Source organism: Dermacentor andersoni, chromosome 10, assembly GCF_023375885.2.
Source record: "Dermacentor andersoni chromosome 10, qqDerAnde1_hic_scaffold, whole genome shotgun sequence".
NCBI classification, from domain to species: Eukaryota; Metazoa; Arthropoda; class Arachnida; order Ixodida; family Ixodidae; genus Dermacentor; species Dermacentor andersoni.
Window position 1 is genome coordinate 22,912,657 of NC_092823.1, and position 72,089 is coordinate 22,984,745.

Below are 72,089 nucleotides of genomic sequence, written 5' to 3' on the forward strand. Positions count from 1 at the left end.
GGCAACATTGTCAATGTCGTCAGGTTCGTGTGGTTGCATGGAGTCGAGCAACGTCCTTACTTCCTGTCCACGAAAAAGGTTGAATGCAGTCATTCGCGTAGTTTCTTGTGTATCCGTGTTAGAAGCAAACGTGATAGAAGGCACAATCTCGTCCTAATCTTTGTGTTCTATATTCACGTACATGGAAAGCACGACTTCGATTGTTTTCTTCAGGCGCTCTTTTAGTCCATTTTCTTGTGGATGGTAGGCTCTTGTCTTTCAATGGGTCATGCCACTGGGCATCAGGACGTTTATCTAAATGCGTGGCTGTGAATACGGTGCCTGGGTCTGTTACGACGATGGTAGATGTGCCATGTCTCAGGACAACATTATCAATGAAAAATCATGCCACCTCTGCTGCTGTTCCTCTGAATAGCTTTTCGTTCAGCGTAGATAGTAAGATAGTCAGCTGTTACAATAACCCAGTGCTTAGTCATCGTAGAGGAAGGAAGTGGACCCAAGAGATCTATTCCGATCTGGTCGAATGGCGTTTGCGGTACTTGAACGGGTTGTAGCAAGCCGGCTGGTTTCGTTGGAGATGACCTGCGCCTCTGACAATCTACACAGGTTCGAACGTGGTGTTTCACGGGACGGGCAATCCTGACTGATAGTATTTTCGTCACACTCTGTTCAGGGTTCGCATGTATCCTAGATGCCCAGAAGTGATCTCGTCGTTACATGCTTCCAGTACTTCAAAACAAAGGGCAGTACGAATGAGGAGCAAATAGGTGGATCCACTCGAAAAGAAGTTCATTTTGTATAGAACTTTGTTGCTTAAGCTAAACGGTGACAATCCTCTTGCGAAAGACTTAGGTGTGGTCTATGTTTGTCCATCCAAGAAATTAATAAGGCCAAGCAGCTCACGGCCTAATTGGTAGACGTGTCGAGAAGACTGAGGAATGCTGTCTCTTCATCGGAAGAAGGCGCCGACTCTATGAGCTACCGAGACAGGCAGTCGGCGTCGGTATGGCGTTTTTCCGACTTGTACATGGCCGTCATACTATGCTCTTGCATTCTAAAGCTCCCACGTGCTAATTGCCCGAAAGGATCTTTAGGATTTGTGAGCCAGCAGAGCGAATGATGGTCGCTGATAACTTTTGAGGGGTGACCATACAAATATGGGCGAAATTTGGTAACCGCCCATACGACGGTGATGCACTCCTTCTCAGTTGTAGAGTAGTTTGAGTCTGCGCGAGAGCATTATGCTTGTGTAAGCGATCACTTTTCTCCTCCTGGTACTGCACAAGCATGGCTCCGAGACAAACATTGCTGGCATCAGTGTGAAGCATTTTAGCAGCTGTCTCGTCAAAGTGGGAAAGCAGAGGCGGCGTTTGTAAACCGTTCCGCAAATCGGTGAATGCAACTTGCTGTTCGGCGCTCCATATAGAAGCAGCGTCATCCCTCGTGAGTTGATTTAACGGCTGCGTAATGCGAACATTGTTTGCAATAATGCGCCGTTAATATCTGCAGAGGCGCAGAAAGCGCCTGGCAGCCTCTTTATCTGTGGATACAAGGAAGAGTGTGACCGCAGGAATCCTGTTAGGATCCAGGCGGACACTCGCGTGACCGACGTCATGGCCAAGCAATTCTAGCGCCATAAAGCAAACATTTTATTTTTCACTTTCATTTCTCCGGCTTTAGGGTGATGCCGGTGAACTGTCTTGACTGCAGAACCGCATTGAGCCGGTCAAGGTGCTCTTCAAAAGTAGCGGAAAACCCTATGACATCGTCGAGGTAGACTAAGCAGGTTTTCCATTTCAGCCCCGAAAGCGCGGTGCCATAGGCAGCTTGCGAACGTAGTTCCCGCGCCTACTAGGACGCCCCTCGCGGTGGCGAGCGCGCAACTGGCAGGATACGACGGGCCCACTTGCAATCGGAAAGCCTGTCTGTGCAATCTTTCGCGCGTAGCTGTTGCCTTTTCTGAGCAATGTTGAAGTGCAACCCGAACTGTTGCGTAGTGCGCTGCAACAGCACGTACACCAACTCACTAAGAACAAAGTTTTACAAGTTTCCGAGCCGACCGTATGAAGTAGAACGGCGTCAATGCTGGCTCGCTATTGTCCGACGGCAGACATTTATTTTCCGGCGTTATGAAAAATGCGTTAACGCTTAATTCGTTGCTTTTAGAGCAACGATGGCAGCAACGGGACACCTGTAGTGCGTACTAGGATATGCAGCAAACAAAGTTGTTTGTTTCCACACTCTATCGAAGTAAAGCTGTGGAGCTCTTTACCAATCCTCTCCCATTCAAACAGCGCCAGGGCTTGCTGAGAGCTACGAGGAGGGGTTGCTGCTGGCTCAGATGGCATGCACTCTTCTGCGCCCAGCATATTATCTAGAGGGCAGTTGAGATCACCAAAATATTTGACGACGTGGTTTATTGGAGTCTCCTTTGCACGCACTGAAAAATCGCAACAACATGAAAGGAGTCGGACTTCCAGTAACTTGGGCGAAAATATTTTCCTAGCGTAGCCTAACAAACTGGTTAGCTCCTCACTTTTTTGTGTTTGGGGAGAGCAACGTTAGAATACCTCGGCTAGGTCTTACGAGACGTTGTTACGCCCCACGTTCTTGGTTGAGATGCTTTGGAGTGCGGCGTGCTTGCTCTTCCCTACGATGTCAGCACGGCAATCGCAGCTCCCCGCTACGATTTGTTTGCTGTCGCCGATCTGCAAGAATCAATGTCATCTATAATTTCATGCGTCCACAACGTATATAACGACGTAACTTACGCTGAGCTTCACGCATCTCGCTGATGCGGTGATTTAAATTTCGTTTGCGGAATACACCTAGCAGTCCCTTCCGATCCGTGTGAGTTCAGCACTTCCCTCACGTCGTACACGTGCCCCGCTTCAAATCGACGACTTCCTTTCTCCTAATTGTTTCCACGAAAAAAGCTGGCAAGATCTTGTGATTCCCGAATACCCGGCTAGAATTAATATCGGAACGCTGTTTCGCGCGATCACTACTGTTTGACAGGGCGCCAAACGGGCAGCGCAAGCTGCTGACGCCGTGAGCAATCCTCTCACATTTGAGCAACTATTCGTCAGATGGCGCTAGGGGTCCGAAAGACAGGGCGCCGCCTAGCACTTGCAACGTATAGGCCGCTGGAAAGTGTCGGGCGCAGAGCACAAACCGAAGGGCAAATCTTTAAATACGTACGGTCTATTTGGCGTCATAAAAGCGGTTTGGTCAGAGTCTCTCGAGTTCACCTCGATTTGCCGATACCCACTTTTCAATTTCATTAAAGAAAAGTAACCAGGGTGCTAAACCCTATCGAGGGAGTCAACTATACGTGGGAGTGGGTAGTGATCTCTCTTTGTAACTTGATTCAGCTCGCGGTAGTCGGCACAAACAAAAACGCAGGCGATGGTCCGTCTTCTTCACTAAAACTACAAGCGTAGGGGTTCCATGACGGTTGAATTACGTCGTCTTCTAGCATTCTATTTACTTGCCCCTGTATTGCTTCACGCTATTCTAGAGCCACACGATAAGGGTTCTGGGGAACAGGTCTCGCCATTTCTTCCGCCATTATTCGGTGCTTGGTTAAGGCCATGGGACCGACTCCTGGTGTCGATGCAAAGCAGTCCTGGAACACTGTATGTAATGCGAAGAGCTTTTGTCGTTCCTCTTGCGGTAAGGTAGGGCTGATGTCAAGAATAGGAGAAAGATCGTGTGTAGATGTGTCTTCAATCATCGAAAAGCAGCTCTGAACACCTGCAATGCCATCGAAATAGGCCACAGCCATGCCCCTTGGAAGGTGCCGATGCTCCGTGTTGAAATTTGTCAGCAACAAATCTGTGCACCCATGAACGATATTGACAATACCTCGTGCGACTAAAATACTTTGAGTAAACAACAGCGGGGTATTTCGTCTGCAACTACTTCCCCGTCGAACGGTGCGTGGCATGCCACAGAAACAAGGGTGCACGGCCGAGGAGGAATGACACGTCATCATCACTGAGGCGTAATGAGTTGTGCGGTGGTTCCAAGTAATGAACTGCATCAGAGTTATGATAAAGTGTTACCAAACAGTCTGGGATGTTGATGACCGCACCATACTCCATCAGAAAGTCCACACCGATAATCAAGTGCTTACAGCACGTGACCAGAATGACTAAAGTGGTGACGAAAGATGCACCTCCTATGTTGACTCTAGCCGTATATAGTCCGGGAGGCACCGGCAACTGGCCTCATGCAGTCCTTATATGGAGCCCGGTCTAAGACGTCTTTACTTTTTTTAGACAAATTGCGTGGCCTTGAAGAACTCAGCACCTGTGTCGACTCAAGCTGTTCTGTGTTGCCCATGAAAAAATACAATAAGATCTGTGCTTACAACATCGTCGCCGTTGCTGCTGCGGCCCTATAACGTAAAACTATTCCAATATGTTTCTATTCCAATCTCCTGACGTCAAATTTGCGTAACCGCCGACGCAAGCACCGGGCGGTCACCCGCAGGGTTGTCTGAACAGACCAATCAAACGCTATCCTCGCTCATAGGAGGCCACTTTTGTTTGCTTGATAAACGAATAACGTTGCCTAAACGGAGTGGCTTGTCGTATCTAATTGGCTGACAAGAGGCGAGGAGAACGCTCAAGTGGAGAGGGATTCACTGGGGCAGAGCCAGTGAACTGAAAATCGATAACCGGATGAAGAGGGTTGTGCCGGCCTGTGCGATTGGTCGGCTTTCCATTACTTAGCTTGTGGTGGCTGGTCGAAAATCACGGCGGCATGCAACGGAAGCTTAAGAATGACGCTAAAACTGACCCTCAGCAAAGAAGAGTTGGCAGAATGAGGTGGTAAACGTGCCGAAAGGGCTCGAAAACGTTACACGGCCGCGCAAGAAGTTTTATTATACGCAAATACACCCATGCCCTCCGGCAGGTGCGAGTAGCCAGATCGGCAGCAGCCATCTTTTATTCCTTTCGGAACGGGGCAGCCTGCGGCTATTCCGAAGAAATTTCACTTTTGTTCGGCATATTAATGCATCTTTATCACGTACACTTCACTTTGACGCGGTGAGCTTGTGCGCTTTTGTGACGTCGCGTGACAGGCCGGTGAAGTGGGTGACGCCCGATAACTTTTTACCAATAGGCGACGGCTAATGGCAAAAAGGGGTCGAATCAGAAATAACTGTTTTTCTTTTTTCTGTCAAAGCATGCATAATTAGTGTGTACACATCATATCAGATGGGGAGGTATCGCGTTTTTCGTGACGTCGCGTGACAGACAGGTGAAGTGGGCGTGGTCGAAAAAAGTTAGTGACCAATCGTGGAGGGCTGATTGCAGAATTGGAATAGAAAAGTTTGGAATAGTTTTACGTTATAGCGACCCTGGTCGGCTGTATAGCGTCTCTCGACGGGAGCAAAGAAGGTTTATTATCGTCGTGACGACTTGCAAGCTTAACACCAGAGATCGCCGCCTTTAGTTTCCCCGGCGTGGGCGAGGCGACCTCCCACCCCTGAGGCTAGTGAAATGCGGCGTATTGCTGCTAACCAATATGTTGGAAACGGAGATCGTGACCGATGGCCCATGTTGGCAGCGATCCCTATTCATTTGCTCGGAGATCGTCAAAATAAGAGCGGGTGGCTTGCGGACCTTCAAAAGGAGCTTGGCGGCTTAGCGAGCAGTCGCAGTTGGCCCGTCGACCATGAAAGCATGGGCGAAGAGGGCGAAACGGTATGTCGTGATGCCAGCAATCGCGTAAAATGGCGCCGGCACCACCGCAGTTGAAACAAAGCGGGCATCCATCTGCAGTCCGCCATACGTCCGTTTTTAGGAACTGTGGATGTTTTGGAAACTGCGGATGTTGTTTCGGAGGTACTTCCTTGGATGAGCAAGGGGCGGCAGTCCACGGATGGCGGTACGGCGGTATCGACACCAAAGGTGGTGGACGTCGGAACGCGGCAGCGTCCAACGTCCCCCAGAAGCTCAAACAGGTGAAGAGACGTTGTATTACGTAGCAGATTAGCCCACTACCAAACATGGCAGCAACATCATCGTGTAAAGAGCAGCCACGTGGAACTCATCCGTCTGGTCAATATTATTTGACGGAGATGAATTATCACGAACTCGAAATCATGTCTCCAACCGCTCCTAGTCAACATTTCCTTCGTTCTCCGACCATCCGCTCTTCGACAAAAGACGGCACATTTGAACCGTCTCTCTCTTTGCTGTATTCGTGATGACACAGTCAACCAAGACCGCCCAACCACTTCCGATTCTCCTGCTTTTCGCAATCGCCGTCGTAATCCTGCCCACTGAAGAAAACTCGAAAATAGGCCAATCTGCTTTAATCGCACGCGCCTTGGGCATATCGCCTTAACTGCCGCAGCCTTTGCTCAATTTCACCCAGATGGAGCTTCCATCCAGACTCAGTCGCTTCTCGCCTTTTTTCTGCGCGCCCTCAGCTGCGAATACTGACGACCTGCCTACGATCTTTCGCCCAGGCCGATCGCCTTCACCCCTAAGCCGTTGGTCTCATTCGCCGCAAGCTCGCCACTTTCTCTCCTAAGTACATCCCTAGGGAGAAACAGTTGATGCAGCTACTAGACGTGAGGCAGCATCAACGACCGGTCTTAGAAATCCTCTGTTGATAATGGCTACCAGTAGAAGCATTTTAGACGATGAGGTGTATGGCATTCCAGTCAGGTTCGTGGTGTACACCGGTTTGCAAGTACCCGTCATTAGTGCCGCCTTTCGCAAAGAACATAGAAAAACTACTTCGAAAGGCCCTCGCACCTGCCGTACTCTGCACAGTACCCTTAGTGATGGCAGCATGCCTTCCATTGTGGCCATGTACACAGACCGAGTAACGATTTGAATTGACATTCGTGCTTCCTCTTTCTTTAACGTGAGCTAAGCGGCGCGAACAGCGTGCACACGATGCTATGAGCCCTTGACGCACCTAGACTCTGTACTGATTGCAGAATTTTGCAAGATATGGCCCGTGCAGCTCCGTTGTGTCGCGCCATTAGCACCCTCCGCCGAGCCGAACGCCTTCCCCCTCACCAGTGCCTTACGCGCGATGGTACACGGCGTGCTTCCTCCCCGCCGTTCTCCCTGGCGCACTTTAGATGAAGCCACCAGCTTCGGCTCACGCTCGCCCGCTTTCTCTCGCACCTAGAGCGTACGACACGCCGTCATGGTGTTATCGCTCTTGCACTTTACCTGGAACATCACGGTGATGCCGACGACGACGGCAGAAATGCGCCTGGTGTCTCCTTACAGTTACTATCACAGAAAAGACGTGTATCCTTTGCTTAGCGTCGCTGATGGATTAATTGTCTATATGGACGAAGCAATTTTGTTCAGTTGACCTGTGCTCTGGTTACTTGCACCTTGCTGTTCGTGAGGAGCACGGCGAAGACCCATTCCTTTTCAATGCGACCATCCGAAACCTCTCTCCAATACCGGAAAGGATCCCGCATAATACCTGCTCCAGCTATGCTGACAATAGCACCACCTGGACCAATAGCGATAGCGGTTCCGATGGAGAAATCGCGGAAGCATTAAGCGGCCGCGGACACCGTACAAAATTTTGTGCGACAAAATGGTCTCGCGTGCTTCCCGACAATAACCGATCTTGTCGTCATCCGAATTAAATCGACCAAACCCGCCACCGCTACCTACGCCACTTCGCCTATACGAGTCAGTATGGAAGACGGCCCAGTTCCTTCCGTACTGACAATAGGAGTCCTGGGCATACTAATTTAGCATAACACCCGTGAATCTGAGGCTATTGTCACGAACAATAGCAGCTCCCTCACAACAGACGTTGGGGGAGCTGCTGTGAACGCCAGATCAAAAACTACAAAACGCCTTCGTTGCCTGGGCCGAAAGACCATCCTAAGACTCAGGCCTTAAAGATCTTACCTGAGAAGAATTTTAATAAAGTTCTTACCACCACCACCACTGCCGTTATTGCTGCCGACGGCCTTTACCAGTTCAGAGTTATGCCCTCCGGGTTCTGCAATGTACCATCGACGTTCCAAAGAATGATGGACACACTTCTGCGAGGTTTTACTTAGTTGACATGTGTTTGTTGCCTCCATGATGTAATCGATTTCGTCGCTATTTGCTAGCGACCTACAGCTCCTCATGAATCTGCTTGCTGTTCTTACAGCTGCCGAACTTCAGCTCAAGGAGTCAAAATACCACTTCGCTCGCTACCAAATAACAGTTCTCGCGCACCTAATCAACTCTGAATGTATGCGACCTTACCCGGGTAAAATTTCCACAGTGCAAGACTTCGCGGTTACATTATCGGTTAAAAGGTAGTAGCTTTATATGCTTGCGTTCGTGTGTCTCTTGGTTCAAATTCTGGTGACATTTCTCGCCCTCTGACTCGCCCTCTGGCTATGACGATAACGACAGGCCGAAGCCTTCAAAAGACTCATGCAAGTCCTGACAACCATGCCCCTCCCCGCTCCCCCCCGCTTTTAGCTCATTTTGACCCTTCTGCACCAAGCGAAGTCCGCACAGGTACTAGTGGTCGCAGCATCGGCTCTGTTATTGCCCAGATTCGGCGTGGTCAGGAGTGGGTTTTCGCTTACGCCAGCCGGCCTTCTCTCCTAAGCCGAGAGCAACTAGTTTGTCCTACAACGGGAGTGTCTCGCGCTAGTTTAGACAATGTAAATGTTTGGCCCATGCCTATATGGCCTCTATTACCGCGTAATTACTGACCACCACACCCTCTGTTGGCTGTCTTCTTTGAAAAAATGCTACAGGGCACCACTGCCCGTGTACAAGCGAACCCTTTCTCCGTCGCCTACAAAACCGGTCGTTTACATAAGCAAGCTGACTGCTCGTCGCGCCATCATATGAACCCTCCGGATGCCGCAGCCATTGACTCCGACAGACATCTGTGTTATGTCATTCTCCACCTTCCTTGACATCGCGGAGGAACAGTGCCGTAGCGTTGTTCTGCGCACCATGATGGATCGGTTAGGCTCGTGGAATCCTGATCCCTAACTTCTCCTATTTTGCAGTCTTGACGGATCCCTTTATAAACGCAACTTTTGTCCCTATGACGCTGAACCACTGGTGACCATTCCGGGGCACCTTAAATCCGTTGTGCTTCTACAACTTCACCATGCGCATATTCCTGGGCCTATTGACGTTACGCTCTCCTTCGACTGAGTCCGGTGCCGTTTTTTCTGGCCCAATATTTACCCATATGTTCGCCGGTATTTTACTGTTTGCGACCTGTGCCAACTCCGGAAGCCCCTTTCCATGCCTCAAGGAGGACTTCGACAATGCATCGGCGTTTTCTCCAAGCCCTTTTCTCAAGTAGTTAACGACGTGCTTGGCCTTTTCCCGATGTCAATTACTGGCACGAACTAGGTTGCTGTTGCGACTTATTAAACCACACGCTACCATGCCCACTCGGCGCTTTGCCTACTGTTTGGCTATGATACTGTTCTGCGCCTGGACAGTATATCTCCCCGGGAAACAGAGTCAACCGCTGCGTGTGCTTGTGATGCAATTACCATGGCCGCACAGGTCCATCTGGTTGGTCTAGTGCGCCTCACTGCCTCAGAAGCTTCTCAGAATCCTCGTTACGATATGCACTACGGCGACGTAAAGTTTTACCATCCTTCCTTCTCCTCTTATGGTAACCATGCCACTGTGTAGGCCTATCAGAAGACTTCTGTCGCACTTTTCAGGTTCCTACCGAATCCTGCGGCAGCTCTCAGATTTCGCTTATGAGGTTGCTGCAGAAAACTCATGCCTATCATCTGCACAACCAAGAACTGATCTCGTTCATGCGGGCTTAAAGCCCCACAGGCGAACCGTTTCTGTGACATGCTATAGCTCACACCGGATTGGTGCTCCATTGTTGGCGATGTAGTGTCGCGATGAAGAAATACTAAGAAGACCAAAATGAAGTCGACTCATGGATCTTTTTATGTACCTTTGTTGCTATATTGATTTGTAATTAAATCAGAGGTCGGTGCTGGCTACCCTATTTCAGAGGACAAGGAAAAGTAAAAGCATAAAATGACTGAAAACCACTGCAGCCAGGTAAATGTCACGAACGTTTGCGATGTTGCGGGCACTATTAGCACAACTTTTGCATTTGCTTGAGGGTCCTCGTCGCCCTGGTTAAGCGCTTCTGCCAGCGTACTGTTCGAATGTGTCTAACATAATCTCGTGCAAGAAATTGGTTGCTTGGTAGCCGTACACGAAATCTAAGTGACGGAAGTCTTGCGGAGCCACAACGTGATTGAAGAGAAGTCTTGACCCCAGTCTCTCAGCAAGCAGAGACACATCTTGCGGATTGGCGACCGTGTCTCCCTCTGAGGAGAACAGTGCTACCTGGACTGTAATGCGATCCACATCGTAAGCAGGAGGCTCCTCCTGCAAGCGCATGTAACACGAAGACGTAAGTAATATCACTGACCCCTTCAGTCATTCACTCATTCAATGACTATTCATTGTATCAGCCAATAAGCCAATTAGCAATAAAGAATTCAGTTTATTTCAATTTCCTTCCATTTAACGGAAGCTTTAGCATCCTGTATGGGTGCCACCATGCGAGACACCACGCTTGGTAATTTGTTTAGCGTGACTATGTTTACAAGTTTATACGGCCCATAAAAACACTTTCCTTACTTCGTATAGCTGTTCACTAATTTTATATCGCAATCGTTGCTTCGTCTGTCGGTCGGAACTGCAACTTTCTTATTCACGATTTCGTTTGGTGACATCGTTGACTGGTGTGCGGATTTGAGTTAACAAATTTGCAATTGCACTTGAGGCAAGTTTGAAGGTTCTTATTTGATGATGTCACGAGTCAAGAAAACAAAACGGCAACTTAACACCCGTACCACTCCGTCTAGATGGGCCTGATTGCTTGATTGCTGCGCTTGATATATGCTGACTGTGTTGTCCCAAGCTATTGTGACATCAAGTTCATGTGTGCTCTCATAGATGTGGGCCAACGCCTTTCCGGTAGCTCTCATGCAGAAGTAGCGGGTCCTGAACCCGACCAAAGGAGACATAGCAGCCGTGAACTTCAGCTACTTTGGCGCAAAGTGCTGTTGTCAACTACTCCCTCCTAGCGTTCTTTCGAAAGCGCCCGCTAGGTGGTCATCAGGGGTGTTTCTATAGTCGATGCACTACGCGTATAGACAGTAATTTCTGTGCGTTAATCATGGGTTAGGTATTTATGGTATACCTGTGTTTGAAATGAAGCATGTGAAGTTGCTTTTACACTGTTACCGTTGAAGCCGAAATTCAGGCAATCTTTGAGGCAACTCTGCGTCTTCAGTTCATGAAATGGGCTGCGCTATAAGCGTGGCATCGCAACCCGTTCAGCCGAGCCGTAGGTTTAGAAATGTTTCAGTTGCGGCGAAGTATTTTGTGGCGAAAATTAACTCATTAGAGTTCATTCATGAAAGGAAACAAGTAATTTTTTTTCTTTGGTTTTTTTTACCATTACAAGGAAGCAGCATTTTTTTTCTGTTCCGCACTATAATAAGTCGAATATCATAACTGCTACACAAATAAAATTCGTACTGTTTTCCATCGAAATTCTGCTTTTTCTTATGCCAAAAGCTGTTTGTAAGCACAGGTTAAATAATGAATGAAGTGTACAAACCAAAGTAGATCTGCTTTCTAGGCGAATTGCTACGTAGGAGGAAAATAAAAAGAACGGACTTGAAATGTATGCGTCAAACGTGGTGCCTAATGGCCCATGCCCGTTGTTTAAAGAGATGCATAGAGCTGTCATGCAGGAATTCGTTTCATTCATAATCAAAGCATGGGAACAGTGGTGTGCATGGAGCTGTTGTAGGCTAATGTGAGCTGTTGTAGGCTCCCAGCAAAGAAGCCGATTAAATTAAATTATGGGGTTTTACGTGCCAAAACCACTTTCTGATTATGAGGCACGTCGTAGTGGAGGACTCCGGAAATTTCGACGACCTGGGGTTCTTCCACGTGCACCTAAATCTAAATACAGCAAAGAAGCCGATTGATGGACTTTAAAGCGAAGCTTCATTTGCCCCCTTTGGGTTTCGCGTGGGTGCCTGGCTGTTGGGTTCTGTGTACTATTGGGTCCTTCGTTTTCTCGGTGGGTATCTTTTCGTATGTATCTGCGAACGTTGTGTAAAATTACAAGCAGGATCCAATACAATGGTTGAATACTGATGTTAACTGCAGATAATAATTCAACATAACGGTAACTTTCTACATAAACCTGAACGGATATTCTCTCCTGACAGAATCCCTGAAGCACTTTGTTAATAAAATAGCCAAATAAATTTATTGTGTTTTTTTTTGGATTTACGGTCCATAATATATTTTATGTATCCCCCCATGCGAGGCCTGTCAAGCTATCTCCAGAGTATATTCTCTTCTCTAAGTGGAAAAACGGGAATCGACATTCACCATTCAGGATACCTTGTAAATGGCCTCCAATATGTGTCCTGACGAGAAGGACTGCATGGCCTCCTTTGATTTGGATACGCTGTTCACTAGTGTGTCTTTGCCTCTCGTGCTTTCTGTGACACCTTGCGCGTTCGAACGCGACGAAACAATGAAAGAGCACACTCCCCTTTCTGTCAACCATATCTGTCGGTTATAGGGATTCCGCCTTTCGAGGGCTTTAGTACTTGTCTTCCAAAAACCATTTCTACAAACAGACTAAGGGAACTGCCATGGGTGCCGCATTCTTGGTCACTGTCGCCGCACTCGCCTTGAACGGCATTGAGAAGCGGACGCTTTGCGCTTCTTCCCCTAAGTCAAATATATCGCTGGGTGGACGATTGCTGTTGCGTGGTGAAATCATCAGAGGTGACCAATTTGCTTGCATACTTGAACTCCATACAGCCAGCTACAAAGTTTACAGTCACACGTGAAAATAATGTTTCTCTGTCTTTCTTAGATGTCGTTGTAGAAAGAGAGCAATCAAGCATGTCATTTTCCGTATTCAGAAAAACGAGACATACAGGAAGGCATCTACACTTTAAAGGGACACTAAAGAGGAAGATATGTGTATGCCGCGCATTCTGGGGATCCAGGTAAACAAAGCTTTCTGTACTGCGTGCTTTCATTGGCAATAATTACTTGTGATGTTGCCGGCGAATGTGTATTTCATCAGCGCTTAGTCCAATACGAGTGTAGTCACTTCATGGTAAACGTTACCTTGCGTGCACCACTTCTATTCATCTGCGTAGAACACAGGACATGCAGGAAAACGTTTTGCTTAGGGCGTTGTTGTGCGCCATTGTTCATAATCTCTGAGGAGTTGAACAGTTTTCATTGCCTCACATAGCATATCTCATCGTGGCAGAAGTCTTAAACTTTAATTTAATTATGGGGCTGTACGTTCCAAAACTACTATCGGATTGTGAGCCACGGTATAATGACGGACTGCGGGCTATGTTTTACACCCTGGTGGTTGTTAACGTGCAGGTAATTTTACTGCACTAGCGTTTTTCTATTTCGCACTCATCGCACTACGTCTGCCACGATCAAAGTTGAACCCGCGACCTCGAGCAATATCATAGCTGTCACGCTACCGCGACGGGCACAGAAGCGCTCATTTCATGTTGGAGCACTTCCGTTGTGTTGCACAGACCCTACGGTTTTTTAATGTGGCCCTGCTTCAGCTTTTCACTGTGGAAATTGGCATGGTGTTTATTTTTCAGAAATAGTACTGCGGCGAGGTTTATTGTCGTTCACAACGTTGTGGAACTCTAGGTATAGAAAGCCACTGCAAGGGCTATCCGTAGCACGGGGCTCACTTGCGATAACGGCACGGTCCTTCGTCTTCCTCTTCAGTCGCCACATACACAGGGGCACGTCTGCTTCATTACAATGCCCATGGAGCGAAGCGTAGCCATCCTGGAGACTCAGGGCGCGGAGAAGATGAGCGGGTCGTAATATTGTTTCAGGCGGTTGACATGTACAGTCTCTCGCCCATAACGACGCAGGTCTGGCGACACTGTGAGCAGCTCGACGATGTATTTGACCGGTGAAGTGCCCGTCACCTTGCAGGGACTTTCTATAGCTAGCATTCCACAACGTTGTGAACGACAATAAACCTCGTCGCATTAGGTGGAGGTTGCTGAGATGGTTCACCTCGTCCTGGAGCTCGAACCCTGTCAACAAGATCACTCTGCACTATGCCTCAACCCACGACCTCGTTGAATGCACCACCAGCTGCCACTGTCGTCTGCGCCGGTGTCCCTTGTCGACGCGACGCACCCATTTTCAGTGGGACTGCCGAACCCCACGTGGAAGACTGACTATCATCGTACAGACGTGTAAGTGCCCGTAAGCATGGGACTACCAGTCTAAGCTGACCCACCAGCCGTTTTATCTCGCCGACGTAGCCAAATTTTGGTTCTTCAACTACGAATCCGACAATACAGCTGGTCAGCGTTTAAGGCCCTTTTTGCCGAAGTGTTTGATCGCCCAGCTGTACGTAAGCTACGCACTGAACAGCGTCTAAGCCAGCGCGCACAGCAGCCTGCAGAGACATTCCCCAGCTACATTGAGGATGTCCTCTATTTATGCAAGCGGGTAAATCCCAGCATATCAGAGGATGACAAGATCAAGCATATCCTCAAGGGCATCGAGGACAGTGCATTCCACATGTTGATGGCAAAAAGCCCACCTAGCGTATCCGTCCTCATTAACCTCGGACAGAGCTATGACGAGCTGCGCCGCCAAAATTCCATCGCCCGCCAGAAAATTCAGCACGACGATTCCGTCTCGAGCATCGCGATTTCTACCGACCAGACCATCTCGACCCTCTCGCAGCATATCAAAGATTTTATTCATGAGGAAGTGGTCAGGAAGCTCTCGCTGCTGCTTCACAGCGATGCATCTATGACAGATTTGCCTCCAACGCTGCAGCAAGCTATCCGGCCTCAGATACCTGAAGCGCTTCCTGCAGCTCCTACAACCCCCCTTCCCCACCCGATCCTATGAGTGTGCCGCTGTCCTATAGCAACTTTACCACTCACCCTGCGTCGCTGCCTTTCAGTTACGCAACCTTGATTACACGGCCACCTTCACCGACGGCTTCCTTTTCATCGCCCAAGCATCCGGCTTCATTTCCAGTTGCCCGACCGTGACCGCAGATTTTTCGTTCCACCGAGAGGTGGCGCACTCAAGAGAACCGGCCTATCGGCTTCGCCTGCGCCATTGCTTGCCACGTGGCGCACTTCTGTCGCCGCCACGAACCAACTACGCATACTGCCTTTGAAACGCCCACCTACGCACCACAATACGGCGCGACGCCTACACTTTCCCCGCGACGTCTAGACACTGATCGCCGGTCAGAAACTCGTCGTTCCCCTTCCCCTTGTCAGCGTTCGATTTTGCCCCTGCGTCGCCGAGCTCCCACTGAAGAGGTAAACTGACTGGTGCAGTTCCTGATGCAATAACTGCAATTACATCAACGTTATCAATATGCTGAACATTTTTGAATCATTTTGAATGACCATTTTCATGTTGTATTAGTTTTTGCCTAAAACCGGATATTTTCTGTTATTTCATTTCAGTTGCTATAAAGTAATCTTTACCAACGCAAGAATACAAGAGAGGACTTACGAGAGAAACGAGCGCTGAAATTCCATCGATGTTACCAGCCCTAAGTTCTCTGCTCTGTTCCCTCGGATATTCTTGTACTGGTAATGAAAACTTCTAAGCCATGTTTTATACGAGAAAGTCCAGTCTTATCCACTTCCTAATTAATTTGGCGGTTGGCGCGCGTCCTGTGAATTTGTGTTCCTATATTCGCGATTTATTTCCCCTCGACGTGAACGACCAACTCACTCAAAACAACACTGTTATTGCCTTACCTGTCCATATCGCTGTTTGTTCTCGAAGGTGCCATAATCATACATGAGAAAGTTCTTTTCTCTGTTGTTCTGCAATGAATAAGAAACCGCGCCGTTTATATGATCCTACTTAGACTGGTTGGTGACAACAAATATTTTATTTTGTTTATTTGTTACATACTGAAAACTCCAGGTCCAAGCTGGGTAACCATAAAAATATAAAAACGCAGTAAAAAAGTAATTTTTGGCATGTTAGACAACGAAAGCGACATGCTATACTGCGCAGTCTTGAAAATTCCGATGAATAATGCTGCGTGGAGAATGATAATTTATAAAAATGACGTGTTCATTCGCCTCAGAAACACAGGGCTCTAGTGTTTATATATTTATTACATCAGAGCTTTGTTGGCCTACCCGTTTGGATTCAACATCGTTGCGACTGCTGCTGCTAGTGTCAGTCGGTGTACACCGACCTGTTAATCGCATCCTGCGGAATCCCTAAACGTAGGGAGAAATGTTTTGTACACCCCTGCGCACGAACCTGTCATACCCATTCTTCCCTCGACGCCCATAACTACATCGCCTTCGTCTTCATAACATCGCTCCGTAGACGTCTCACTCTGTGAATCCACCTGATTTGGTGTTCGCATTGCGGCATATGTTATTAGAAGTGCAGTGAATAATGCGCCTAAAGGCCTTTAGGCGAATTATTCAGCACAGGTACAAGTTGTATCACTGAGTAAACCTGAGCAGGAATTTATTAAACGTAGTAATGCGACAATATTTCTACATACCAAAATATATTTGTTGCAGCCTTCGTAAAACGTAACCGATCTGGAATAAGAATAACAGCCAAATAACGGAACGTGCAGATTGTAACAGCAGAAGCGCTGCGCTCTTCGTCAATGCTTGTCTCTGTCTCAGCAACATTTTGCACAAGAAGTTACGGGCTGACAAAAATTTGCCAAAATAAATTGACTTATTTAGGTGCTTATTATTTCGTGTCTGAGCTTTTGTTCCCTCTCGTTGTAATAAACATTTACTGCGGTCTAGCCATGTACCGCCTTTAATACTTTACCGATCGTCTTTATTTAAGGCACACGCGCTTATTTACACATGCCTATGCAACTATTAATTCTTGCAAGGTATGTGACCTCTGAGCAGCTTCAGTAATGATACCGCGTAAATCTATGAAATGTCAAGGAGAAATTACACAAATCGTGCCATAATTTATTGGTGTTAGGTTTTTACCGTTGCGCGGGTGATGTTCACACATAGAATCTCATTGTTGAAGTGATCCTCTTTCCAAGCGAAGAAACACATAGGGAAAAGTGTCTTCGTGTAAGTGATGTCATCTATGCTCGTTTATTTCTCACCTGTATGAAGTGTCGTAGATTCTGATACGAAGTCCCAATAGGATAATGCGACAGCGTGACCGGTAATCTCGTCTAAAACAAAAGAAACACATTATCGAAACCAATTGCAACTTCCCTTTCGCAGATATGCTTCAAGTAAGGAAAAATTTATCTCGGTCGTGAGGTTGTATAACCAACGGAATTGTGTTGCCTCACATATTTAACAATTTAGACGTGCAATGCAAAAGAGAGAAAGGCCACTATCAAGAAAACAGGGGTTGCAGCATAGCAAATTCAGTAGACAGCTAATTTGACGTGAAGAAGCGAAAAAAGTTATCTTTAAAAAAAAAAGAACTTTCTTATGCAGCTGCAATGTACATGCTGGTCTATATGGCCGAAATAGTTGTCTTCATAATGGCACCTCTGTACCTGTAAATCCAAACACCATGGGACATATACATACAGAAATGGAATTCATGAAAACACGTTTTTCTGCTGATTGTTTTAACATGGGAGTTGCCCAAGCGCAAAGAATATTATTGTGTTGTTTTGGTAAAAATTCAGTTGATTACGTACATAATTTCTGCTACATATTTAAAGCAGTTGCACCTTTTGGGGTCTATATTTGCCTCACAACAATAGTCGTCATCTGCCTTGCGTGTCCTTTCTTGAAAACGCTGTGCTCGCTACTTTCCTGCCGACAATGTACTGTCATGCTGATTAAGCGCATGCGGTTCGTGACTTGTAAGTACCGGGCTCGCAACGTCAAAGAAAGGAAATGCAGGCAAGACAGATGATGATTATCTTTGTGAGGCCTATATACACCCCCAAGGGTGCAACTGTTTTAACAGTGTAGATTAGCAGCCATTCGTACATAGCTTTAGGACTGAGTTTGTTTTCGCCGTTGGCGTCGATGATGTGAGACTGCCAGCAGGCCCGTTCGTTGCTCAGCTGATGCTTATCACATTATCTGGCGCACTCGTCGATTATAAGAGGCGCGATTGTCTACTTTAGATTCATGTTTCTTCTAAACCCTGTAGGCGCCTCCTTACGGATAGACATGGTTCAAGAAAGCGATTGAGATGTGTACCGAAAATGATATCAAGGAGGAGAAAGCACAAGCGTTAATATTAACCCTAACGCAGTGCCAAGCTATTAACATCATATTTGCTGGCGCAATCCTTGATAAAGATGCATTTTTCCATTCTGTCCTCAAAAGACAGAAAAGTGGGAAAAAAATTAACGTAGAGCTCGTCTAACGATGGCAGTCCATGGCAATGCGAATAACAGTCGTGTAATGTGGTGACACGCCACATGTCTGAACTCACGTTTATTTAACACGTGCTGTGGTAATCTTGAGACTTAGTTGCTTAGGCTATATACCACATACTGCGATATTGTCGCATTTTCCCCTGGCACTCGTTTGCGAAGGTCGCCCAGGATTATGGAGGCTGGCGACATTTGTATCGCACCAACGCACTAACAATGGCATGGCGAAGAATAATATCGACGGAGTGACAAAGACGTATAACGACGACGGAATGACGACAATGCGATTTCCGTTATTAAAGTATGGCGATGGTATAGTGACAGCAGGTGGACGACGACATGCGAACAATTAGAACAAGTCTCCGGGCTTACAACGGCATGACGAGGACGGTATGACGACAACCGGATGAAAAAAACGGGAATGCAGACGATGGCATGACCACGGCGGTACCAGAACGGATACATGAATGCGTTTTTGTGTCAACGATGCAACCACGATGGCATAATCACACAGCGATGGCATAATCACGATTTAAATAAGACAGCATGACGAACTAGAAATGAAGTTAATGGATCGACGACACATGTATTATGACGGTGGTGTGACGAGAGTTGGATGTCGCAGTTACAATGATTACAATGGAAAGATCGCGACGGCATTCCGATGATGGTATAACAACGAATCCCTGACGACGACTATTTTACGACAATGCAGTGGCGACGATGCGACGCGAGGACAACGGTATGATGGTGTCTGAGGGCAATGGCGTGATGATGACTGTATCGCGAAATCTGTACAGCGACGGGGGTGCGACGCCGACAGCATGATAAAGAGTCCGATAACGAAGTTGGAGTGACGATGAGGCACGACCTCGACGGCATTACGACAACGATCTGACAACGGATGTATGATAGTGACTGTTTGGCAGTGACGTCACTACAAGGGCGACATAATCACGATTGAATGACAACATTATGTTTGCAATACAATGAAGAAACATTGATGGCAATGGAATAACGAAGGCAGTATGCCGACGGCGTCATGACGACCATGGGATGACGTTGCTGAAGTGACAATGATAAAATGACAGCTTCACGACGAAGGCATGGAGACAAAGGCGTGATGGCAATGATGGCGTGACGAAAGAAGGATGACGAAGCTGAAATGACGACGATGCATCCAGCATGACTGTATCACAACAGCGAATACAGACTTAGTGGCCCAAGCTATTAGACTAATTGGACAACTGGGTAGGAGTAGAAGGCGTGAAGACGACAGCGTGATGAGTGCCAGATCCCAAAGATGTAATGACGGCGATCGAACGACAAGGACGGCATTACTGCGGCGGTGGGACAACGAATGCATGACGCATGTATGACGATGATGGCCTGACGACGAAGGCATGAGGAATGCCGGATGACAAAGCTGGAATGACGGCGATGCAACCACCACGACGGCATCAAGGCCACGAGTCCGTACCTAGCGAGCCAAACTATTGGACAACTACTGTCTACGTAAAGGAAGAGGGCACGATGACGACGGCATCACGAGTAAGATCAAGAAGTTGGAATGACGACAATGGGGCAACCATGACGCCATCATAGCCAGAAACACATACCTAGTGGCCCAAGCAAGCAGACAAACGCCGCTAGGTCCACGTAAAAGCTAGATAGATGTGTAAATGGATAGATGGATAGACTCTAAACGGCTGAAGTGCGCAAAGAATGCCACTGGCAATAAACCGCAACGCCAGCATATTTGACTGCATCGTGGTGTGCTAGGTTGCAAATAAGTATAGATGTTGAATAGACTTTGCATAAGCACCTTTGTAAAACAATAAATTTGGTGTATCAACTTTAACACCAATTTTGCTCGTACCTTTTTTATTATAGCATGAAGAATCTCTGAACTGTATCAACGATGGAATGCGTCATAGTCTGAACAATAGAATTTTGAGATTATAAAGGTCGCACAATATTGTGCTTCTCGTTTTAAGTAATAACAATTTAATTAAGAATCGTTATGCCACTTGCTTACTTAGGGAAATATTGGGCGTAACGTAACGGGTAAGTAGGAAATTTGTTATTTTCTAGGAAACTGAACGTTCTGCTATCGCGCGACGCAGGTTTCACCAACGCAAACGTCATGAATCCGAATGCTTAATACAAATGAGTTCCGTGTTGCACTAAACAGTTCCTTTCAAAATGCAATGGTTCGCTATCTACAGTACCGTTGTCAAAAATTTCTATCATGAAACAACACAGTTTTTAGATGTGCTTCAACAAAGCATACGATAGTATTTGTTGCCGCTACACTTGTGAGAATAACACCGCTCGATCAACACCTGACTTTTCACCTCTACTTATCTCGCCTTCTGCAGGCACTATTTTGCTTCCCTGGAACCTGTTAAAGAATATTCCAAATATGACGAAGCTCATTTGAGCACACATACAACAAATGCCGCCTTAAGAATCTTCAAAAGTAGTTTACAAATTTCTAAAAGCTTTCAAAATCTCTGCGTAGAACATCCGCATGCTAGCCCCAATCGTTGGCCATAAAATTTATAAACAGTTTCAAATTGTTATTTTGGTCTAAGACTGCAGTATTGCCATGTACGCTGGAAGGCAAATTGCATGACATTATATATGGAGAGTTATTGATGTGTTTAACTAATACCTCTTCAATAAATACGCGGCATGCAGATCTAAAAAAAAATATGCACCTATTGTCACATCGCATGTCTTATGTGATCTGAAAAAGCCATTTCTCGAAGCCAGGCTTGTCAAAAGAAACCAAACCTATCGTTGAAGCAAGTATCTTGTAAGGCCGAGCGCCTTAGCAATTGCGGTTGAACGCAAGTGGCTGAAAGGGCGCCAGTGATGCTCGACGCCCCTACAACCGCTATGAGAATACGCCGCGCCCTCCTAACGCGTTTTACGGCAGCCTAGCCTAACGTTACCTTAAACTAGACGCAGACAGTAATCCCCACGGCGTAACCGATGTGAGAATACGCCGCGGCACCCTAATTACTTTTACGCAAACCTAACCTAACCTCACCTCTACCTGAGCTAACCCAACGTAACGTGGAGGAGACGTAAAACCAATAATCAACACGACGTGACATAATGCAATCGCGTTCAACAATGCTTGCTAAGCGCTGTGTGTTTATTTCGCTCAAACGGGACCGCTCGAAAATGCTCCCAAAGAGTCCAGTCGAGCAGGCCCGACCTGTAGTACTGCCTCTATCGCTCCCTCCAAAAAATCAATGTTGTTGCTTTCCATTTTTTTAAGGTAGAGTACCGGAAGGCGCGACAATGTTATCACCTGGCATGACTGACTCAGCACCAGCGCGGCACCCGCGAGAAAGTCTATCTGACGGACCTTCACACACAGCGATCACCAAATGGGGCGTCAGTGCCCGCTGCTTGACCTGGTTCACCGTGCCGGAACCTAGCGTCCCCGCGTAAACAAACTCGAACCCCACTCCAGTATGCGGGCACCCCAGAGACAAACGCGCGCAACAGGCGCAAGAAAACTTCTCCACCGTAGTGCCTAGGCAGAGTCACGTATTCAAAGAGCAAAGCCCCCCAAATTTTCTCTCTCACACCTGCTCTTACTCGCGCCAGCGCAGAAACGTAGAGCGCCGCGAGAAACAGCAGGCCCCGCTGTACCTACTAGCAATTGTAAAACATCCGCCCCGAAAGGGGGAGGGGCGTAGAATATAACACGCCCTCTCTCTCTCCCCTCGCCCGGAGTCTACCGAACCACAGAAGACAGCGCGCTTCCTACCCACTTTCCTCAGTTGCGTGCCGGAGATCGAGTCGCATCGCCGGCTCTCCATCGCACGTAAAGCGGACGGCGCCCGGCGACGATTTCATCGCGCTTGGATTTCATAGGGACCCTCACGGCGAATGTGATGGCGACACCGACGGGGACGGCAATGGCAGAAATGCGTCTTGACTGTCCATACAATTTATATGGCTACAAAAAAAAAGGCGTTTAATGCAGAAAGGAACAGGAGTACCTTGTTCAGCTGCTCAGGACTGCTGAACAGCGTAATCGATAGTAAGATGCTGCAGGGTTGCCCTTGGAAGATGCTACAAACGAGCTGCGTCAGCTTCCTCGGAGCTTTGGGGAGATAGAAATAACCGCTGTCACCCAAAGGATCCAGAAGAAGCTGCATAGAAAGACGCGGGTTCGTCAGGTTAGACATCAGGGATGGCAGATTGTGCCAAGTACTGAAGCGGAACCAGCGAAGGCATGTTTGACGAAATTATTAGTCATCCGAAATATCATGCTGATGTATGTTTTTAGTGACGAAAAGGCTAGGTATGGCCAAAGAACCCTGTGCAATGCAAAAACCGCTATGCAAAAACTGCTTTGCAACGCTATGCGAAAACCGCATATCATAAACACTATGATTTCTTTAAAAGTACACACGTTTGCAATGCAAAAGAGCATGGTTGTAAAGATAGTCATCTATATATTGTGACAGGTATTTTCAATTTTCCCAATTTATTTTTACTGTGTAATAAAACAGCGAATAGTGCGAAAGGCTTCGTTTCCTAAAAAAATCTGCTGCAATAAGAAATACTCAGCTATGCCGCTTTGGAAACCATAGCGAGACATTTCCAACCGTATTACAATGCGGCGGCAAAAAACACCGATTCGACAAAAGCAAACATTTCGTGTAGCCGTCGCTGTCTTGGTAACTCTTGCATGAAACACGAAGAATAAATATTCTGTTAGCACAGTGATAAGAAAAGCCAAAGCGTTATGCCTGTTGATCAGGGGCGCTATAACGTAAAACTATTCGAACTTTTCTATTCCAGTTCTGCTATCAGCCTTCCGCGATTCGTCAAAAACTGTCTTCGACCACCCCCCACTTCACCTGCCTGTCACGCGACGTCACAAAACCGCACAATCTCACCGCGTCAAAGTGACGTGTACGTGATAAAGATGCATTAATATGCCGAACAAAACTGAATTTTTTTCGGAATAGCCGCAGGCTGCCCCATCCGAAAGGAATAAAAGATGGCTGCCGCCGATCGCTGAAACGCTGGCTACTCGCACCTGCCGGAGAGCATGGGTGTATTTTGCGTATAATAAAGCTTCTTGCGTGACCGTGTAACGTTTTGAAGCACTTTCGGCACGGTTACTACCTCATTCTGCCAACTCTTTTTGCTAAGGGTCAGTTTTAGCGTCATTCTTAAGCTTCCGTTGCATGCCGCCGCGATTTTCGACCAGCCACTACAAGCTCAGTAAGGGAAAGCCGACCGATCGCAGACGCCGGCACCACCATCTTCATCCGGTTATCGAATTTCAGCGCACTTGCTCTGCCCCAGTAAATCCCTCTCCACTTGAGCGTTCTCCTCGCCTCTTTTCAGCCAATTAGATACGACAAGCCGCTCAGTGTAGGCAATGTTATTCGTTTTTCAAGCAAACAAAAGTGACCTCCTATGAACGAGGAGAGCGTTTGATTGGTCTGTTCAGACAACCCTGCGGGTGACCGCCCGGTGCTTGCGTAGGTGGTCCAGCAAATTTGACGTCAGGAAATTGGAATAGAAACATATTGGAATAGTTTTTAGTTATAGGACCCCAGCTGAAAGAAAGTCGCAGTTCTGCCATGGCAGCTATGGAATCTATTCCATATTCCCTTTACTCACGAAATATGTTGCATTGTCAATAGCCGTGCCAAATAATTCGTGATAATTTTATTCCAAGAGGTTGGGCACTCCACTAAATCAGAGTGAAAATGGTGGGGCAACGAAAAATCAACGTCCGTGCATATGCTATGCACGAACGTTTATGTTTGCCAACCCTGATGTTTACAGACAACTGAATATTCGCTTTGTCAAACATCACCTCTCAGTCATAAAACGTATTATCTATTCAAAGCAAACGTGCAAGCTAATCATTGGCTGCATACAATACATGAAGTAGAAATTGTCATTGGTGACGCACCGCGGCGAGCCGCGCATAGCCTGAATGACGATAGTGTTTGGAACGCATTTATAGTGTGTAGCAATACTTAGAACACTGAAGTTAAACGGAGATGGATTTAGTATAAAAATGGCTAAATTTACACTCATCTCAATATCTCTCAAACGTCGGGTCGGTCTATTTAGTACTGCATAACTCAGATTTCTGGCGCAGAAATTTCGGCGTATATTGGGATGTTTGTTGTTTTTACCTGTGAGCCGTACACGCAACTGCCTATGACCAACCGCGTAAAATCATGCGTATAGCGGTTACTCAAGGCGACATTGCTCTAAATCAGCGCTTCGTACATGTTTTCTCTTTATTTTGTGGGAGCAGTTCGCAGTAACGAAGGCTAAATCCCGCCGGCATCCACATTTCTGCATCGTTCCCCCTTTAATTGCGCCATCACTTCCCGTTGTAATAGTACTGCACATTCTTTGTCTTTATCCGATACAGAAGAAGTCCTCCCTCGCTTTATAATAATCAAGAAACGGCATGTACAAACTACGTTTTTCCACCCACCTGGCGGCTTTCGCATTGCGAGAAAGACTTCCGCGGCATGCCATGACAGCGCAGTGGCCTTCACGGGGTGCTGCTAAACCCAAGGGCGGGGAATGAAAGTCTGGCCGAGGCCGCCACACTTGAAAGAGGTGAATTTCAAAAAACCCCGCGTGCCAAGGATCAGGTGATTCTTAAAGAACCCCAGATGGCCAGTTTAATCTGTATTCGCCTACCATTGCGTGCCTCACAATCTTATCGTGGTTGTGGCACGGAAGACCCGTCAATTTAGTTTTAGTTTACTGCTCGCTGTTCTGGGGAGAAAAATCTAATTTTGTCTCTCTTGGTCGTCTTTATTTTCATGGTTGTTCCTGTGAAGAGGATATTTCGTCAGACTCTCAACTTTGTGGACGGAACGTGTTAAGAGGTTTCCGACTTTCATGAGAAATTAATGGTATAAGCAATGTTTGCAGCTGCTTGCTGGCCTCGTTTCTCCTTCTGGTGTTCCCGTTCTAAGATCCGAGTCTTGCGCTCCGATAGGACCGCAGAACTATCTTTACCGCTGGACCGTGCCACGGGGTGGTGCGCATAATTAAAAGCGCCTCTCAACTCGCCTAGCCCCTTTTCCTGGATCCGCTCTGATCGCTGGTACACTATCACGTGCGACTTTCTACTTCCTCGTCCGCAGTAGCCTGTGACAACTATGCAATCCCCTTTTTTATGGGTTTTTATAGTTACGGGCCTTGTACGGGGTTTCTACAAACCCCGTTCACGCTGTAGCGACTTGATTTCGCTACAACGATTGTCACTCTTAATTGGCCTGTTGCTTTTCGTTGTGGAAGAAGCTAACTGCAACCATATCTTTGCTAAACAAACCACGTACCGCGGCCTTGTCAGGAGGTCGAGCCGTAACTTTTAGCAAAAGTTGGCGTAAGCTTTTGCGTGCCAATTGATGAATCTGCTTTATTACCTGCGCTCGCCTCAAATAATCTGGTGCCTCGAAATCACTGGGAATCCTCGGCTCCTGCTGCTCTTGTTAACGCAAGGAGAGATCTCTAACTCGGGAATTCAGTAAAATTCGATCAGCCTCAGTCATTTCCTTAGGATTTTGCGAATCATTTTGGCGAAATATTGATCCTGGCGTGGCAAAAAGAGGTCTCCCCGTAATACAATTGCGGCGATATGTTCATACGAAGCATATGTAACGTTAGAAAGATCTTTTACAGAGCTTACAAAAGTTCGAAAACAAGGACTGCGCTACAACTTTTCAACAACAAATACTTCTAAGAAGTGAGAAATGAAGAAAAATATTTTTCTAATGATTGGCGTAGCAGCTATTTCCAACATTCCACGGAATATAATGGTTTATTCTAGAAGAAATGATTCGCCTGATTGTGAACGTATTCCCACAATCATAGGCCGAAAGTTTACATTTTTCCGAGGGGGGAAGGAGGCGGAGCTGGACCCCAACCAACTTTCCGAACTACATATGTTTATATATATACACATTTCTTGCACTTCCAAAACTTCGTTTTACCTGAAGTGCCGGCGTTTTATGAGAATTTAGAAGACCTCATGGTAGAAGACAGTTCAATTTCACAGCCTGAGTCCTCTCGCACCACCAAGAGTCTGAAATTTCTTGGTGGCGTAATCTTCCTTCGCGTAATTGTCGTATAATTCGCTATCAATAAGACTGCTTCGCATTTCCGGCGGAACTGCAGCCTTTCTCTCTCTTTCTTTTGCTGTGAGTCTGAGTATAAGCGCTGCTGTGGATGGCCGTTGTTGATTCTGATTTTGAGTGAATCCGGCTTGGCGTCATTTCGGTTACTGAGTGAATTATGCATGGTGCCCCAACTATCATGCACCAAGACTTTAAAGAATGACAGTTGGGTTACAGGAAGACAACATAGTGCATATTTTTTCCAGTACAGCGGAGCAGCCGCCAGTAATTCTTTCAGTATTGAGATGAAATTGGGTAATTGCAATTAGTTATCTATGTCGAGAAGTACTGTGCTGATTTAGGCATTTGTAGGCAAGCTCAAATTACACCTAACTGAGCTGTTTTCCGCCATGTACTAATTGCGTACAATCTTTTTCGGTAGGCAAAGAAAGTTCACGAAATATGAAACGTACCACGTGACTGCGCTCCCACCCGTATCATAAAGCAACGCCCTCAAATAAGCTGACTGAAGCGAGAGACAGAAATGGAAAGGAAAGACAGGGAGGTTAACCAGAGATTACCTACGCTTGACTAGCGTGTACTGGGGCAGGGGCAAGAGGATGCGATAGGTGAGAGAGAGAAGGATTTAAAAAAAAGAAAACAGACAAACCTACACACACATGCACGTACACACAAACTGTTTCGTGGGCACTGTCACGCAGACCGCAAAGGCGTTCATAGTGTTATGCGGTGTTATCGTACAATCCTGCGTCACACAGTGAAGTCACAATCTCTCAAAAAGTACAGTGTCTTTTAAATACCGCAGCAGCGCCTTCATAGCTGATCGCACTGATGTTCGCGTAGGCCAGTTTCCAAGGATCTTGTTTTCTGTCATTGGGCGCTTGTCCAGTTTGTCTAGGGTGACTGCGAGGACTGCACTTTGCGGGTTGAAACGAGAGCACTGACAAAGAAGGTGCGCGATTGTTTCATTGCACCCGCAGAAGTCACAAAGTGGGCGGTTGAACATTCCGATAAGAAAAGAGCACGCATTTGAAAATGCTACTCCAAGCAACAGGCGAACTAGAAAAGTGCAGTCACGTCGTGGAAGCTCAGGTGGAATACGGAGTTGTAAATTAGGGTCCAGGGTATGAAGGCGTGCACTTGTGAAATCGGGTAAATTCCACTCAGCTAATGTCAGGTCGTGTGCAAGTACAGCAAGTTTTTTCGCTGCGTCAGCTCTTGAAAGAGGAATGGCAATGCAGCAGACGCCGTCATGGGCAGATCGGGCAGCTGCGTCTGCTCGATCATTGCCATGTATGCCACAGTGACTAGGCAACCACTGATATATGATATCGTGTACTTCGTCAAGTATGCGATGGTGTGCTTCTCTGATCTCTGCGACGAGCTGTTCATGTGATCCATGGCGCAGTGCTGAGAGTACACTCTGTAGGGCTGCCTTGGAATCACTGAATACTGACCATGCATATGAGGTCGTTCCTCTTGAATGAAATGAAGAGCAGCACGCAAGGCTACCAGTTCCGCAGCTGTAGTTGATGATACATGTGACGTTTTAGCTGTATTTTGACCGATCTTGTTGGTATCACCACAGCAGCAGCTGAACTTGCAGATGTGACTGTGTCATCGATGTAAACGTGTACGCGTCACTGTGCACCTCATGTAAAAGTTCTAATGTGGCCTGCCTCAGGGCAAACGACGGCATGTTAGCCTTCTTCGTGATTCCTGGGATGGTGAGGCGTATTTCAGGTCTGCGCAGGCACCATAAAGGTGAGGATGGTCTTGCTGCGGGCATGTAGTTCGATGGCATTGAGGGGTACGATTGCCAACAATTATACGACTGATAGTTGCGTGTGGCCTTTCTGCGGGTAGAGCGACAAGATGGTGAGAAGCTAGTCGGGCAAAGTTGTGAATATGCGCCCTCAGAGCGTCGGTTACCAAGTACGTTGATATTGGGTGATCTCGAGCTATGATAATCGTTGCCACTGCAGACGCACACTTCGGAAGACCGAGACACGTCCTTTGCGCTTGAGCTTGTACTCCCTGGCGTACACGCAGGTTTCTTTTGCAATCTTGCGAAACCGAAGAATAAGGCGTTATAAAGCTGCAGCATTGACCGCATCGATGTGCCCCATAACTTCCCGCGAAGAAATTTGAGGAGATGTTTTATTGTCATCAACCTCTCTTTAGGTATGAAAGGTGCGGGCTCCATGATAGGTCGCGGTTGATAATTACCCCTAAAAAGCGGTGTTTCGTGCATTTGCAACTGCTTGTCCGTTGACACTTACAGAGTAACGCTTCATTGCCTTCCGAGTGAAAATAACAAGGCAGCATTTCGCCGAAGACAGCGCTAAGTTCTGTTTTCGCAAGTACAGTGATGTTAAGGTAGCTGCCTTATGTAGCTGTGCTCGTACCTGCAGTCGTGTTACAGCAGACGCCCAAAAGCAGATGCCGTCGGCATAGATCGACACTTGAACTGTGTTGGGCAAGCATCTGACTGGGCCAACGAGCACTAGGTTGAATAGCGTCGGGCTCAACACTCCACCTTGCGATACTCCACGGAACGTTTTGCGTTGAGTTGTTGCGCATTCCTCGGTCATCACGAAGAAATACCTGTCGTTCAAATAACTGGACAGCCACTGAAAAGTGCGGCCACCGATTCCAGATTCAATCAGAGCCTCTATAATGGCATAATGTGCTATTTCATCATGGGCGCCTTTTATGTAAAGGAATAATGCCGCAGTGAGTGGTTTCAGACGTTTTTGATGTTGAACAAAGGTGACCAAATCGATGACATTATCTATGGATAAGCGCCCACGTCGGAAAGCAGCCATAGCATCTGGGTACACGTTGTATTTTTCCAGGTAGCATTCCAGGCGAGTCAAAATCATTCTTTCCATTATTTTCCCTATGCAACTGTCCAGAGCGATGGGGCGGTACGATGACAAATCTAACGGTGATTTACCAGGTTTGAGAAGTGGAACCAAGCGGCTGCATTTCCCTTCACGTGGAAACAAACCGTTGCGCGAAGAATCGTTGAAGAGGTTTAGCAGCATGAGTCGTGCTTTCTGCCCAAGATTGGCGACCGCCCCATAGATAGCACCGTCCGGCCCAGGTGACGAAGAGCACCTGCAAGTCGCCAGTGTCGCTTGAAACTCCTCCACCGAAAACATTACATCCATGCGGGAATCCTGTGGCACAGAAGTGGCACATGGCGTAAGTGAGCATTCGAGCTGCAAGCTGGCAAGTCTTGAGCAAAATTCTTCAGCAATGTCTATTTCGCTGCGACATTGGTGCAAAGCGAGGGATTTGAAAGGAACACGCTGTTTCGGTGATACGCGAAGTCCACACACAGTTCCCTATATCTGAGATAATCGCTGACGTGGATCCAATGACTCACAGAAACGTTTCCATCTTTGAGAGTGTAGTGCGTCAATGCGGCGTTGAATCTTCTTTTGCATCCGCCTTGCCCCTCTGAGAGCATGGATGGATTTGGTTCTCCTGTATCTTCTTTCAGCGCGCCGCCGGATTGCTCGTAGTCGCTGCAGTTCGGCTTCAAATTCTTCGTATTTCGGGAAAGGCTTAAAAGCACGCGTAGCGTCTTGCATGTCTTTTTGAATTTCGTGTTCCAGATTTGAATGGTTCCCTTGCTGACATACTTCCTTCATGTGCGACCGAAACGCCGACCAGTCAATTCTCCGGAGGGTCGTGGAGGGGCATTTAGATAGTCCCTTCATCTTCAGGTGCGTCGGAATGTGATCGCCTCCATGTGATTCGATGCCTGGAAACCATTGCACGTTTCTTTCAAGACGCCGAGAAACCAGGGTCAATTCTAGCCAGCTTCTGTATGTTAGCCCGCGTAAATATGTCAGACTACCATCGTTGAGACAGCAAAGGTCCTGCTGTGTGGCAAAGGATGCTAGTTCCTTCCCTTGGACTCCATCTTCAAACTCCCCCAAAGCGGATGGTGAGCATTAAAATCTCCTGTGAGAATTGTAGGGCCGGGTGTCGCTGATAGCATGTTGTGCAGTCGTCTAGAGTCGAAGCCACTTGAAGGAGCAATGTAAACAGCGACGAGTGTGAACGTAAGCTTATTCGTTTTCACAATTAAACAAACGTACTAGTTGTCGTCGTGAGGCAGGACTGGGTGTAACACGTTTGTCAAATCACATCTAATATACACAATTACCTTGCTCACATCACCACAGGTAGAATACATGAATGCTTCATAGCCAGAAATGCGTATAACATTCTGTACGTTGGGTTCGCAAATCACGAGCATGGGAAATCGGTTTTCAAAGACATAGTGTCTAAAATCTGAAATTCTCGATTTGAGGCCACGGGCATCCCACTTCAATAGAGATGCTTTCTTGACTTCCTTGTGGAAGGGCAGCGAGTGGCAGGCCATGGTGCTATGCGATGTTTTCATGTACTGGAGTGAGCACGTCAAGTACTTGCAGCGTGCTACGAGCAGCCGGAGTGTCCATGTTTGTCAGTAGTAGACGCATGACATTCGTGAGCCATTTGAGCACAGCAATCACTTGTGAATCCTTGTCTCGCATTTGGTCAACTGAAGGAAGATTTGATGTTAAGTGGCAAGTCATGTGCTGTGGCTCTGGCGCGTGGCATGCCTCCGGCAGTGCTGGCCACGCCTCACTTGATGAAGCATGAATAGCAGGGCCGCTTTTATCGTTGACATTCGTGCTCTTACTAGAGACAGATGCAGCAGGAGGCAGCGTTGCCGAACGAGACTTTTCCCTTGAACCGGAAGACGATTTCGTAGACTTTCGTTTCCTGGAGCGATGTCGCATTATCACTGCAGAAGCGTCTATGTGTGATGATCCGTCTCTAGCCATTTTTTTCAAGATTTTCTGCTCTTTCTTTAGGCGTGGTCAGTCTTTTGAAGATGCGGCGTGAGAGCCTTGACAATTTGGGCACTTGAGCTCCGTTGCACGGCAAGTGTCAGCGTCGTGTTGTTCGGAACATCGTGGGTATGTCGTTGTATTTCGGCAGACAGCACTCACATGTCCAATTCTTTGACACCTTCTGCACTGAAGTGGTTTTGGTACGAAAGGTCGTACCACATGCCGAAAGTGGCCGACCTTTACATGTGATGGTAGGCAGTCACCTTTAAACACAAGCCTTAGAAAAGTCGACTTGCCAAGTCGCCGAGCTTGTAGTAGGGCAACACCATCTGTGGCAGGTTTGATTAAGATTGGCAGGTCGTTGTCGCTAATCGACGTGCCAATATCATAAACGACAGCAGCCGTGGTTTCGCTGTCCTGCGGAATGAGGTAGTGGACATTGATGTTGCCCAGGAGCTTTACTGCCATCAAAGCATTGATTGCGCTTTGGTTGTGGACATAAATAGCGAGGACGTTCTTTCGAGTAATAATTCTGATATCCTTGATTTCTCCTGGGACAATAGCCTCCAGAGAAACGGAAATTGCTCTTTTATTAAGGCGGATGAGGTTGTCGGCAGGTGTGTCCGGCACAAAAAGAATTGTGTGCGCCGATGGCCTTCGCTGTGGCATGACGGTAGACTTACTTGACGAAGCCCGTCCGCTGATGTTTCTTCTTTTGGCCTTGCGGTGTACCACTCTTTCGAAGCCTTCGTCATCTGAGGCGTCATCGCTTGAGCAAGAGCACAACAGTGTCCTCGCTGTTAGCTTGGCTAGGAGGGCAATTTCTCTTCCTCGGGCCGGTACCTGCCGAAGCAGTCACGTCGCGTCGGCCTTCTGCCGACTCCACTTCCATTGCCGTGACAATGGGAGCGGCGTCTTCCAGTTAAACACGGGAGAAAGCCGAAAATACTGCAGCGCGAAGGAATAATGGTCTCAACGAGAACCACTTCGTCTTCCTTTCTCTAAAAGCTGATTGAAATCAACTGCGTTGCCTGTCACAAGCAAACACGAAGAGACAGCGCATCAGTTACGGAAGGAGCACCAACAAGCAGGTTTCACAGCTTCACAGCTATTCCTTCCTCTCATTTCTGCGTCACACTTATTATCTGACGCTCAAGGCCGAGTGATCATATTGATAACAAATATCCTTGAGCATGCAGCCGAAGGCCCTCACTGACCATGCAGGAAACGTGAAAAGGAATGTAATAGGCACAGAATATTTCAAAATGAAGCCTTTGCTCGCAACGCATCGAAAGTGTATGCGCGCAGCTATATTTCACGCTATAAGCTAGCTTCGTACTAGAGCCAAATTAAAGTGACGGTTCTTGTTTTCATGAGAGTGTATACGGCCCAAACAATGAAACGTTCCTTTCCTTCGAGCGCTTCCTAACCTTACGTGAGGCCTCCTTACAGCGAAGGATCGATGGAGCAAGCAAGTGTACTCTGAAAGCTCCCTTCACCTATCCTCACGTAAGGAGCGGCTGCCGCATGCCTGGGTTCGAGATTATCTCTTAAAAGCTTTACGCGAACACCATTATTCAATACAGAAAGATGCTGCATTGTCGCACAATCTTTAAATTGAAGAGCTAATATAGAGAAGCATGGACGCTTTCATCTAGTTTTGTTTACTAAACTTAAAAAATGTAACGCATTACAGCGCAAAACTTGATGTGCTCCATCCACGCTGGCACGCCGGCGTCGTGCAACACCTAGCAACGCCTAGCAACGCTTTCATGCCCCACGCGTGACTGAAACGAACATGCCTGGCAAGACGTACCCTGCTCGCGCTTCTCCGCAGGTGGGCGACAGCGCGCATTCGCAAGCAAACGTCACGTGGTTAAGCAGTGAGGTGAAGCGCTCGTTCAGGGCCAGGACCGGTGTAAAGACGCATGAAGGTAACTTTGGAGCTAGCTTATGCTGAGGAAGCACCAAGGAAGCCTTCACCGAGTGGCCCTCAGTAAGGAAGCTTTCAGAGTGACATAAGGTAGCCTCACCGCAATGAAGGCTTCCTTACTGAGGTAAGAAAGATTTCATTGTTTGGCCCTGTGTTGCAAAACAGGTTCATGGCATAAAATAAACGTGAGATAGACCGACCAGGGAGAGACACACGTGTTGAAAAAAGGCAAAAGCGATGCGTTCAGAAAATTAAATATACCACTTCTAAGTGAGCCCAATTGGCAATCGGGACGTGTGCACAAAAAAAAAAGGAAGTAAAAGACACCTGATTTCTGTGTGCCCTTATTATCTGTGAATTCCTAAGCGCCGTTGAACACCACCTGCTGCCTAGAGGACGTGTTCGAGTAGGTCTCCTGCACCTACGCAGTACAATGTCCGCTTTATCACATATTCAATGGCTTTCTTGATGACTGACGCCGGAATTCTACGGCACACATTCGTTATCCTTGCATTGAACTAATCTGACGTCCGTTTGGATTATGTAAGCAGGATCTTTCACATATACCAAAAAAAGAAATCGAGTGGAGAGAGGTCAGGGGACCTAGCCGGCGAATTTACAGGCCCGTGCTTTCCAATCTATTGCGCATGAGAAATCGCATCAACGTAGTTTCATGCTCGGCTGCTGCTGTGTGCGAGTGCCCCATCTTGCTGATACCACAGAAGTGGAAGATGTGACAGCGGAACTTTGCCGAGATTTCGCCCACGTAACGCTGTCCAATAAGTGTGTGATCGAAGATGAGACCGATTATAGCACCGGTGTAAGTTGCACACCACACATTCTACGACCCCTGGTACCGGTGCCAACTGCGTTTTACGAAGTGTGGAAAGCAGTCACTGCAATAGTGCGCATTAAGCAAATTTACTTGGGCGTTTCCGCGAAAATCGACTTCATCTGTGCCCATTATGCGTCTTGAAAAGTCCGGTGACACATCAGCTTTTGTGAGAACTCAATTCGAGAAATCTCCGCGATACTACAGGTAACTATGTTCCAAGCATTGGTGCAGGTTAAGGTGGTACGGGTGAAAGGGCGTTCTTTAGAATAGTCCAAACTGATGACTTCAAAACTGGTACATGGGCGCCCACGTCCCTTACGCTAGCATGAGTGTTTGCGGCTATAGATGCTATAGATGCTAGAACATCTGTGCGTACGCTGGGACTCAAAGATTTGTTGAAGCTGTCGGCTTCTCTCAGGTTTTCACAATTTCTGATGATAGTCGATGCGTTTGGTCTACCACCACACTTGCACAACTGATATATATATATATATATATATATATATATATATATATATATATATATATATATATATATATATATATATATATATATATATATATGCACGATTTTCAGTTCAGACGGCAAGTCTCATGCTTACTTTATGGTCATTAAAGAGATATGGCGACTGGGACATAACAAAAGGCAACGTTCAACCTTTGCACTGACGTTGTCAATTCGCTTTATTCGCTTCTATGCTGATAGGGTTCATGGCAAAAAGAAAAGAAAAATGCGATCCGTGAACTTTATCTACGCTAAAACAAACGCTATCACAGCGTGTTTCCAAAAACGCCAAACGCGTGTCACTTCAGCCGTGGCTCGGCAGATAAGGAACTATCTCGATCACGATGTTTTCCTTTATTTCCTTCATTTATTTCTGGCTAAATCGGAGGGAGCCTTTTCGAGGGCGCTGCTTTATGATGCCGGTAGGAGCCCTGTGAAGTGGTATTTTCCATATTTCCTCAGGTTATAATATTAGTCGGGAAAATTCGTACGCAATTTGTACATCACTGAAAACACCGCAGTTACATGTCCCTTGGTTGTGCCCACAATTTCTTCATTGATACTTTGATAATTCGGAGAGTACGTCTCGAGTTGGGTAATTATTTACAGATACCTAAATAAATCTCAGTAACAAAATAATGACTGGCAGGTGCTACACTGTAGTGGGAACAATATGCACGAGATTTTCTCCGAGTTACCCATTGCTCTTTTCATTGAGTATTGGTGCATGATAGTTCATTGAGACGCCCTGTATATATTTATGACTTCTGCATGGAAGTGACGATGTTTCCACCCATAATAAATGTAGGAAAATATTAGAACAGTTTCTTTTTTCAGGAGCCGTTATCATTGCCTACTAAAAAGAGAAGCAATAGTATGACACACATCATTCACGTGCATTTCACACGCCGTTAATAAAAGACTCTGCCGAAGGGGTCACTGCAGTTTACAGGATTCTTCATCTGGGTCAAAAAGTACACAAAGCAATTTGAAGCGAGGTGAACATACCGCAACATATTCATTCTCTAGGCATAGGCTACCCATACCTTTAGATATAATTGTTAAATGGCTACCTCCTTCTCTTTAAAAAATATACAAAACTTTATTCTTTGCATATATTTCAATATATTGTGTATGTCCACGGTGTTTACAGTGGAAGTTTAAAACAATATTGAAGTGTGAAAATACATATGAGACAGCCATCGCTGATCCTTCTAATGCACTTGTCCTGCTTTTGTCGCGATTTCAAGAAATAATGCCTAAGTATGAAGCCCCAACAAAGTTTTAAGTGAAAAGGTCGAGGCAACTCAAAAGAAGCCTCAGATCATGTGGATGACAAAACTCTGCCAATGCCATTTCAGGTGAGGGGGATAGGCTTCGGCATCTGCGTGGGGGGGGGGGGGGGGGGGGGACTCCCGTAGTTGGCGCCTGTGAGCGCAATTGCCATTTTAGAGCGCGCGCTTTCTAGCTGGGCTTTCTAATATGCAGCTAAACCATCCAATAAATTAAACTAGAATCATTCGTTCTTGTAGAAATTCACCTGTAGTGGTGCAGCGCTAAAAAACGGGGCTGCTGAACGAGAAAAAAGAGGGGGTTAACCGAGGGGACCAATTTTTATTAGTCATATCGTAAGAAGCCAACAAACAGTGACAACAAGGACAACATAGAGAAAATTACTTGTGCTTAATAAATGTAATAAAGAAACGATAAGTTAATGAAAATGAAAGTGGATGAAACAACAACTTGCCGCATGTTGGGAACGATCCCATAACCTTTGGTGTGCGAAGGTTGTGGGATGGTTTATTTGTTGTAAAGTAAGGGTACATAAGTAAGGGTAGTTAGAGTCAATTCTAACTACCCTTACCGGACTTGCCCCCTCCCCCCCCTTGCTGCAGGCACATCGCGCCTCGATCTTTCTACATTCGCCCATCGTTATACAATAGAATATTTTGAGAAGTTTCTTTTTCATTTTTAGTACGAATACACATTTCATGATCTGCGAATGCCTGCCAAACGCACCCCAGCCCATTCTTATTCTTCTGATTATTTCACTCTCATGATCTGGATCAGCAGTCACTACCTGTCCTAAGTAGATGTATTCTCTTACCACTTCCAGTGCCTCGCTACCTATCGTAAACTGCTGTTCCCTTCCGAGACTGTTAAACATTACTTTAGTTTTCTGCAGATTCATTTTTAGTCCCACCCTCCTGCTCTGCCTCTCCAGATCAGTGAGCATGCATTGCAGTTGGTCCCCTGAGTTACTAAGCAAGGCAATATCATCAGCGAAGCGCAAGTTACTAAGGTATTCTCCATTTACTCTTATCCCCAATTCTTCCCAATCCGGGTCTCTGAATACCTCCTGTAAACACGCTGTGAATAGCACTGGAGAGATCGTATCTCCCTGCCTGACGCCTTTCTTTATTGGGATTTTGTTGCTTTCTTTATGGAGGAGTACCGTGGCTGTGGAGCCGCTATAGATATCTTTCAGTATTTTTACATACGGCTCGTCTACACCCTGATTCCGCAATGCCTCCATGACTGCTGAGGTTTCGACTGAATCAAACGCTTTCTCGTAATCAATGAAAGCTATATATAAAGGTTAGTTATATTCCGCACATTTCTCTATCACCTGATTGATAGTGTGAATATGATCTATTGTTGAGTAGCCTTTACGGAATCCTGCCTGGTCCTTTGGTTGACGGAAGTCTAAGGTGTTCCTGATTCTATTTGCGATTACCTTAGTAAATACTTTGTAGGCAACGGACAGTAAGCTGATCGGTCTATAATTTTTCAAGTCTTTGGCGTCGCCTTTCTTATGGATTAGGATTATGTTAGCGTTCTTCCAAGATTCCGGTACGCTCAAGGTCTTGAGGCATTGTGTATACAGGGTGGCCAGTTTTTCTAGAACAATCTGCCCACCATCCTTTAGCAAATCTGCTGTTACCTGATCCTCCCCAGCTGCCTTCCCCCTTTGCATAGCTACCAAGGCTTTCTTTACTTCTTCCGGCGTTACTTCTGGGATATCGAATTCCTCTAGATTATTCTCTCTTCCATTGTCATCGTGGGTGCCACTCGTGCTGTATAAATCTCTATAGAACTCCTCAGCCACTTGAACTATCTCATCCATATTAGTAATGATATTGCCGGCTTTGTCTCTTAACGCATACATCTGATTCTTGCCAATTCCTAGTTTCTTCTTCACTGCTTTTAGGCTTCCTCCGTTCCTGAGAGCTTGTTCAATTCTATCCATGTTATACTTCCTTATGTCAGCTGTCTTACGCTTGTTGATTAACTTCGAAAGTTCTGCCAGTTCTATTCTAGCTGTAGGGTTAGAGGCTTTCATACATTGGCGTTTCTTGATCAGATCTTTCGTCTCCTGCGATAGCTTACTGGTATCCTGTCTAACGGAATTACCACCGACTTCTATTGCACACTCCTTAATGATGCCCACAAGATTGTCGTTCATTGCTTCAACACTAAGGTCCTCTTCGTGACTTAAAGCCGAATACCTGTTCTGTAGCTTGATATGGAATTCCTCTATTTTCCCTCTTAGCGCTAACTCATTGATCGGCTTCTTATGTACCAGTTTCCTCCGTTCCCTCCTCAGGTCTAGGCTAATTCGAGTTCTTACCATTCTGTGGTCCCTGCAGCGCACCTTACCGAGCACGTCCACATCTTGTATGATGCCAGGGTTAGCGCAGAGTATGAAATCTATTTCATTTCTAGTCTCGCCGTTCGGGCTCCTCCATGTCCACTTTCGGTTATTACGCTTGCGGAAGAAGGTATTCATTATCCTCATATTATTCTGTTCTGCAAACTCTACTAATAACTCCCCCCTGCTATTCCTAGTGCCTATGCCATATTCCCCCACTGCCTTGTCTCCAGCATGCTTCTTGCCTACCTTGGCACTGAAATCGCCCATCAGTATAGTGTATTTTGTTTTCACTCTACCCATCGCCGATTCCACGTCTTCATAGAAGCTTTCGACTTCCTGGTCATCATGACTGGATGTAGGGGCGTAGACCTGTACAACCTTCATTTTCTACCTCTTATTAAGTTTCACAACAAGACATGCCACCCTCTCGTTAATGCTATAGAATTCCTGTATGTTACCAGCTATATTCTTATTAATCAGGAATCCGACTCCTAGTTCTCGTCTCTCCGCTAAGCCCCGGTAGCACAGGACGTGCCCGCTCCTTAACACTGTATATGCTTCTTTTGGCCTCCTAACTTCACTGAGCCCTATTATATCCAATTTACTGCCCTCTACTTCTCCCAATAGCACTGCTAGACTCGCCTCACTAGATAATGTTCTTGCGTTAAACGTTGCCAGGTTCATATTCCAATGGCGGCCTGTCCTGCAAATCGCGTATGACGCAGCAGTCATGGAAGTGTTATTTACCCCCTGTGTGTTTGCACAATGGTAAATCAAGAGCAATTTTCTTGACGGCCGCTTTCCAAGCCTAGCCCGACCTTCTTGCCCGCCTTACTATGATACTGAATCATCAGTAATGGAAGTCTGTTAGCGAAGACCATCTGGTTTTGTAGTCAACGGCTGGCCTACGAAGCCAACCGGCTTACATATTGCGTGTATTGACGGTTTTGAAGGGCAAAAATAAATAAACAAACAAACACGTAAGTAGCAAGAGTTAACATGTGCTGCCATCAGGGTGTACTGCAACATATTATATATATTATATATTAATAGGAAGCTTGTAAAAGCTATCAAATGTCACACATCGGAAAAGTAGACGAAACAACAAAATTTACTAGCGCTTGGAGACTTCATTCACGCAGAATCATTGAACTAAATTACCTCCCGGCATAAAGTCGCAGCATCTACTGTGCAGCGCACTCGCACAATGAGGACGCAGCTGCACGTGGCATGAGCGTTCACCACACAGGTTAAACAGGCTGGAATCGCGGCATGTGCTGGGCACTCGTTTTCCCACATATGTCGAGGCTAGCAGACGCGTTGACGCAGCAGGTGCACAAAAATCAAATTCCAGGGGTTCATGCATAACGTCGTACCTGTGCAGCGTGTTGCAGGCATGCGAGCAATGCTTCATATAAGGAATTCATAGCAGCTGCGTGTGCAACGGCATGAAAGGCGCCATCCTTGAATCACATGCCTCGACTGTCACTTGAAAAAAAAAAGAAACTATGCATATAAATCGGGTCCCCAAAGTTCAACATGTCCTCCAGGAACGATCTTAAGCTCACACTCTCTAAGCGAGGTGGCGATAAAGCTAAGAAGTATATGTTTCTTCTGGCTAAATACACAGGAGTAGCAAAAGCATGGTTTAGAGGCTTTCATTATTAAAAAAATTTGGGTATTCGTAAGCTGTATAACGCACCACTACCACATGTTTTTGTGCTGACATATTGATGAAACATATGATTTCGTATCAAGGAGGAAGAAGAAGACGCCGGAGTGTGCGGACGTATTCAATTCGGCTCTTGTTTCTACAAATGTTTTCGCGGCGATTTTTCACGATTTCAAGGAAATACTTGTGCAAGACGGCTTTGTGAAGTTGCACGGACCCTGTGGACACTTTCCTGGACACTGTGAGTGTTTATCTCTACCGTCTACAGCGGTTTTGCCATCGTCACCCAACCGCCGCCTCGCTAGCCCTAACGAGTTGAGCTTCTAATCCGACGTGTCGAGCGCGGCGCCGCTTCTGGCGCGTTGCTCTCTCTTCCACGTCGTCGCCGCCGCTGCATGGGCTAGAATTCTTGTGCTCAGACATGGAATACCAAGTGGCTGGGGAGGACATTGCCGTGGAGGAAATCACCCCGGATCAAGGCTGGCAGACTGCCACGTCTCGCCGCGCCGCAACCAAACGTGAGAGCGTTAACCCTACTCCGCCATATGGCGTGTTGAAACGTGGAGGAACTGCGACCCGCGGCCGCGAAAACGTTAAAAACACCATCATCCGCGCGAGCAGAATGCCGCCATTGCCAAAAGATGACATCCGTATTATTATAAGGCCTCGTGGGGGACTTAACATAGCAAAGGTTGGCCCTGCGGTGGTTGCCGACGCCATTGCCGCCTCGGCTGGCCTCGGTCCGGCACAACAACACTCGGACACGCTTTGCCCCAACAACAAACAGAATATCTTAGTGGCAAGCACTCCGCTCAGAGAAAATGCTAACCGCTATGTGCGAGTAAAGCAAATTTGCATCCAAGGCGTCACCCACGAGGTCAGCGCCTACGAAGCGGCACCACAGTCCACTTGCAAGGGAGTCATCCGCGGGGTCCCTGTGGAAGACGGGCCGACGGACATTGACTCGAAAATCGTCAATGACAGAAATCCACTGGCATTGGCCGCCAAGCGCATAGGCACTACCACAGCAGTAATCGTGGCGTTCGACGGCCATCGAGTGCCCAATTTTGTGCGCTATGGCTCGGTTCTCATGCACTGCACGCTGTACCGCAGGCAGGTTGACATATGTTACGCCTGTGGTCGGCTCGGCCACCGTGCGGACGTGTGCCCAAACCCCGGGGACGTTATTTGCCGAGGCTGTGGTGCCCCAAACCCCACTCGGGAGCACCACTGTGCACCCAAATGTAAGCTATGCGGTGGCCCCCATCTCACCGCCGACAAAGCCTGCAAGGAACGCTACCACATGCCATACGTGGTCCGTCGACGGCGATGGGAGAGAGCACGCTCGACGAGGAACGGCGATGACTGCACTACAATGCCCAAGTCCGCCATCGCTACCACCGAAGACGACTACCAGCAACTCCCTGGAGGTGCCTGGGCCGCTGGCAGCAACCGATCCCAGTCTAGATCCAGGGGCCGATCTCGGAGCCACTCCAGGCGGGCATCGACATCCGGGAGCCGACCACGGGCCCGCTCCCGTGGTGCGCCGCGCGGCGCATCTCGGGACCGCTCCATTTCTCGCTCCAAGTCCGGGCCCGGGTCCCGTTCCGGCTCCCGTTCTGGAGCCCACTCCGGGCCCTCTTGTCAACGACTGCCAAGCTCGCCGGCACCACCAACAAGCAACAAGAAACGAGGCACCCTCACCTGGACAGATGTCGTCCGGGGAAGAAGAAACGACACCACATCACAGGTAGGGTCGGGCTCACTCCCAGAGCACGTTACAGACACTAACACATCCGAGATAGCGTTACTCAAACGCGAAAACGCCGCTATGAAAGAGACAATTCTCAAACTTACGGCCGCGATTGCCGAACTACAGAACGACAGGAGCGCGCGCGCAGCCATTATGCCCGCCGCCGAAAACGCAGCCAAGGCACTAGCCCCGTCACCACCGCCACAACCTGTTAGCGCTGATAGCGCCGACGGCGAGAGCGCGCCCAAGAAACGCGCCGTCGCTCGCGCCCTACCAGAACTGAAACCCGAGTTAGAAGAGATTAAAAGTACGTTGTCGGCAATTAAAGAGAGCCTCCGCTTTCTCGGAGAGAATATGGCCCGCGTACAGTCAACCCTCGCGGCCCACGGTAATCGGTTGGGGACAGTAGAACATTATCTCGAAAACGTCGTAGCCCCCGCCATTGCCGCTGCTAAGCCAGTCTCGCCACAACACCCCACGCCCAATCCACCCACACACGCGGCCCCCTTCCACCCGTCAAGCGCCCGGGCCGACACCCAAAAGCATCAAGATGGCCAGGCGAGATGAAGCGTTCCGCATCTGGCAGTGGAACTGCAGGAGTTTCACTGCGCGGAAAGCCTCCCTGCAGCAATACCTACGCAGCCACGACGCCAAGCCCCACGTAATCCTACTGCAAGAAACTCTAACACACACCGCCACGTTCACCGGTTACCAGTGGTTACCAGGCCTCGCGGGAGGACGTGGTACCGCCACGCTGGTCTCTAAAAAGCTCACCTGCCTCGCGCATGACCTCGGCACGTCGGAGGTGGACAATGTCATGACGGAGATTCTCCCAAGCGACGCGTCCCGACAAAGTGTGTACATACTCAACGTGTACAGCAGCCCCAGACAAACGAGTCACCGTTTCCGACGCCTTTTCCAGAGAGCCATCCGTCTTGCAGGCTCAAACCCGCTCGTGATAGCTGGCGACTTCAACGCTGCGCATCCCACCTGGGGTTACGTATATGACACCCCCAAGGGCACCGCGCTGTGGCAGCATGCGAACGAGCTCGATCTCACCCTAGTGACAGACAAGACGTTCCCTACTCGTATCGGCACATCTACGCACAGAGACACCACTCCAGATCTCTGCTTCGTGAAGAACACAGCCGATGCCCGCTGGTCCAATCTTGCGGAGGATCTTGGCAGAGACCATCTCATACTAGCCGTGCACTTACCCAGCATCGTCAGGAAGCCCAAGTCGTACACGTGGGTTGACTGGGACCTCTTTCGCAAGATCCGCGCCTCACGACTCCCTCCAGACACTGCCCCGAACCTCGAGACGTGGACGGCTCAGCTCAAGGCCGACGTCGTTAAGGCCACGAAAACATTTAGCACGGATATGCCAACCGAGAAGATGGACAGCCGCCTCGCCCATTTGCTCGAAGCCAAACAGTCTCTACTGACACGATGGAAGAGCCAGCGTCTCAACCGCAAGCTCCGCAAACGCATTGCAGAACTGAACCAGACCATAATTGAACATTGCAGCACCCTATCCAAACAGCAATGGGACGAGGTGTGTAACTCCGTCGACGGACAGGTCCGCAACGGGAAGACGTGGAACCTCCTAAAACACCTGCTCGACGACACCAACACCCGCACGAACCAGCGCCACTCGCTCACCAAAGTCCTTCACCAGGCCAAAGGCACCGCTTCGCCGGATGACATCGTCAAGACGCTTGTGCATAAGTACCTGCCGATACCCACAGGCCCGCCGACCCTACATCCTGATTACACAGGTACTGACAACAGCCTCCTAGACGCCGAATTTTCCATCGAAGAGATACGCCGGGCTCTCCACGAACTAAACGGCCGTTCCGCCCCGGGCCCCGATGGCATAACCAACAAGCTCCTGCGGAACTTAGACGAGCCCTCGGTCGTGTACCTCACGGGCGCCATCAATGAGGTGTGGAGGCGGGGCGAGTTACCTGATGCCTGGAAACTCGCCCAGACGATCCTCATTCCGAAACCGGGCAAGGCGCCTGGCCTCTATAACCTTCGCCCCATCTCGCTCACGTCGTGCGTGGGTAAGGTGGCCGAGCATGTCGTACTCAACAGAGTCGGCCGGTATCTCGAAGACCAGGACTGTTACACACACCACATGATCGGCTTCCGACCCGGGCTCTCTACTCAGGATACGATGCTTCTCCTGAAACACCAGATCATAGACGCCGGGGCTACTTGGGGCACCCGCGCCATACTCGGACTTGACCTGGAGAAGGCTTTCGATAACATCCAGCACTCGGCAATACTAAAGGCGATCACGATCTTAGGGCTCGGGCGCCGGTTCTACGAGTTCGTCCGCTCCTTCCTAACCCGTCGCAAGGCCGTGCTCCGTGCCGGAGACCTCACGTCGGAAGAAGTCGAGCTCGGACAGCGTGGCACCCCCCAGGGCTCCGTCCTTTCGCCGACGCTGTTCAACCTGGTGATGATTGGGCTCTCCGAACGCCTGTCGAAGATACAAGGCCTCAACCATACGGTATACGCGGACGATATCACCATCTGGTGCTCCGCGGGGTCGGACGGCTTCATCGAATCCGCTCTGCAGGAGGCAATCGAAACTGCCGAATCCTACCTCGACCACACGGGCCTCAAGTGCTCCTCCGCCAAATCGGAGCTGTTGTTGTACAGCCCAAAACGACAAGGCAAAAGGCCTAAGGGATGGAAACCACCGACCGAGCGCAACATCACTATCCGCACCAGAGACGGTCGCCCAATCCCCAGGGTCGATTCCATCCGAGTACTGGGAATGATTATCGAGGCGGGCGGATCAAACATCCAAACGGTCCACAAGCTGACGACAAAGACGGACAACGCAATACGACTTGTACGCAGGGTGGCCAACCGTCACCACGGCCTCAAAGAAGACAATCTGCTGCGTCTCGTACACGCGTTCGTCCTATGCCACTTCACCTACGTCGCAGCAATGCATAAGTGGAAACAATCGGAGCGTGACAAGCTCAATGTACTCATACGAAAGGCAGTGAAGCGGGCCCTTGGGCTCCCGATCACGACGCCGACGTTTCGACTCCTCGAGCTCGGTGTGCACAATACCCTCGAAGAGATCGCTGAGGCTCAGGAGAGAGCGCAGATGATACGTCTGACGATGACGAAGACTGGCCGTCACATCTTGCGCGAACTGGGGTACTTTCCACCGAACACCCAGGATCCCCCGAAGCTTACGCCGGTTCCCCGCGAGCTCCGCGACCTGATCACAATCGCACCCATTCCGCGAAACGTCCATCCGGAACACAATCGAGGCAGGCGCCTAGCCCGGGCCACCGCGTTCCTCAAACGAATAAACGAGAAAGCCGACGACGTCGCTTTCGTGGACGCCGCCGCCTACCGGTGCAACCGAGCCTACGCCGCGGTAGCCGTCTCGTCCTCGCAACGGACTTTAAACGCCGCAACGGTACGCACACGTGATCCCGAGGTGGCGGAGCAAGTGGCCATAGCCCTAGCAATGCTCGACGATAAGCGAACAACAATATTCAGCGACTCGAGACCGGCCATCAAAGCGTTCGAGAGAGGAGTCGTCTCCGTCAAGGCGTTACGCATTCTCCGCGGCGCTGATCCAAGCACCCTCAAACACCACACCGTCGTCTGGTTTCCCGCCCACCTGGGTCGGATCCCGGGCGCCCCGCCCAACCTCAACGAGACAGCCCACGACGCTGCGCGCGCGCTTACCGACCGCGCCGTCACCCCCGGGCAACCACGTCTCGATGAGTTGGAGGCGAACAGGGACGCCCCAGTAACCTACAATGAAATAACCAAACACTTTTACTTGGGACGACGTCTCTTTCCGCCCCCGCACCCCAAACTAAACAGGCCACAGGCGCTTACGCTACGCTTATTACAGACAGATACCTATCCGAACCCCGCCACCTTACACATCATCTACCCGGACGTCTACCCAGACAATGCGTGCCCCTCGTGCGGGGTCACGGCGACACTCGCACACGTGCTCTGGGAGTGCAGAAACGCTCCGCCCGACTCTACCTCCGACAAGTGGGAGAGGACGATACGAAGTCCGCTCCTAGAAGATCAGCAATGGGCCGTCCAGCAGGCTCGCGCAGCGGCCGCCAGGTACTCCCTGTCGGTCCCTGCGTGGGAGACGCCCACTGCGCGCTGACGTGCGTCCTGCAGGACTTCTATTAAAGTTTTTCCAATCCAATCCAATTGATGAAACTTCTTTCTGAACAAAATAGTGTCGAGCACCTATAAACCCGATGGCAATATATGCATATTATAGTCAAAAGATGTGCTACAAACGGCTTTCAGAATACAAATACATGTGTCAACAGGTCAGACACTGAGGACATACGTGCTTTGATAGAGAATACAACTCCTGTGGACTGCTTATGAAGACTCGAACAGCCATTTGTCTTGTATAAGTCTTTCTAACCATGTGTTCATTTACATTTTGCGCTGATTAAGCATATACAGGGTGTCCCAGCTAAATTTAGCCAGAGTTCAAAAATACGGAATTGACACGTAGCTGGACACAACAAAGGTTATGCTGTTTGCCGCCGCTTGAAGATACTCAAAATACTTTTGTAATTCCATATATTTAGATAATTAGTCCTAATTAATGAATCAACTTCTCAAATATTATAACTAGATGAGAGTGTCGGTATGAAAATTGTAGATTAGCATGAAAAACTCCCGATACAGCTTTCTGTTGCTCAATACGTGCTACGTAAAATTGTTTTTCCGAACATAAATGCAGCCCGCAAATGCACGCAAAATTGCTGCACGTCTGGCCACTCCAGGCACTTCGCGTCCATTCGCGGGCTTCTTCCATGCTCGGAAGAACACTTTTATCTACCACGTATTGAGCAACAGAAAGCTGTACCGGGAGTGTTTCATGTCGCTCTACAATTTCCTCATTGAGGTTTTTATCATCATTACAATATTCGGGAAGATGAATAATTAATTATGAATAATTATGTTATTCGGCGGAATGCGAAAAATCATCTGCGTGTCTCCAAGCGATGGCGAATAAAATGACCTTGGTTCAGTCCAGCAATGTGGCATTTGGACATTTTTAATGTTTGGCTCAAGTTAGCTGGGACACCGTATATATGTATGCCGCCCAGCTAACACAGCAAGTAGAAATCTTTCCTGACAGTGTGGCGCACTGCATACGTACTGAAGGTCGTGGGCTTGACTATTGCAATAGGTAAGTTGTATTTTCTCCAAGTTCAATTTCTTTTTCCCTTTACATGTACATTTCAAATGAAGGGACATCTATACACTTCTTTGATTCATTGCCCGTTGGCTTCGTTTAGCTGTTAGACTATGATGAGCTATTAAATTCCTTCGATTATTGTGCTTTTTCGCGACCGTTCATGTTAACAACCCAGACCTTAAGTTCTTAGCATCAGAGTGGTACAAAGAAACAAAATCACACGAATTTCACAAGTATGCATGCAGTTATTTCATCTTGCAATAATTTAATGGGTCATTTTCAGTTTACAATTGTAATGGATTCCACACAGAAAGACAAGAAATTAGGAAACGGGAAAAGTATAATTCTTGTCGTTACCTAGGCTTTTTACGATGTCCTAAAAATGCGCTTAGGTACTTTTGTTACTCTTGTGCAATAAATGTTCAATGATGCAACGAAGAACATCATCATCAGCAGCAGCATCATGAGCCTATTTTCTGTCATTTTAGGCCCCTTCCTGAGATCTCCAATTACCCCTCTCCTGTGCCAACCGATTCCACCTGGTGCCTGCAAATTTTCTAACTTCATCACCCCACCTATCTTTCTGCCATCGTCTACTGCGCTGCCCTTTTCGTGTCACCTATTTGGTTACCCTAATAATGGTCCGGCGATTATCTAACCTATATATACATTACGTGGCTTGCCCAGCTCCATCTTTTTCATTACCGGCGACTTGTCACCGGTAATAGTTAATACCCAAATAATACTTTATACCCCAATTTATGTTTCAGTTTTTTACGCTATTACGTTTTTTCATGGCGAAAAAGGGCACTTACCATAACCGGAGAAAAAAAAAGGGAACGAACGAACTACTGAATTGCGCTGGTACTTACGAAGAGTGGCCCAGAGATTGCTATGACCTCACGAATCGGATACCCTATGTTAGTTATATTCGCCACTGGACCATAGGCTACAAGAAGGTCAACCTGAAAGAAAAAAGATAGGAAAAAGATGCTCAGAAATTTCAACAGGCAAATATTCTGCACTCGGAACAACCAGGTCATGGCGTTGATATATACGTACGGAATGTAGAAAACTAGCTGTCGAATTCGGCTTGGTATTGGGATAAGTTCATTCAAGATATTCTGCTCTACAATGCCGCCATAAGACAATACGTCTGGAAGTGGTTGTACATATAATTTTCTATGACACTACTGCAGACATACTTAACCAATTTATGATCGATTATCTTGAGGTTAGCTTATTAAGCCATTTTATAAACACATATTTTTGCAGCATTCCTGTAATTTTTTTTGCACAGATTATGAAACAAAACGAGAACCTTACTCCCGAGTTCAGTATGAGGCTCCCAAATACCTGTAATCAAGAAACTTTTCCAGATGTTTACATCGGCAAAACACGTTCATCCATAAGTGGGATGTCTTTTCCCCCTAGATGTGGATGAATAATCTTCTGTGCATAGGTATAAGGCAGAAAGCCGGAAATAACCAGGGTAGCAAACAGGCAGAAGCAAGCTACAGCACCTGCAAAATCAGATTATCTATGGCGATCCCGATCATGATATTTTCCTAACATATCTAACCACCAAATTTAAGGTGACTCACGCGACATCATCGACGGCAGCAGAGCTCGCAGCGCTCGCTACCGCCCTTGACTACATCCGTGATGAACGGCCACACAAGTGAACGCTCTTCTGCGATTCAATGGGGCAATGCAGTCTCTGCTATCAGCCTTACGACGCGGGCTGCACGAAGAGCTAGTGTTTCAGATTACCGAGACTATGCACTATATGAGCGATGTAGGCAATGAAATAACCTTGCAATGGGCTTCCAAGTCACTGCGGGATTATCGGTAACGAATGGGCCGATCAAGCTGCCCGTTCAGCCCATACGGAGGACGACCACGTACCAATGCCACTTTCCGGAACTGACGCAGCACGGAAGCTCCACCTGTTTGCTCACCAGTGCACCACATCGCAGTGGAATGAGCCACATTTCAGGAATTCCCGACTGTACTCCTTTGATTCCACATTAAGCCTGCGAGTCCCATCGGCGTTTCGCCGTGGAGACGGCACGCTTTCGTATCGACTGTGGTTGGGCGTTGCTTTTACCAAAGCCTGCGCGTTCCGCGTAGGGATGGCCGACACGACACCGTAACCTGTGACAACAGCGGCCATGAAGAATTGATTGGTCATATTTGGTGCGACTGCCCTCAGTACAGTCCATGGAGGGAATCCCTTCGCCACGAACTCAACCAGCTGGACGACTGACCACTATCGGAAGAAGGAATTCTACACCATCGACAGAACCTAACCTCACAGATGAAGGCCGTGCAAGCGCTACTGCGCTTCTTGCGATCTACTGGCCTTTGTGAACACCTCTAATTGGAACACCCTTTGTGTGTGTCTCTGTCTGTGCATTTTAGCCCTTTCCTCTCTGTCCACTTTCTAACCCCTATCTCCGAAACCCAGTGTAGGGTAGCAACCCGGAGACTAATATCTGGTTAACCTGCCTGCCTATCGCTATAATATCTAACATGATTGCCGAGCAGCAGGAAGTCTTGATGAATATAATGGTTTGTTCGAAGTTGTAATAGCTAAGTGTATCAGTGAAATGATCCCCTAATCTGAAGTAAGCTGTATTGCGCTAAATTGGTATTTTTTTATGTGCAATACATCAGTTTACTGTAATTCATAGGCAATTATAAGAAATGCAAGCCCTTACCTTTTGCACTGCCACAATGAAATAACGTATCTTGCTCCTAGTATTCTATGTTTTTATCCGCTCATTGGTAATAGCGATGGTTAACTTAACAAAGCCGGTTTTTAAAGCGAAGCTTTCTTTGCCTCTTTCTGCGAGTTTCCCGCTGCTGCTGCAGCTGCTGCTGCTGCTGCGGTCTTGTACGCCACTGATGCTGGCCACGTCCGGACGTAGTTGAGACGTGGCCATGCCATAAAAGCACAAAAGGCATGCGCTGTCGGCGTTTTGTTTTCATGACATTTATTTATGAGCCGTCATTCTTAAAATTCCGATCAATAACTTTGTAAATAATGTAACGCAAGATCTCAGCCACGTGGAAGGCGTGGGCGGTTGTGGTTTAGAACGATTATTTGCCAAGCAAATCCCGCGGCGTCGACACCGTAATTTCTGCGACACAGGGCTATTAATACTATCGCGTTAGTACATGGCAGGAGTGTGGCACAAAGGAAAGACGACCAGAGAAGCTTTTGCCAACATTTACGCCCCGTCGCATGCGTGCAATAACCTCTGGACGTCATAACTGGGCGTGACATCCCCCCTCCCCTCTTAAATGCTGTGCAGGAGCTGCCGCGCTTGTCTGCGTGCTCACCCGCAACTGCATGACAGTAGACGGAAAAGGTGGGGAGGATGTTAGCGAGGGAATAGAGAGAGAGAGAGAGAGGAGGCAGTTTTGTGAGCTACAACGCTACAAGGGAGAATGACGCCGCAGCGTGCACTTAGTGCCAAGGAGACGAAGGCTCGGATAAAGAGTCGAGCGCAGCAAAAAACAACAAACACAAGCGGAGCAGGCAAGGTAACATTTCACATCACGTCACGGCTGTCGTATGTCATCAATATATCACCGCGAAATAACCTCAATGAACGCAAACTGCATACAAAGCTTCGCTTGCATCGATTCCCACAGTGCGCGGGATCTGTGTATTTTTCACACCGTCATGTAAAGCCCTTTGCAGACAACGTGCAATATTGTGAATATCCTGTAAGATTGTTCTTTGAAGCAAGTACTTATAAAAACGGTTCTTGTTATATAGTGTGCGACGTACTTGACCATGTGATAGGTGCGTCCTCACAGCCGCAAACAAGTTATTGTTTTTTTATAACAATGTTTTATACAATTCTTGAAATCTCTTAGCAGTCAAGTGTTTAATTCTACTTAAACCAAGTAAACAACATAGTAGAATGCACCTTTTGCAAAAGAAAACAGTGATTTCAGGTGTGTAGCAGAACATTTGTTTATAGTAAATGTGGAGCTTGCACTTTGCAAAGCATAGCGATCCTTTATAGGGCAACACATTGGTAATGTAGATGCCTTTCATTCACGAGCGTATTTGCATTACACCTTCATAATAACGCGGTTACCGCGAACGGGAATCGCACCCTTCAAACTATACACAGTACCGCATGCCATATCAAGTGAACCATAGCAGCGTGTGCATTGCCAGCTAAAAGAATGTGCTTATACTGCCTTTCTAGAGTAAGTAAAATAATGTCTAAATGCCTGCTTTCATGTGAATACTGCTCTCTTACCAAAATACTCAGTACGAAAGATTGCACGGAACGATGTATCCCAATCCTACCATAGAACGCTACCTTTGTGTAGAACTGCAAGAACGAAAAAACCTTGTTCTCTTTGCGTGATATGTTATCTGGGTGCAGAATATGAAAATCAGGCCGTTTTCTTCAAAAGCTTGGAAATTCTTATTTGGGATTATGTGCAGCAAAATATTTGTAAGACCTGATTTAGTTGTGTGTGTGTGCGTATCTTGAATAATACACCGTCTCGTCATGCAACTGGCACTGTAAATGACTGACAAACATGAAAATAGGCGAGCATTTCTTTAGCCAAACTATTTCATACCACTCTCATAGCAGATGCTTTAACCGTCGATGGCGATTTGCCAGGCGGAGTTCGACTACGCTAATGTAAGTTAGGAACACATTTATCAGGCACCTGCTGCTCTTTCGCAGTGAATTTAATGGTTGGTGAGGATGGTTGTTCTATTTCTAGCAGTTCTTTTTCACCAGAGTTCAATTATTCTTAGTTCAGCCAAATCAGAACATATATTCGCTGTGCTTAGAAAGGCTCTGTCTTGACATGGGCGAAACCTCCAAGTAAGAGCCTAAGCGTCACTACCTTCCAACCTTTACTATTAGACATGCAGACACTGCTACGCCAGCCTTTTTATTTCCTGCTAGAGCGTCTCACGTTGCCAGGCGTTTGTCATTTACATAATGTTTCAAAGACATCACCACTACAGGGCCTAGAATGCTGCCGCCACCAGCAGGCTAGAACGACACTACGGCGGAGCGCTTCCGAAAGACGCACCTTCTCGTTGTACTCTGGCTTCGTAGAAAGGAGAACCAGGCTCGAAGTTAGACCTTGGGAGAATGCCAAGAGGGTCACTCGGCTGGCACCGCTGACGTTCAGTACAAGGTCAAGGACGGCGGCAATATCGTAGCGGCCGATTTCGTCGAAACTGAGCCACAGGTTATATGAAATAAAACAATGATTTTAAATGTCAATGATAAACATGCACTTCACTTATGTTAACCAATTGTCTAAACCCAACCGGTGTGTGTCGTGACAAGGAACGCGAGCTACGTGGTTAGCTGGAGTTGATTCCTCCTTCTAAGAAAAATATCCGAGGACACCTAAGCACTTATGTTTCGTCAATGCAAAATCATTGTTGTCCAATTGGACGTCCCTGAGCAGTCCTTGGAGTTTTTACCTGCGAGTACTGTACCTTAACGGCATGTGCTGTGCAAGCGAGTGAGCAAGTGGCTTCAGCAGCTGGCCTGCGGTGCCAGCGCCACATGCCAGCGACATCGGCGCGACGCTGGATCGAGGAAGCAGCAGCGGCCGCTAAGGCAAGCCGACGCGCGCAACAGCTAAATCCAGCGGTTCAGAGAGAGAGAGAGAGATACGGACCACGTGCCGGCTGTCGGGAGCGAGGCGCCGGTACTCGCACGCGCGCCTCACGCGACTGCATCGCTGCTGACAAACTGTTTCGCAACGCGGCGCCGCATGGCGTAGCTGCGGTATCTGCTTGGTCGAGGCGTGCTGGTGACGTGGCGTCGCGGCGATGCCCTCTCCCCTCACGCAACACCTTGCGCGCTCGCACGGCAGCAGATATTGCGTTTCGGCCGCTGTGCTCCATCAAGGCGCACTTGTGACGTGGCGCCGCAGTCAATGAGAATTTAGGTGCGGTTTCTGTTGTACCGACGCCGGCTTTTTCGTTCAATAGGGCAAATAACGCTTTCGTATCAGTAGCCTATAAAATGTTAGATTGCACGTTGATTGTTGTAAAGTAATCTACCAAAGGTAATATGAACAGCTGTGCTTGGGTAACTGTAAACAGGCACCGTATTATATAGTTTGTCTACTGTATAATACTAAAAGATCAGCCGTTAAGCTGCGGTTTATTTAACTTTCTCGCTGAATTCTCTAACAATATTTCTAAGGAACCAAATATTAGAAACATACAATCATCTTTTTAATGCACCCGAATGGATTATATTTACATGGGTAGTGACCTTATTTGAATAGTGCTTTTCTGGAGCGCGCTACAATGCAAATAACGCATGACATGGTTCTAAGTCTACAAATCCAGCATTGAATTTGTAATAAGAGCACAAAATGACACAGATAACCTACAATTAAGTGATTCCGACCAGAGAAGAAATTTCTCTTAAGAATTTGTATACCACTTTAGAAACATATAAGAATGCCAAATTTTGTAATATGTTAACAAATTGCACGGCGTCAAAGCTGGCACATATTCGAAACGGTCATCTTGAAAACGCAATGTTTGGGCCAAGTGTTCACTTTGTGTACACACTTCTGGTGATTACCAAGGGCCAATGCACATAATGCTGTCTATTCTTTTGCACTAGGTTGTATTGATTTAGTCAGGGACCCGGAAAACATGAGCAGCATCAGCCCGCCCATACCGGTGCGTACGAAGAACCACTGAATTTAGTTCCCGTAGGCTTCGCGCTGATGCTGAATGTCCTTGTTCGCCCAGAGTTGAATAATAATTACGTTCAGTCATCAGAGAAATACTGTGTGAACTGCAGTTCTAATCTTCTTTCCTAAACAAGGAATATTCCGCGTCATAAAACAAAAGGACTCAATGTATTACCTGTTTCTGAAGAAATAGGACTATTAAAGGTATCTACTTAGCAGAAATGCTTTAAATGATTGTTTCTATGAAATCGCTTACCGAGTATTTATTATTATTTTGTTTATAACTATATTGAATACTGCAGCCGGTCTAGAAACTATAGAGCTACAATTCAGAAAATCTTTATCATAGACGTAGTAGGGCAATGAATGCTCTGAATACATTTCGGTAAATGTTTTGATCCTGAAAAAGAAAGATATGAAGCTTGGTCATTTTTTTTTCTCAGCCAAATTTTAGTTTAACATTAGAAGCTGCGAAAGTTTGACATGACGAATAAAAATGCCCGTGTACAATGACTTGCCTCCACTGCCAGTATCGGTCATCGTTTTGGCTCAGAGTCTTGTGGCGAGAGCGGAACGCAATCTCCCTAGCGTTCATAGCCCACACGTCGTAGCCACGTTCAGCCAGAAGAAAGCCTGCAATATATGACCACAAACGTGTTACCAGAATATTTTGATAGTTTAACCTCGTGACGGTGACAATTACAAGTCATGAATGTGATTGCTGAACAAAATCGAAACAGAAAATAGCAACACCATACGCGAAGCACGTACATTACATAGTGGTTAGCATAAGCAACGACTTCGAGGTGGGTGGAAGTGGGGCTCCTGGCTCCAAGCTCCCTCCGAATTTTTCCGGAGGTGGGGGGGGGGGGGGGGCGGTAGCCCTCCTCCCTCCTTCGTCGATGACGAAGCCTACCCTCCCTCCCTCCTAAAGATAATTACCGGAGTTCTGTTACCCACATCATGCGAGCTTTCTTTTGAGTTACTTCCACCTTTTCGATTAAAATTTTATTGTGCCTCAAAGCTTACTTTCTCATTGTGAGCGTGGACGTGCGTAGATTTTAATTCATACTTTCGCTTTATTTCTGCAATTATCATATTTTCGCATATTTCTCAGAACAGGAGGACAAGTGGATTAGAAGCACTAGCTGCGGCTACCTCATATACACTGTGAACAGTATGCAGAGATGCAATATCTTTAAATATATACACAGGGCAAAGTTTATTATATCTTAAAGAGACGGAGGTACCAAACTTACAATTATTTCTAATTAGAGATAGCGTATTCCGAAACATTCAATGTGTTGCCTGCATGTTCGCCTCGCTTAAAATTTCCTTGCGTGTTTTTTTACCCTTAAAAAATCCTGATGGCTTTTGTGACCCCTTCGGCAGAGTGTTTTATCAACGGCGCGTCAAATTCACTTGAATACGTATCTCAGTATCGCTTTTATTTCTAGTGGGCAATGCTAACGACTCACCAAAAAGAAAACTCTTCTAATAATTTACAACATTTAATAGCGATAGAAATATCGCCCCTTGCTTCAAGATATTATAAATATTATTACGGTGCAACCTAAGCTAGCGCCAGTCAGAAGAAGACGATTTAACATGAGCAGGTGGAATCGGTATCGACAGCCATCTTGTTTATGCAATGTTGTCTTTCTTGTAAATATTTTAACTACATCGTTATGTGTGACTTCTGCAACGTAACAAATTGGTGAGAGGGGCGGGGCACCCACGAGAAACAACAATGGAGTTGCGCAGTGGTCGCCACCTCGGACTGGACAATATGACGGACGAAGCAGGACCTGACATCGCGCAACCCACATCAACGCCTGCAACCCCGACGGTTGCGCTCACTCAGCCGCGGGATATGGGAACGTTCTACGGCACCGACCACAATGACCAGGACGACTGTACAGACGCCAGATTCTGGAGTTTTGCAAGACGCGCAGCGACACCTGCCGGTGCGAAGAGGCGGTAATGGAGTAGTGCGAAGCTCGACTCCCTTGCTAAGTTGCCTATGCAGCTAGCGACTGCGAAACAACGATTTAACTAGATGTTGGTCCATATTGCGAGTGTTTTGCGCATTTAACACCCAGACAGAGAGATATGAATTTCTCTGCTAGTCGGACGCGCCACCCAACTGCCATAAAGCGCTCGCTGGATCACTCGTCAGACTGATGGTGGAAGCGACGGTATCCGCGATAGCTTCACGCGCTACGCGGAAACGCCGCAATGGACGCTACTGTTGTGTTGTAAATTGCTATGAACGGGAAGGACTGAATAACAACGTTCAGTTTCACCCATTTCCATCCTGATCGTATGAAGGGGAAAGCTGAGAGCGCTGGATCCGGGCCGGTAATGTGTTGGGTAATCGAATTACTTGCATTCCCCACAATACAGCGGCTCGCATGAGAAAGCGCGATAATGTTGTTCTGCTGCAATTGTGTTGCGTAGCCCTGACGGAGGACCGTAGCGACCAAGCGAAAACTCAAGAATCTGCAGCCGCCACTTCGTTGGCAACAGAAAAAACAACGTTACGAATCATACTGCGTATGTGCCATCGATATTTTCCGTCCGCCTCCGCTTGACTTAACAAGTGGTACGGAGAGATTTGGCGGGTCAGTTTAACCAAACATTTTGGTTCGTTTATGAAGTCAAAATCCTGTTCTAGAGCATCGTTGTATCGCGAGCTCATTTCTCGATTCGGTATTATGTATGTCCTCCGCCGATACAACAAGCACCTTTTGCAGTGCGCTGGGCCTGCTCGACTGCGTTTTCCAAATGTGAGCAATAAAGTTGCTGTAGGAGCACTGGATGAGTAATTGCGAAGTGAGGCACGTGTGTAAAAAAATGTAGCGTTTATTTAGATTTATATATGCGCGTGTGTTGCTTGAAGTGTCTGTGAAAAGTTCAAAGGTACTGAGCGACGCTGTAGCTCCTGCGAAACAGAAAGATGCGGCACGCAGGCATCCGAGGTACCTTAATTTCGCTATGTCCGCACGCTGTTTGCTGCCTTGGAAAACGTTTTCTGTTTGTTGCCCTGAAAAATGCTATGGAAGGATTTACTCTGTGCAAATAATTGCGAGAAATACGTTACGATAAAATGCATAAATATATAGGAGAATCTTAAGTCACGTATTCAGGGACATTTTCAATATGCATCAATTTGAAATGCTTAGATGTTTATGCTCATATGCCTATAAACAAACCTGATGCTTTCTGTCCTTGCGAGTTGCAGCACGCCGAAATAACACCTGAGATTTCTTTTACATTGTACTCGTACTTCGCCCTGTTAAGCTTCCTTTCCGAAGCGTGGGTGGGTGGAAGAAGCTTTCCAGGACCTTGATTTTTAGGAAACCGTGCCTCAACGAAAACGAAAGAGGAGGGTCCATTGTGGCTTATGCACCTTCGTTTGCGGACAGCTCTTCTTGCACTACTCAGTTCGCGCCAAGGCTGCGATGGGGGCGCTGCTGACGAGTTTTTCCGCAGCGCCGCCTGTGCAGAGTCTGAGGTCTATCGCCACGTATAAGGGTATAGGTTCCCACAATAAATGGGAACCTACGATTAGGTTGGTTAACCTGGTCTTCGACTCACAAGGCACGGTGAAGTTTTGGTATGACAACCACGTTGAACAGCTTAACGAGAGGGACACCTGGAAACAGAAACTGAGGGACTTGTTCGGCCGTCGCGACGGGCCGAAGAGCACCGCTAAGAAAGAACTGGCGACCCGCGCCTAGACGCCCACGGAATCATGCGTCCGTTAAATGCAGGATGTGCTGGTTCTGTGCCGTAAGGCCGACAGCGATCTGGCTGAGTCGGACAAGGCTGGACATGTGCTGAAGGGCATCGGTGACGATGCTTTCAACCCGCTCATCTGCAAAAATTGTGGAACAGTACCGGACATCATAAAAGAATGTGAACGCTTTGATCAGGCAATGAGTAGCCGCATTGCAACGCCATTCGCACGTCTGCCGAACACTACTGCGACATCCTTTTGTGACGTCCGGAGAGCAGTGCAGCGACCATCATCATCAGATGACCTGACGCGGATAGTACGGTGACAACTTGAGGACATGGCAGCCTTTTTTTCGCCCCCGAGTGAGTCGAAGAACTTGCCTACAACATCATTGGTGCAGGAATTAGTCCGCGAAAACCTAGCTAATGTTGGTGTTCATTCTGTATGTGTCATCTGCTAGCCGCCTGATTAGCTCGATGGTAGAGCGTCTGTCCCGGAAAGGCGGTGGTCCCGGGTTCGTGTCCCGGAACGGGACGAATTTTTCTTCAACTGCGAAGCTTTGCTTTCAAGTAACCCATACGAGTTTCCTTTGTAGCAGCTAGCTATTTTCGGGTGGATGTCTCATTTTCCCTTTATTAACTGTATTTTTTCCTCCCCTCGGCGACTGCCATTCACCAGTTATTATCGCACCGAACAGGGCCAGCGTTCTTACCACCCTTCATTGGCACCAACACAGCCAAACAATGACGCTATTGCTCATTGGAACAGTACGTCGTCGTCATTCTGATGGCACTCCTTCTGTTCGCCACCAGCTCGCCGATCATCATTCCCGATGCAGCCCCGACGCCCGTCTCCAGAATACTAAGCGACACAGCTCGCGGAGGTAATGCTACATTGAAGACTCGTCCGCAATACCCTCTGATTACATTGCCGCCCAATCAGAACTTGATGGATGTTTTACTCGTTGGCGTCACAGTCAAATCACTCATTGACATTGGCGCGCACGTATCTGTGATGAGTGCCCAAACGAGCCAGCCGCCTCTTGTCACCCTCCGAGAGGAATTTTTCAATTACTGATTGGGAGTGTCTGGAGTTAGTTTGGGCAGTTGCCACATTCCACCCCATTAGATGTCTATGGGGACCCTGGCTGCATGGCTGCACCACTGTGCTGCCATCATCATTATCAGGGCTTGGCTCAATGAGCCGCCTTAAGCGCAGCCAGCCAGGGGCCAGAGCGCGAGGAGTGGTAACCAGGGAGCTGGCCAGTTGGTCCAGGGCTTCGGGCAGTAAACGCAGTCCCTTGAATGGCTCTTGCACCCTGTGTCGTCTCTGAGATCCTCAGCTGGCCGCTGGGTCTGAAACCACGGCCCTGAGCCCAAATTTGGCACCCGTAACGTGGGGCCAGCTGGTTGTTCTCAGAAGATAGTCATCAGGGCTGTTTGTTTGTTAGCTGGGTTTTTTGTCATTGTGACGGTACCAGTTCTGGTGCCTTTCGTGGTTGGGTTACCGCTTCTTGTTCGGCGGTATTTTCGTGCGCATATTTTTTGCGTCTTGTCTTCCCGATTTGTTTTGTCGGTTTTTCCATGGCGAAGCGCTATTCGGCACGCGAGGTATTCTCGGAAGACTTTGAACGCCAACGCTGAGACGGGACCTGGAGTCGGTGAAGCTGGTGAGCGACAAGACGCGATAGCCTCGTCGCCTTTGGGTCATATCGCCGCGTTGTGCCAGAATATAACGGCTCGGGTCGCGGATATGGCCGCCGCCATGCGCACCAGTGACGAGCGCGCGCAGCCCGTGGTCGCGACGATGCTGACGTTGGTCGTTGCAACGTTTAGCTACCATGACGCTGGGAAATCTGTCACTGATATTCTGAATGATTTGGCCCTTGACAAGACGGTTTCGGGTGTTTCGGAGGTTGACTTGCTCTAAAGAATCCTGCCCATTGCTATTCGAGGTCCCGCGATACAGTGGCTACACCTGCAGCCTTCGTTCCTGTCCTGGGACCAGTTGGTCGCGGCGTTCTGAGCGGAGTTCCTGCCAGTAGACTACAACTACTGCATACGGTGCGAGCTGGACGCCTGAACGCAACACCCAGATGAGGGTCTGCGAGAATATGTTCGGGCAATGTAGGAACTCGTTCGGCGCGCTGATCACAGCGCCACCGAGTCCATTCGCGTGAAGCGAAACGGAACACAATATAGACACGGATTTTGAGCAACGATCTCAGATCGTGCCCCAGGAGGCTGGCCAGTTGGTCTGGGGCTTCAGGCAGTAAAGGTTGTCTCTTCTATGGCTATTTCATCCTGTGTCGTCTACGAGCTGGCACGTGGCTCTGAAGTCACGGCCCTGAGCCCACACGAGCCATCGACTGATCGTTAATAGATCTATCTATCTATCTATCTATCTATCTATCTATCTATCTATCTATCTATCTATCTATCTATCTATCTATCTATCTATCTATCTATCTATCTATCTATCTATCTATCTATATCTATCTATCTATCTATCTATCTATCTATCTATCTATCTATCTATCTATCTATCTATGATCTTACGCTGACCCAGTGACCCAAGTTGTCTAACAGTTTGAGCCACAAGGTACGCGGTTGTGCTCGTCATGGCGCCGTGGCAGTTTCCTTGTCGTCATTTCAGCTTCGTGATATGACTCGCGGCATGCCTTCGTCATGGCACTTTGTACAGTGACCCAACTTGCCTAATAAGTTGAACCACTAGGTAAGTGCACTTTGTTGTGATGCCTCGTGCTGGTTTGATTGTCATCATTCTATATTTGCTATCCGACTGTCCTCATGCTTTCGATGTCACACCGTTGTCGTGGTGACGCCATGGTCGTTCCATCATGGTCATACTAATGTCGTCATGCTGTCATCAATGTGCTGTCTTTTTACCACCGTATTCACTCTAGTAACTTCGTGCTGTCGTACTCATACAGCCTTCGTCGTTTCATCGACGTACACCGTTCTTCGTTATTCTAACGTAATTATGTTGCTTCCTTTGAATCATGATTTTTGCCGCTGTTTTCATGCCATTGGCGTCAAAATGGCGATATCATGCATGCGTTGTCAGAGCGTCATTGCTATGACATCCTGGTCCTGCCAGAGTCTTCAGTCCAGCTTCATCATCCGTCTCTCCCCGTTAGGTCATTGTCGTCATACAGACTTCACGATACAGTCGTCACAAATTGTTCGCTGTCATACAGTCGGCGTCATACGTACATTATCATACCGTCACTATTATTCTGTCACCGTCGTTCCATGGTCGGCATTCTGACTGTCACCCCGATGTCATCATGATGCCTTGCCATCGTTGTCACAGAGTCATGGTCATATCACTGTCGTCATAACGTCGCCGTCACTCTGGCGTTTTACCGCCGTCATCACTTCAGTGACGTCCTCGTATTGTCGTCATGTCATCGCCATGCCGTCTTCGTCGTACCATCGACATAAATTATTCGTCATTGTATCCCAATCATGCTGTCATCATTCAATCGTACTTATGGAGACGCTGTGATTCCATCATCGTCCGGCAGTCACAATCGTGCATTCAAGGTCAGATCATCGTCGTCATGCTGTTGTGAGCCTGCTATCATGGCTATTCCGGCATCGTCACTTGACTCTCAACGTGTAGTCGTCGTGACCTCATTCTCGGCATACAGCCGCCGTCATCCCGATGCCCTACTACCTTTTTCACGCCATCACCATCATTGCCTCTTTCTGATACAATTCTTTTCGTACTTTTGTCGTGATGCCGTCCCAGCCGTCTTATTGCCTTAATTTTGCTTCGTCTATCTGGCCATCCTCCTCCCTTCATCGTCAGCGATCGTCTTCACATGGTCATCGTCAGATCGTCTTTTTTCGCTATGTTATGTGTTAATTTTTTACTCTGATGCTATCTTGTACTATGTGGTCTTTTACTGTTTTGTGTTATATCATGCATATTATATACAGGGTTATTATTTTTAAGTTTTATCGAGCTCTTAAAAATTGTCAGTGGCAGTTCTTGTGCTTTAGCTGGATTACTCGAAGTGCCGTATATTACTAGCACGAAAAATAAATATACACGTTCCACTAATTAATAAAAGATCGCGAATGAAGATCTTATTATTTAGGGCACATATTGCACTTACAAACTGAGCTTGCAAGACGTATCCATATCAAATGGATTTCAAGGATGACGTTAGTTTCGAGCTATTATATCACGAAGTGAGCAACTAAATACATGGATGTTCAAGTTACTTATGTGCTTCACTGCATAAAAGAGAATTCGGTTAAAAACAACAGTTTATTTTAACGGCAAGTTTGAGGACGCATACCTCGAAAGCGGCATTATATTGGAAATTCATTCCAAGTAGATACGCCTTGCAAACTCACCGGCTACAATTCGTTAATTGCAATATGTGCCATTGACAGAAAGTAATTATTTCCCAAAGATAATTATTGGGTTTTGTTAATCAGTTCATTTTGTGTTTCGATTTATCATGCAGTTCCGCTTCTTTGAATAGTCCATCTAAAGGAAAAGAATTGTTAGCTATTGCAAAAAAAAAATCCGTAACACTTAAAGATGATCACGCCCAATTGTGAACCAGATCTGTAGATTATGTGTGCTTTTACAGAGAAGATGTATACGGATAGCGTTCCGGTGTGTTTCATTGCGATAGCAATTATATGGACAATCCAAGCACATTTCTGCCGTTGGGGTCGCCGTCGGCGTGGGCGTCGCCGTTGCCGTGAGGTTCCGTATGAAGTCCAAGGGCGATAACACCGTCGCCGCGCGCCCTACGCTGAAAGCGTGCGAGAGGTGCCCAGCGCTATCCCACAAGCCGGAAAAGGACGAAATCGAAGGGGAAGCGTGCCGATTTCCCTGCCGCGTGATACACCGAACACTGCGAGGCACCTGGTGGAGGGTACGGGTGACCACCTCCTTTCCAGCTACAAGTGCGCAAGTGGGGGGTGGGGGGGGGGGGGGGGGGCGTGCAGTCGCGCGACCGTATCTTGAGAGTGATCTGCGTTGGGGCCAGAGTCTATTTGCGTCGGTGGCGCGTAGCTTTGAGCGTGCTGTGTGTCCTCGGCGCTCGCTTTGCGTTGATGCGACAGACAGCAAGAATGTCACTTCGCTCGCTGCTGTTGTCGCGTTTCCTCATTCGAGCGTTTGGACAGCGAGTTTCTGCTATCCTCGAGTGAGATGTGTTCATGTTTGCCGGTGCGCACGTGACACTATGATTTAGTCAGCATGCCTATGCTTACGAGTTAATACGACCGATGAAACTAATATCGTTACTTCGTATTGCTGTGCACTAAATTTCTGTTGCAATCGATGCTGCAGCTTTCGCGACAAACTGCGACATTTTTATACTCCGTCAACAAAAACACAGTGCGCACCCAATTGGCCGGGGCTACAATCACGTTTGTGGATAGATTGCTACTGCTCGCCGATGTGGCGATATTCGTCCACGCTAGAGCATAATACGGGTAGCTGCCGAGCAGCGCAATTAATTTGAGTTCTGCAGTTTCTATAGGAAGGCCACGCATGGGTAGCATTCCCGAAGAGCAGAGTGCCTACGAGGAAAGACAAAAGGCAGAGTAAAGAGAATGTACATGGCCGCGGCGAGCGGCTAACGCCACCCAAGATCACGCTGGATAAGCGAACCGCAAGCCGAAAGCTATGCAAGATGACGAACGTCCCACCATGCCATGTACCCGAGCCGATCAGTCTGTAACATGGCGACCACAAGGCCATCGTCACCGCCATCGCGACCAGAAAAATAATGACCCACCCATCAAGTCAAATAACGACCACCATCGAAGACAAAAAATATGCGTGCATACCTTCCGTCAATACGACCACCGATCAAGACATTAAATGAATCTGTACGTTTGTTCAAAATTCTGTGTCACTGCTGTGGCATGTGCTATACACCTTTGCTGGTCATGCAGCTTGAGAGAGTGCAAGGGCTCACGATTTTTGTACCTGTTTGTTGATGTACATACATCTGTGCTTGTTACGACATTTCTCACATGCGTCAGTGCGAAGGGCATCAGATGGTTCCTCTGTGCGTTAATAAAATTAATGTATTGATTGATGGATTATTATTGTTATATTATTATTATTATTATTATTATACGTTGCTTCATTTCCAAGTATTTCAAAAGTCATTCGCTTACCCGGGCTTTGCGAAGGGTAGTTAATGAACCAGGAGCCCGAATCAGATAATATTCCCGGCACCAGGACCACGGGATTTCTATAGCTGCCGCTTTCTGAAGACGACGTGCTGTTATACCGAGCCAATGTGCCGACCCTGTCAACTTCCAGAATGTACCCATCGTCGGTGTTGGCCTCAGTCGTCTCGCAGGAAAAGCCAAAGTATTCAATTAGCTCGCACTGCAAAGGTGACAGCAAGACGTTGGTGTCACGACGGTTTCGCTCTTTTAGTTTGATAGAAGATTTTGTTAAAAGCAAATATTTTGTCAAATCTCTAACATACACTTAAATTTATTGTTGCAAATATGAATGTGCATAATGGCTGACGTTGTTTTTAGTGAGTTAATGAGAAATATACAGTGCAAAAGGAATGACCATATTTTGAATCAGATAAAGGCATTATCCGTTGTCTCATGGCAAAGAAAAATGAAATAATTCCAGTTTTCACATATGAAGTTCAGGCAGCCTTGCGGTAATAACAAAAGAAATGTGTAATAACACGTATCCTAGCCATAAATCTAGTAAGCCGACGTGTAATGCGGCTCTTTTGTCGCTAAGTAATGCGAAGAGTGCCTTGCTTTCTTGCCGTTGTACGTGTCGCGAAAACATCGCTATACCCGAGCTGTAACAGGAAATTGAGTATTATTGTTGAAAGGCAAAATTTTAGAACCGTTTTAGAAGGAACCTCTCTGAACGGGAACTGTCCAAGATATTCGTAACATTATACTGGCGTGTTGCGGTAGGTGTTATGCGTGGTAATGATGTTTGTGTACGGGGGACGAGGAGTGGGTTACGCTGATGAAGTATGCGTTATTTATTTATATATGCGTCAGGAGTAGGAGCAGACAGACGCAAATATTCACATTGTCGAACATACATGCACATTTCGCACCCCCCCTCCCCCCACCCCCCGGCCGCCGTATAACGCAGCGCATAGCTTCGACAGTTCCTGTTGAGGAGGTACCAATTTACTTGTTTGCGCGTTGCCCGATACGGCATAACCAACGCGTTAATGCAGTCATAGGCAGCGTAGGGGGCACAGCTGCGCCTGCATGCGTGATTAATGCACGAGTGACGCATTCCCCCGTTTTGGTTCCCTCTTAGTCACTTCCATTCTCAGTGTTAGGGTGTTTGCCAGGCTATCCCATATAGCTTGCTATCTCAAGCTTAGTATAGGCTTACGCATTTTTGTCCTTGGTTTAATGTCTATCTTCTACTGTTGCGTATGGGGAACGGCGAAGCCAGTCAGGCTCGTAGAATGTTTTGTGCCGGGGGACTTATTGTTACCGTGGAAAATGGGTCGCCTGTCACAGTAATCGGGATGAGAGCTATCAACCCCACACACAATGGGCGTAAACTGCTCGTTCGCGCTTGTATTAGGGAAGGGGTTTTCAAGTTTCTCATGGTAATGTTCAACCCAGTCGTTGTATAATGCTATGCATTAAGACTGCTTAAACAACGAAATGAAACGAAAGAGAACCCGTGTGCTCGTCAACATGCGAAACGTCATATCTTCCTCACCATTAGTTCTAGCAATTGCTATTTGCTGATACTGGAGCACGACAAAATACCAGTCACGTTACATGGATTGATTTGTTTTTCGATGTTCCATTGTTCTGCTGTCACACCAACTTCCATACTTTACACAACCCGGCTGCTATGTAAGTTTAGAAAGACTATATATTGTGCAACACTTGATACTGCCAGCTCCCGCTCTCCTAAGAGCCCGACATCACTACATTACAGATTTGCGTAAATTTTACACGTATCCATGGTGCTTTTCATTTTGCGTCGCGTGCTGTTTAATGTTCAAGTGGAAACAGTGAATTCACCACTCTAGCAAGGGCTTGCGGGAAATTGCCTACATGCATACAAAGCTTTGAGAGAATCCCACCAGAATAGAAGTCCGAATCTGTGCTTGAAATCTAGCATGATTTTGTCATGGCCATAAACAATAAGCGCTCTTCCTGCTCAGTATATTGGGAGCTACCGTCACAAAAAGAACGCTAGAATCCTTTTAATTGTAAGAGGCGTAACGCGTTTGAGTTTCAAGTCGAAGCAGACGTTTTCAAAAACAGTAACCATCAGCGACTTTTTTTACGGATGCCAGGAAGAAGCAATGCACAACCGCTCAGGCGAGAGCGCGCTGTCACATTAAGCGAATATTGCCTTCATTCCAAGGTTATCATTCCATGTGCTGTTCTTTGCGTGAGAATTGACGTCCTTCCAGTACGAGAAACTGAGCATTCTTTTTAAAGCATATGTTCCTGCTATTTTTTCTTGCATCAATTAAAAACCTACAAGCTGTAGACTGAGACAGACAGACAGACAACGAAGTTTATTTAAAATAATCCTGAGGAGCTGCTGGCAGGACCTCCTAACGGGAGGCCATTGTAGCCGCTGGCCGCGCCCACGTAAAGGACAGAACGCCGTGACGCTCCGCTCTTTCCTGGGCCCTCTGGATAGCCTGGGCTTGCTTTCGGAGTACCGCGCTTCTGATGGCCTCCTCCCATTCGGCTTCGCTGGAGAGGAAGTCGTTAGGCAACGCGGGACATCGCCAGAGCATGTGAGCCATTGAGCAAAAGGTTTCAGTGCAGTCGGGACAACTAGGGTCCACATCCGAGTACATCCTACTGAGGAATCCCCGCGACGGGAAAGATCCCGTCTGCAGCATTCTAAGTGTAGCTGACTGACCTCTACTGAGCTTCGGGTGAGGCAGAGGATAAATTCTCCGACCAAGTTGGTAATGTTTGGTAATTTCATTAAATGTGAGGAGTGGATCGTTCTGCTGAGTCCCTTCCTGCCCCTCCGGAGCCTCCAGACCGTCGTGGCGCGTGAGTTCTCGCGCACGGTCGTGGGCAAGCTCGTTGAGGTTTGGGAATCCCTCGAGAACGTTCGTCCCCATGTGTGCGGGGAACCACGTGATATAATGAAAACCGGGGCAAGTCCTTTTCTCTAAAATAGAGGCCGCTTCTCGTGCGAGGTTACCCGACTCAAAAGCTCTGATTGCGTCTCTCGAGTCAGTGTAAATGTAGGAACGCTCTGGGTCACACAAGGCCAGCGCAACCGCAATTTGCTCTGTTATACTCGCGGTGGCCGCTCTGACCGAGGCCGAGGAGCGAAGCCCCCCCCCCGCCCGTCTATAACCGACAACGCGAACACTCTCCTGTTCCCGTACTGCGCCGCATCGACAAAGACCGCGGAGTCTCTGTCACCTCTAACTTTCTTCAATATAGCTCGAGCACGGGCTTTACGTCTACCCTCGTTATGCTGCGGATGTACGTTCCGCGGGAAGGGCCTCACTAGGTAGGTCGCCCTCGTTTCTCGTGTCAATGTTATACGCCGGTCCTCCATTATCCTAGGAGCCATGCCAACCTCGTCGAGAATTCGCCTGCCAGCTTGGGTCGACGATAGCCTAACCACCTGGGCAGTGACCTGTGCCTCTATAATCTCGTCTATGCTATTGTGCATACCGAGTTGATCTAGCCTGTCGGAGCTCGTGGCAATAGGCAAGCCTAGCACTTTCTTGATGCTCTTGCGCATGACGGTATTTAATTTGGTCTTTTCCGTTTTTGTGCACACTAGAGCTGACGCCACATAGTTAATATGGCTCATGAGGAACGCGTTGTACATCCGAAGGAGGTTGTCTTCACCTAACCCCTTCTTTCGGTTGGACACCCTAGCAATTAGCCGCAACATATTCACCGTTTTGGCTGTAACGTGGGTAATTGTTCTGGCATTAGAGCCCCTCGCGTCTATGAGCAGGCCTAGTATCTTAACTGAGTCGACTCTAGGAATTTTCTGCCCATTATTCGCGTATAATGCCACGGATAGCTGGTTGAGGGGTGTCAGACCCGAACCCTATGCCTTGCGGGTCTGTAAAGCAACAGCTCCGATTTACTCGTAGACAGCTTGAGACCCGTGTCCGCGAGGTAAGCCTCCGTCTCGTCCAAGGCCGCTTGTAGAGCTTGCTCCATTTCAGCTAGGGAGCCCCCTGGGCACCAGATCGTGATGTCATCTGCATAAAGTGCGTGACCTATGCCCTGGAGGCCGTCCAGCCTATCTGATAGACCCTTCATGATTATATTGAAGAGCAGTGGCGAGATGACTGGTCCCTGAGGCGTACCCCGAGCTCCCAATCCGTATACGCTCGACCGAATCGGCCCCACCTGAATAGTAGCAGTTCTATTCATGAGAAAGGACCTTACAAAGGCCTGGAATTTGACTCCTAGGCCTATCCCGGCCGTGGCTTGCAGAATGTATCGGTGAAACACTGTGTCGAACGCCTTAGTGAGATCCAGGGCGAGAATCCCTCTCACGTCCCGGGTGCCGCTATCAAAGATTTGCTTCCTTAGCATTAGCATAACCTCCTGCGTCGAGAGGCCGGGGCGGAAACCAACCATATTATGAGGGAAGAGGTTTCTGCGCTCTATGTACCCGGAAACCCTGTTCAAGATCGCGTGCTCCGCTACCTTGCCTATGCACGAGGTTAGTGATATTGGCCTCATGTTGTCCAAATGAAGGGGTTTTCCTGGTTTAGGGATGAGTGTCACTATAGCCGACCGCATCCGTCAGGCACCTGTCCTGTCTCCCATACCCTGTTTACCTCCTTAGTTAGTAGTTCCACTGCTTTATCGGCCAGGTTTCGTAATAGCCTGTTAGAAATTTTGTCCGGACCCGGAGCCGATCTGCTGTTTAAATTGTAGATCACCGCCCTGATCTCCGATTCTGTGAAAGGCGCGTCCAGTTCCTCTACCGTCGCGCACTCGATCTGCGGGTAATTCTCTTCCTGCGTCGGCCCTATAGGAAGGTATCTATCCGTGATCGCATTCAAAAGTGACTCTTCAGTACCTCCCTCCTGTTTGTGCCGGTGTATGACTTTACTAAGTGTTTGCCTTTGATTATGTTTTGTCTGTGCGTCGCCCAGGAGGTGCTTGAGGAGGTTCCACTTCCCTCCTGAGCGCATGGACCCGTCTATTGCCGCGCAGACCTCGTCCCATTGTAGCCTATTGAGCTCCGCGCAATATCTCTCGATCTCTCTATTAAGCACCGCAACTTTTTTCCTCAGCCTACGATTTAACCTTTGTGTTTTCCACCTCATCAGAATTGACGATTTTGCCTCCAACAGATGCGCTTGGTGCGGATCCATTCTTAGGACCACCGACTACCTTAGTAGCCCTCTCGACGTCCTCCGTTAGCGATTCGATAGCCTCGTCAAACGAGGAAAATGTGCTCGTTCGCTCCTTCCTAAGTTTCCTGAACTCCTCCCAGTCCGTGACTCGAAATACCTTCGCCGGTCGGGCGACCACCGTAAATGTTACCGCTACTATGAAGTGGTCACTGCCCAGGTTCTCCTGCTTATTGGCCCACGTTACGTTACCTACGTTCCTTACACAGGCCAAATCAGGCGTCGTGTCTCGCGCAACTGACGTGCCCAGCCTGGTGGGGAACCTTGGGTCCGTGATTACTGAAAACGCAAGATCATCCAGGATCCTCGCCAGGTTCTCTCCTTTTACAGTACGTCTGACGTAGCCCCATGCATTATGAGGGGCGTTAAAGTCCCCAGCAACTATCAGAGGAGAGTGTTTGGCTATCGACGTCGCCTTCCTAAGCAGGGAGTTAAACGTCTGTCTCTGATCTGACGGCGGGCTATAGACATTAAGCACAAAGACGCTCTGCTTGAGACGCCCGTGCGGTATAACCTCCAAGAAAAGGGCCTCCATCTTGCCCCGTCCAGATTGGATTGGATGTTCCATAAAGGCTAGATTTTTTTTGATCATCGTAGCTAGTCCTCTGCCTCCCTCGTTCCTGACCGACACAGTGTTGAAGCCAGAGAGGGTAGGGTCGTCACATAGTGTCTCCTGTAATAACAAAATCTGCGGTTTTTCCACCTCATTCGCCAAAAGTTGCCGTAACGGAGCCTTGCGCCTTTGAAAACTAGCGCAGTTCCACTGCCATATTACCAGCTCTTTATGATCACCCGCCATGATGCTACAACAACATACCTTGCTCCACCACCGGAGCAACCTCGGAGTGATTCACTGCCTTGCTTTGCGCTCGGACCTTGGATTTGGCCTTAATCGCTGCCTTTTTTTCTAGTACAGTCACTCTTTGGATCAAAAGCTTTACGCTTTCCTGATTTTCTCTACTTATCCTAAGTAGTTATTCCAACATCTTTCTTTGCTGGACCTCTCCCTCAGACGTTTCCGAGTCGCTCTCGTCGTTAGGAGGGGGGCCTTACGCTTTGCTTTAGTGAGTCCTACGCGGGGTATATGTTCGACTACCTGTGGCGTCTGGTCGCTCGCCTCTATTTCAATGGACTTTGGGTTTGCCTTGGCGGCTTTGAGTCGGCGTACCTCCTCTCTAAGCTCGTTAACTTCCTTAAGTAATGCGTCCACGTGCGACCTACTACCATGCTCTGGCGAAGCCGACCGCGTTACCTCCGTGGGTCTCTGTGGCTCCTTCTTCTTCCCTCTGACACGGTCCGCCCAGGTAGGCTCCTCCTGGATCCGCACGCTGGACACCGAGCGTCCTCTTGATCTGGAGCGCTGCCTGATTGCACCGCGCTTCTGCGCAGCTGGCGTGCGAGAGCGGCTTCTTTCGGTGCTGCGCTCCTGCACAGCTGGCGTACGCGAGCGGCTCCTGCCGCCAGCCGTGATGACGTCGGTTCCCAGCTTCAGCTGCTCGGCGCGTCGACGCCGCTGCCGCCGTCTTCTTCTGACGATATATGGAACTTGAAATTTGTCCCTACCCTCTTTGGCCACTGTGGGGTGCGGGCCACCGCACAACGTGCATTGCGGATCGCATTGGCGATCTTCCGCCGGCGATCGTTTGCCGCAGGTGCGACACCACTTGATTCCCGGGTTGGGACACACGTCAACCCGGTGTCCCAGTCCTCCGCAACCGTAGCAGACCTCCGTGTGGCGTCGGTAGAGCGTGCAGCGAAACATGCTCGCGCCGCATGCCACGTAGTTGGGCACCCTCATTCCCTCGAAAAGTACCACCACCGCTGTAGTGTTCTTGATCCGCCTGGCCTCCAAAGCGCCCGGATTCCGATTATTTACAATTCTCGCTCTGAGTTGAGCCTCACTGACTTCCACGTCGACTCCTCTTATGACTCCTCTACACGTATTCTCGGGTGGGGCCTAGGTACGCCGCCACCCCAAACGTGCCTTCACCGAGCCTGATTTGCTGCACTCGGGCGTACGCGTCCGCGTTTTTCTCGTGAGGAGTACACACGACAAAAATGTTCTGAACTCCGTTGGGACACATCGTGTCCTCTTCGATTGCGGCTGGAGCCAAGGATGCCGTCATGGCCAAGGCTTGCTCAAAGCGTATTTTACTGACCTTGTTGACATTCAGGCCGTCGCGTGGTCTGACAATGATGCGAAAAGTGTCCCTCGGCAGTCGAGGCAGCCTCGAAGCAGCGGTGACGCGTCGTATCGCGTCACGTGGTGCGGCGGTGCGGCCGCCGTCCCTCCGTCTGCCACTTGTATTTCCACCGTCTTGACCCGAAGAATATTGTTCCCTGCGCCTGCCGGGCCGGCGGCCGTACGCCACCTTCCATCCCGCGTCGCATGCCTGTTCCTGAGTAATCTCTTCTCCTTCCACAACGTCCATCCTGGATTCAAAGTCCCACATGCGCGGGAGTAGGCTTAAGCCTACCCTCGCAGTGTTTCAAACACTCGCAGAACGGCAAAATGTCCTCCCACCGACGAAAATCCGGTATCGGCAGGGTCCTCTTGACGTGCCACGTCGATTAAGGCATACCTCGCCCGGTTTCGCAGGGAGACCCACTCGAGAACATTGATGAAAGCTGGAGCCGATGTCAAAGCGTCCGCACTAGTCGACTTCTTCTTCTTTCTCCTGTAGACTGAGGAAATATTTTTTTAAAGGAAGGCCTTCCATGCGAATAGTTTCTTCACAGGAGGCAAAAACTCGCAAATTCTCGCACTAAAAATGCTAAAGCTTACCGTTGTCATCTTCGCTTGCTCTTCCACGTCAGAAGCAAATAATGGCGTGATGGAGCTCAAGAACAAGACGACACAAAGAAATAGCGTCATCCTAAAACAGGAGGGTGCCCGAAGGTATCTCACACTGTCGCCTGATCCGCGCAAAATTGTTGCAGACGAGCGAGCGTAGAAGCGTTGCAAGTTCATTTTTGCGCGCATTTTTATACCCTCACTGTTTCGCTCGCGTCGTTAAGCACCTGTAGTGTCACCCCTCCCTGTCGGTCGAGCTAACAGCCCTGCCGAGCTCAGCCTAAATGCAGATTCTTTCATAAGAGCTGCTAAATGGAATAAAGGCTAAGTTTACCTAAAAAAAACACCACTGCTGCT

General features: G+C 47.9%; 1 protein-coding gene across 1 annotated transcript; it reads right to left on the bottom strand.

Moving 5' to 3' along the window:
- Window positions 1-9,949: 9,949 nt before the first annotated feature.
- Window positions 9,950-52,649, bottom strand: LOC126519215 (gastric triacylglycerol lipase-like). The gene is made up of 7 exons (XM_055065179.2): window positions 52,567-52,649; window positions 52,149-52,299; window positions 47,936-48,028; window positions 22,485-22,637; window positions 17,212-17,283; window positions 15,857-15,925; window positions 9,950-10,400 (listed from the first exon to the last, which is right to left on the bottom strand). Exons 1-7 carry the CDS (start codon window positions 52,647-52,649, stop codon window positions 10,146-10,148), a joined length of 876 nt encoding a protein of 291 aa, XP_054921154.1. The 3' UTR covers window positions 9,950-10,145.
- Between the last annotated feature and the right edge of the window lie 19,440 nt (window positions 52,650-72,089).

Excerpts from the sequence above, each read along its gene's own strand:
- LOC126519215 (XM_055065179.2), bottom strand. The coding sequence starts at position 52,649 with ATGTCGCTGGCATGTGGCGCTGGCACCGCAGGCCAGCTGCTGAAGCCA. Across the intron at positions 17,284-22,484 it reads GTCCTGAGCAGCTGAACAAG|ACGAGATTACCGGTCACGCT; the intron begins GTACTCCTGTTC and ends CTTTTGTTTTAG. Across the intron at positions 15,926-17,211 it reads ATCTACGACACTTCATACAG|AACAACAGAGAAAAGAACTT; the intron begins GTGAGAAATAAA and ends TATTCATTGCAG.